The 71387-nt window shown below is 45.7% G+C and overlaps 4 protein-coding genes across 8 annotated transcripts in view; 3 read left to right on the top strand and 1 right to left on the bottom strand.

Annotated features, from left to right (window-relative positions):
- The first annotated feature begins 1981 nt into the window (after positions 1 to 1981).
- On the top strand, positions 1982 to 8427 carry RPLP2 (ribosomal protein lateral stalk subunit P2). The gene is made up of 5 exons (XM_061564494.1): positions 1982 to 2093; positions 5144 to 5267; positions 6222 to 6270; positions 7503 to 7601; positions 8292 to 8427. Exons 2-5 carry the CDS (start codon positions 5145 to 5147, stop codon positions 8369 to 8371), a joined length of 351 nt encoding a protein of 116 aa, XP_061420478.1. The 5' UTR covers positions 1982 to 2093; position 5144; the 3' UTR covers positions 8372 to 8427.
- Positions 8428 to 14249: 5822 nt separating this feature from the next.
- LOC133350283 (patatin-like phospholipase domain-containing protein 2) lies at positions 14250 to 40987 on the top strand. The gene is made up of 9 exons (XM_061564466.1): positions 14250 to 15097; positions 24030 to 24262; positions 25380 to 25445; positions 31784 to 31993; positions 32378 to 32438; positions 32791 to 33063; positions 33577 to 33709; positions 34328 to 34438; positions 37768 to 40987. Exons 1-9 carry the CDS (start codon positions 14911 to 14913, stop codon positions 38036 to 38038), a joined length of 1545 nt encoding a protein of 514 aa, XP_061420450.1. The 5' UTR covers positions 14250 to 14910; the 3' UTR covers positions 38039 to 40987.
- A 1575-nt stretch (positions 40988 to 42562) lies between these two features.
- Positions 42563 to 56225, bottom strand: LOC133350287 (protein mono-ADP-ribosyltransferase PARP12-like). Its single transcript, XM_061564471.1, has 11 exons — positions 56154 to 56225; positions 55169 to 55264; positions 54398 to 54461; positions 54127 to 54271; positions 53186 to 53336; positions 51830 to 51938; positions 50184 to 50277; positions 49493 to 49550; positions 49088 to 49218; positions 45217 to 45365; positions 42563 to 44027 (listed from the first exon to the last, which is right to left on the bottom strand). Exons 2-11 carry the CDS (start codon positions 55169 to 55171, stop codon positions 43747 to 43749), a joined length of 1185 nt encoding a protein of 394 aa, XP_061420455.1. The 5' UTR covers positions 55172 to 55264; positions 56154 to 56225; the 3' UTR covers positions 42563 to 43746.
- Positions 56226 to 62330: 6105 nt separating this feature from the next.
- The window catches only part of TTLL12 (tubulin tyrosine ligase like 12), a 13526-nt gene continuing 4469 nt past the window's right edge, over positions 62331 to 71387 (top strand). For all 5 annotated transcript variants that reach the window (XR_009756035.1, XR_009756036.1, XR_009756037.1 and 2 more), the window contains exons 1-8: positions 62331 to 62579; positions 64440 to 64603; positions 65542 to 65740; positions 66674 to 66833; positions 67565 to 67698; positions 69091 to 69167; positions 70140 to 70256; positions 71008 to 71238. Coding sequence is in view for 2 of the 5 variants with exons in the window: in XM_061564451.1 (XP_061420435.1) it covers positions 62412 to 62579; positions 64440 to 64603; positions 65542 to 65740; positions 66674 to 66833; positions 67565 to 67698; positions 69091 to 69167; positions 70140 to 70256; positions 71008 to 71238 (1250 nt within the window). In the remaining 3 variants the exon portion in view is untranslated. The remainder of the gene's footprint in view (positions 62580 to 64439; positions 64604 to 65541; positions 65741 to 66673; positions 66834 to 67564; positions 67699 to 69090; positions 69168 to 70139; positions 70257 to 71007; positions 71239 to 71387) is intronic.

Consider the following 71387-nt stretch of genomic DNA (forward strand, 5'->3'; position numbering starts at 1 on the left):
AGATGTATTGTTTATCTTAATTGTAAACTACTGAAGATAATTAAATAAAGGTTCCAGTTTGGGCACGGGGAAGGAGCTACGCCCACCACCCCCCAAACTCCGACAATGGATATAACCCAGATTTTGTTAAGACAAATATTACACCACGTTTTGTACAACACACTCGTCTAAGTTACCTTTTAAGGTTGAACAGTGTCATACAGCAGAAATAATTTGTATTTACGTTTTCTTTATTAATATGCTGCTTCCAATAGTCTCGTGGTGGGTGCACATCTCGTTCATAAATGGAAAATTAGAGACAAGCCTTCTTGGTTCTTTCGGTAAAGTCACGTAGAAGGGAAATAATAAAATAAAACAATAAAATACAATTCTCACGACGTTTCGGCCACAACGCAAGCAGCCGTCCTTAGGTGAAGAACATTCAGACGTTGTCTTTTCGACAGACCTGTTCTTCACCTGAGGACGGCTGCTTGCGTTGTGGGCGAAACGTCGTGAGAATTGTATTTGATTATGTTTTACTTTTATTATTTCCCTTCTACGTGACTTTACCGAAAGAACCAAGAAAATGAATCCCTGCAGTCACGAAAGCTTTAAATCGAAAATTAGAGACAAGCCATTGAGCGATTGGCCATGCAGCCCAAACGATGAATCATTGTAAACCAATGTAATCCGCGCTCCTTCAATGGAAGCAGGAATAGCAAGACTACACGAGCTTTCTCCTGAATCCGTCTTGGAGCTATCAGAACTCGATATAGGAATTTAGCTCTTAAACATTGCCGTACGCAATAGCACATAATATTGGGCACCTTTAATGTGAAGGAGGATAACGATATCCGCAAGCGTCATCACCATCATAATAATGTATTTAATTTATATTATGTGCCCAAAACGTAACGTGCCATCAATATTCTCCTGGAGATGTGTGAAAAATACTGGACATCTGTAAAAAGAAATGCTTCATAGCTAATTGGATTCCTCCCGTTTAAATGGATTTTCTGATTCTGATTGGAGTTTTCAGCTGAGGGAACCCCCAAAGTGGCCTCTTTCCACTTAGGGGGGGGTCCCACTCGAGTGCCACGGTGGTGAGATGTAACACCATCGTCCTGTGTGGAGGAGGAGCTCGTGGGTTCAATCCCGACCCTGACGCCTCCTGTATATTTGGAGTTTGCGTCTCTCTCTCCGCGTGGTCGCGTGGGGTTTTTCTCTGGGCCCTCTGGTTTTTCCCTCCAACATTTAGAAACATCCGTTTCGAGTATTTGGCTACTATACATTTCCACATGATGAGTCACTTCGTTGTGCTATCATGCGTGGCCAGGTTGCTTCCAATTAAGAACTGCATAGCTTGGTGGGCCTTAACTGGTCAATTTTAAAAAAGGTTCAAATAACTTTCCACGATGCCCCCCCCCCCGCCCCGAGTGGCAAGCTGCCACTAAGGGGACCCATACGCTTAGGTTTTTTCGGTAAAGTCACGTAGGTAAAAAATTTAATTAAAATTAATAAAAGTAATAATAGAAATAAAATAATAAATCACGACGTTTCGGAGGCAACACAAGTCTCCGTCATCAGGTGGGACCGTCACAGCTAGCTTTTCTGTATCAAGTGGAGGCAAAAATTCCAAGATACAAGTTCTTAAATACAAGTTTTGCCAATTGTATATTTGACCCCCTAGTGCAGGGGTCGGCAACCTATGGCTCCGGAGCCGCATGCGGCTCTTTACGGGCTGCTTCTTGACGATATGTACGTATGTACAGTATGTACTCAGATGCATTGCGGCTCTTGAAATACTGAATTTTGTACCGAATTGGAAAGAAATAGCTCTTCTTGTTATTTTGGTTGCCGACCCCTGCCCTAGTGGCAGCTTGCCAACTCGGGGGTCACCTCGTGGCAAGCTGCCCCTCCCCCTGTCGGCGCGTCTGATTGGCGCGTGGCACAGCCACGTGCTCGGCTTTCCCACCAATGGCGAGCGGCGCCGGGGGTGGGGGGGGGGTGAAGGGCCTGGGGGGGTCGCCGCGCCTCTTCCTGTGACCGGCAAAGCGAGCGGCATCAGCGACCCTCAAAGCGCGCACGACGTTTCGCGTCCTCTAGGACTTAAAGTGAGTCGTTGTGCACCCAGGGACAGCCACCCAGACGACGGCTGTCAACCTGTTTGTGGGGAGAGGGAATTAAGCCGGATGGTCGGAGTTGCTGGTGTGGAGAGAAGGGGGGATGTTGGTTGACGGGAGCGCGCCCGAGGCCTGCCCGCCTAGGCCGCACCGCGTGTCTTTGATCGGCTTCGCTCGTGGTCACCTCGCAGCAATTACGTTGCTGTAAATGGTAATTATAGCCCGCTAGTTTTACTTAAATAGCGTAAGTTACGGCGGAAGCCAGTGTAAAAATAAAAAAATACGTCAGTGTTTTTTTTTTTTAAGACGAGAGTTTTAAATAGTTTATTTAGCGGACTCTGGATTCCCTGAATGGGCCTTTCGGAAGGGAATTCCACACTCGTGTATTATATAAACCCTTCTTCGGAGTAGTGGTCGACACGGGTGTATTCGGAGACGTTTCTAGCAATGCCCACCCCCCCCCTCCACAGCACAACGCGTGTGCTGTGAATGATGGCCACAACCCGTGTGCTGTGGAAGGGTCGTTGCCCGATGCGTCGCCGGCTGTCTTGTGGGTTTCATTCAAGGCAGAGTTGACGATTGTCGTTGAGTTTTTGTTCACATTTAGGGTCATGCTCATTGTATTAACGAACACTTAACCGTTGTCTAAAATTGTAAAGAAATGTACAATTGGCTAAAATAATAAATGGACCTACTTTGTATGTGTTTGTGGTTGTCCTGTTTAAATCGGGTCGTAACCGCGTGCGACGCATGATGTCCGACGTTTCGGTCCCAAGTACTGAAAGCTTCCGTGCCGAAGTTACCAACTCGTACAACTCTTAAAACACATTGGAGAGCTGTTGTAAGAAAATCCCATTCAATCCCAGAAATGTTAATCGATCAATCTTATACTTAATAGCCATAACTTTAAAATACAATTAAAATATCCTAGATAATATTTGTTTTTATTCTTGATCGTAAACCTTTGTATATTTTCCCTTTAAAAGCTGCAAGTTGTGAAGAGTGTGATTGTCATTCATTCACTGGCTAAATGAAAGCAGATGGAGGGACTTGGGGTTTGACTTGGGGATATATTCGTGTAATCTTTTTAAAATGTTCTCCGTATTGCATTATAACAGTTTTTGTTACAAAAGAGGTTTATTTTTGTTAAAGAATGTGTATGTAACCGATAATTTAAAGCATGACCGTGTGTTTAAAAGTTGAACTCAAACGGATATCACACGCGAACACAAACTCTGTGAAGTAAAACAGATTCCAAACGCACTTTGTGTGACCTGCCCTCTAGGAATATTGGCCACACACAGTTGAAAGGGAGTTGGTGATACGCAATCGGAACGTTGAGGATTAAGCATTCCAAAGATGTTACTGTTCTATTTAAAATGGAAAAATCATTAGCAACTGAGTCAACAACAATTTCGTAGAAAAGCAGGCGTGGTGCTCGGAAAACTAAAATTAAATTGGGTACAAAATGTTCCCCGGATTTTTTTGAATGTGCAAATATGTAAAACGAATCCACTTGGTTGCCAATAAATTAGAAATGCACTGTTGTGGGGTGCTGTAAACATGCACGGGGTTCGAGAAAGCTGGACATGTGTGAAACAGTGTCACCCTTCACGGTGCTAATAATAGTGCCGCTTCTCCCGGTGGGGTGGTGACTTGGGAACTAACAGATATCAGAAAATGTTGACAATACGCGTTGTTGGCACGTGTCTCTTTAGTGACACTTAAAAAAATCAGTTGACAAAACATAACTGATGTGTACGATGGCAATGGTGAGGATGGTGGACCCAACGGTGTTGTATATTAAAGGGGGGCTGTACAGTAATTAGATGCGCCTCATTTTCCTTAGTTACCCCACCTTGTGTTTCATGTTGAGCATTGCACATTGTATCGATGCCTATGCATTATAATTGTCGGAAGGACATTGTTAGAATTCAAGGATAGATTGCTTTTTTTTGTACCGTCCAAAGCTGCGGTCTTTCTTGACTTGATATCATTTGTGCTCGCCACTGATGTTATCCATGGCCTACAGTCGAACTTGGGTGGCCAGATTCATGGCGCAAGTGCGCTTTCTTGAATCACATTCTGCTGCCTGTATGAAAGCTTTGCTAACAGAGTTTGCGTGGCGGTCTTGTATTGCAGTGATTACCGAACTCCAATCCTGATTACCTTACCACGGTCCACCTTTCCACATGTATCGATCTCTGTTTAAAAAAAAGGTCTTTCGTTTAACGCTACATACAACTTATTGGTTGGTAAACACATTCCATGATAAAGGTTTTTGGGTTAGATCGCGTTATTTATAAATGTGTCGCAACCCTCCACCACCCGACACGGCCAATCAGTAAAAAATGTGTCACGTTGACAAAAGACAAATCGTTCATGACTTACGCCCACCGGTGTGTTGAAGAGTGAACATCATTTACAATTTTGGAGTACGACGTTTCGCTGGCAATTACATCCAGCATCATCGGGCCATTTGCGAGAATAGTGAAGCCCTCCACCTGCTCCCGGTCTTAAATAGAGCAGCAGGGTGACGTCATTTAACCCAATCAGGTGTAATTATATAGATTAGTAATCAATCGGGTGGTGGAGGGTTGCGACACATTTATAAATAACGCGATCTACCCCAAAAACCATTATTATGAATAATATTGGTCGTGAAAGCCTACATGTAACACTGACAAACATCCCAGATGACGTGGCAGGTGCTAATATGAATCGACATCACGCGAGACACTCGTGCGAACACCAGGTCCTTCCGAATTGGAATCAGTCATCAGGTGCATGCAGCACAGAGTAACTTTATTGGCATTAGCACGGAGAAGATTGGTGAACATTGGAAAAACCGGACCGTGGTGGGGCATGAGGACTTGAGTCTGTAGTAATTTATTGATTTTGTCGATGCCGTACGCTCAACTAAAAGCGTATTTCGCTGCCATACAGCTGTGAATAGCGCACGGTGGTGTGATGTTGACAAACAGCCGCTGGTGTTGTTTCTCACAACCCCTCCCCCCCCCTTTGTTGCTGGTTTGACGCAGAATGCGTTACGTGGCCGCTTACCTGCTCGCCACACTGGGTGGCAATGAGCAACCCACTGCCAATGACATCAAAAAGATCCTCGGCAGTGTCGGCATCGAGGCCGACGACTCCAAGCTCAGCAAGGTGGGAGCCACTTGGGCTGATTTTGCCCTCTAACTAGCAGTAGCATTTCGATTTGAAGCTTTCGTGACTGCAGGGATTCATCTTCTTGGTTCTTTCGGTAAAGTCAACGTAGTTCATTCAGACGCTGTCTATCCGACAGACCCTGTTCTTCACCTGAGGGACGGCTGCTTGCGTTGTGGCCGAAACGTCGTGAGAATTGTATTATTTTATTATGTTTTGTTTTTATTATTTTATTATCTCCCTTCTGCGTGACTTTACCGAAAGAACCAAGAAGATAGCAGTAGCATTGTTTATAATTGACATCACTTTTATAGCCAAATATGTTCGTGAGAATTTTGTTGTTTTATATTTTTATTATTTTATTATTTCCCTTCTACGTGACTTTACCGAAAGAACCAAGAAGATTAATCCCTGCAGTCACGAAAGCTTTAAATCAAAATATGTTCTTGTTATCGTCGATTTGTAAAGCACTCCTGGTTATTTACGATTATTTTTTTACTGTGCGTATGGTTCAAACATCTGCCAACCCAGAAACGTTTGTTTAACAAGCGTGATTGCTGATGAGACTCAGAAGGTCAAAACCGGTGCAGAATTTGCTTGCTATGAGCAAATTTTGCTGGAAAATATTGGTCTGGACAACCGGTGCACTAAAAAATACATATTTTTTTTATATGCGAAGACCCAAAAGGGAGGTTTGGTAATATATGTTATTAACTAATTAAAGTTCAAACGTTAGTAATAGTTTTTGTTCGATAGGAAGAAAGTCTCTGAGTGGAATTGTGTGGTTGTGCCAGTGCCCACCACCTGTAAAGGTGCAGGCAATTTAAATGAAGCTCTACTGTCATTGCGGCTTTTCGAGGCCATGCGATATGACACTGCCAAGTTTATTTTGGTGATCCGAAGCACTTGCGTCATTGACTAATAAGGGGTTCTGTTTCACGTTTGGGATTGCAGGTCATCAACGAGCTGAAGGGAAAGAATGTAGAGGAAGTGATCTCTGCTGGTAAGTGCAGTCAATATGAGTCATTGGGATGTCGCAGAGGTGATCCGTATTGTATCTTGCAGACGCGGTTATGGCCTTGCATGTGTTGACATCATTTGAAGCTTCGTACAGAAACCTTATCTTGGATTTATTTTGCATATTTTATTTAGACTAACGTAGTCTACACGAACCCACGTCATTTGTATGATGCTGCATGGTCAATTAACCCCCACGACCTACATGACATGGTGAGGCCCTCATCCGGCAGTGCATTGACAAAAGTGCAATGTGCTCTATGTAAAGGTTAATTATTTTTTAAAAAAGTAAAGCATTTCATTGTTTCGATTTAAAGCTTTCGTGACTGCAGGGATTCATCTTCTTGGTACTTTCGGTAAAGTCACGTAGAATGGAAATAATAAAATAATAAAAATATAATAGAATGGAAATAATAAAAATAAAACATTATTTAATGTTTTATTTTTATTAATTTATTATTTCCATTCTACGTGACTTTACCGAAAGAACCTAGAAGACATTTCATTGTTATAACATGTATTTGAATGTGCTTTCAATGCGTGCCTACTACCAAAAATGCCCACTGAAGGGAGCAGGCACCCTAGCCTTACTCAGCAGTAGCTGGTGAAAAGGTGTAGATTTCACTGCACTTCATACACAGCCTCGTTGACATTGTCTGCTCTCAGACCTCATATCGTAAACTGTGGATAGTAAACATCCATATGACCATCATCAGCATTGTATGTGAAGTGCTTTCACGTTTTGTATCAAACCTCTGTACACAAAGGTTTTAAATTTAACATAAACCAATTTTCTATTATCACTACATACATATGCACATTATCAATTCACAATGAAATACTGCAGGTGTAGGCAGTGAGCCGTGGAGCATTGTTATTCGTGTAGGGCAGCTTTAAGTTTCTTTAAGAGGAGGCCAACATTTTTAAAGTACGCATTTTCCATGAATATGCTAAATCCCTCTTCACATGCACATTCTTTTTGTTAAGGCGCTCTTCAACCCCCAATGCAGCTTATATATAAGCTCCTAGTTTGGTAGTGTCTCATTCTTCACCTGAAGACGGCTGCTTGCGTTGTAGCCGAAACGTCGTGAGAATTGTTTTATTATGTTTTATTTTTATTATTTTATTACTTCCCTTCTACGTGACTTTACCGAAAGAAACAAGAAGAAGATTTTTAAAGTACTTTCTCAGTGCTGATGCATGGTTGTATCTGTGCAGGGTTCACCAAGATCTCGTCCGTGCCGGGCGGTGTGGCTGTGTCTGCCGGTGTGCCCGGTGGCTCAGCCGCTCCAGTCACCGCTGGGGCTCCAGCCGCTGGTCAGTCGCCACTTCCAACCTCCCTCCCGTCGGCAACACCACAAATACACAACTTTACACATTGGGGCTGCTATTGCTGTTTTTCCCTTCGACTCTCCCTAACCTGACGCGGCAGTCGCCAGAATGTTGTGGAACATCGATGTTACATGTTGGAATTGCTTTGTATGGTGAAGACGTGGTTTGTGGATGGTGGCAAGGTGCTGGAACAATTGCATTATGCATTCCAAAAAATGTGGGGTTCCTTGTGGAATCCTTCCTGGTCTTTGGTCTAGTTTTTTATTGATACATTTTCATCTCAGTACTTAGTTGTTCTCCATAGATGTCTATCACCACAGACTTGCATTGTTCACTCAAGTAAAATTCTTTAAATGTCTGACCTTCATACATGTAATTTTCAGGCTTTTGTGTTCGCGCAAGCCATAATTATGTCAGGGAGAACTATAATTAGGCTGGGCAACTGAAACTAGACATGGTTAGTATTCGCCAGTACAGATGCAGCATAAAGTAAAACAAAACTTCGGTTGAATGTTTATCCCATCCCTGAGTAATTGTAGTTTTGGTAATGCCCAGGTGGGGTTGCTAACTTACGATTTTGACCAAAGGGGATTGTGCTCAAAGCCTCTATTTTCCCGTTTATTTTTGCGTTCTAGTAAATGTGTCTAATGGATCTGTTTCCCATGTCTTGCGCAGCTGCTGAAGTGAAGAAGGAAGAAAAGAAAGAGGAGTCCGATGAATCTGAAGATGACATGGGTTTTGGGCTGTTTGACTAGATACCACGCGCATGTCTGCCACCCCGAATAACATCAAAATAAAAGTGTGAAATAAACCTTCATCGTGGTGTATAATTCTATTCAAACAATAATATGATGGAAGATTATTGTAAAACATCAACTTTCCCTGCATTATTCATGCAAGTCAAAATAACATGTGATTTTCAGTTACCGAGTCGGCAGAACAGTTTATCCACACATGAATGATCGGCATCTTCAGTTCATTTGAACACGTGTGTGATTGTCATACCAGCTTCTTAGCCATTCAGGGTTCACGTAAAGGGTTGTTGGCGTTCGCTCTCTGCGTTCGTGACATTGATAACCGTGGTGGCAACATCAACAATGTGAGTGGAGTGGCTTTTAGCCAGCCGCTTGGCACTTCGCTGCCTATTTCCTCGCCCGTGAGAGGGAGGCAACAGCTCCGTGATTACCCAAACGGTCATGGCAGCCTTGTGTAAAGCTGACCAAATGTAAACACACGGCTGATTTAAATTGTACAAAATCGGCCAAAGCCCATTTCGTATAAATGGCAGGAACAGGACCCTGCGGGGTGGGCTGGTAGGAACGAATAACCAAACAATATAAACAATGTATTATTACACTTGTTTAGTCAGGAAAGCCCCACTGTAGGTTATTGTAGGGTCCTGCCAAGTGTTTGCAGTAGGGGGCGATGTTGCTACACCTAATCGGATGATACGAAGGGAGACTTTGAGGCCTATTTCTAGGCTTTAGGCCTAGCTGTAGGCTTTAGGTCGTTGTGAGTTATTTAATTTAAATGTTTTAATTATTAATGTAAAAGCTTGAAATTTAAATGTTTCTATTTTAAAAAATCAGGGAATGTAAACATCAACTCCCTTTCACACACGCGGGGGTACGATACGAAGGGAGAGTTTCAGGCCTAGTTCTAGGCTTTAGGCCTAGCTGTAGGCTTTAGGGCGCTGTGAGTTTTTTATTTAATTTCAAAGTTTTAATTAAAAGCTATCTCAGGGAATTATAAGGGAATGTTACACGTGTTTAGCCAGGAAAGCCTCAGTTTAAATATTTTAATTAAAAGCTATCTGAGGGAATTATAAGGAAATGTTACACTTGTTTAGCCAGGATAGCGTCACTGAGTCTAAAGGTTTTTGTAGGGTCATGCCAAGTGTTTGCAGTAGGGGGCGATGTTGCTACACGGACGGACGGACAAACGGACGGACGATATAATCTATTGCTGTCTGGTCCACTTCGTTCCTACCAGTATAAACATCCATACAACCAGTGGTGTACCAATCGGCACTTTTTACTGTTTGGAAAAACATAGAGTTCCTGTACTTGGGTAAAGGACCAAAGATAGTATTTTTTCAACAAACTTGCGAGTGTGTTTTCCCTCTTATCTCTGTTCTACCTCTCATACTTCTGTTTGCCTTGGCGTCTCTTCCCTTCGGCTTAGTCTCGATCACCACACCACGTGCTCCGGTGAGTTTTGTTGTCACAGCTGCTGTGTCCTCTGCGCTCTCCCTGCCCCCGCACCACGAACTGGTGGTTACGCAACACCCCAGCTTACAGTGATACAAAATGTCCTTGTCATTCTTCCTACCACATTCTGTTGAATACAAATACTAAAAAAACAATCGGTATTCAGTTGGAGTACCCCCTCCAGTCCTGTGCTACCGGCAATCCCATTGCCACCGCCGTTCGCCTGAGAAAAACAACGCTTTGATATACGATTGGCTTGCTCCGCTGTTGCTATACACAGAAAAATGCTGTCTTGTAAAAGTGGGTGAGAGTTCATTGAGGTTTCTTTTCTCTTCGGTTCATCTTGTCGTTCATGAACAGGTATTGCTCAGGTCCTGTTTGGTAAAACTTGCTAAGATACAAAAAAAATTCGCGTTCATAATTGCGGGAAAGATGCTTACTCGTAGGCTACTTAATTCCAACAACTTGAAAAATTTCAAACATAAAATCGTTTTATCATTCGGCGTGCCTGGGCATGTTCTCCTTCACGTGAAGTCGAAACCCTGAAGCGTGAACTGTTAATCAACTTCTAGCGGACAGTAAACAAGTACTCAGGTTTTTTTCGGTAAAGTCACGTAGATAAAAAAAAATAATTAAAAATTACTAAAAGTAAAAGTTATTTCTTAATTTTGGAGCTTTCGTGACTGCAGGAATTATTCTTTGGTTTTTTCGGTAAAGTCACGTATATTATTTTATTTTTATACGTGACTTTACCGAAAAAACCAAAGAATAAAAGTTATTTTTTTTATAAAATTTCATTAAAAATTACTAAAGGTAATAGTAAATTTTTATTGCATTTTTTAGAAAATTTAATGTAAAATTACTAAAAGTAATAGTAATTTTTTATTTTATTTTTTTACCTACGTGACTTTACGGGAAAAAACCTAAGAGTATGAATTCTTGCAGTCACGAAAGCTTCAAATCTAGAAGTAAACAAGTAGTCATGGCGCCTCCTTCCCATCTGTGTCTCCATATCATAAATTGTACAAGTGTTTTTGACACATCCCTGGGCCACACTGCCTTTGGGGATGCACCTAAGCATGCAGCATTTTGACACTCAGCGTCTCGCCAACGGGTCAGACTTCAGGGGATGCCGGCTCCCTCCCCTTCGTCGATATGGGTCGTAGTTCAATGTAAAGCTATATGTTGTACTGCGTGCATTAGACATGACAAGAGGACGGCGTGTTATTTCTACACTTCTTATCAGGGTAGATTGTATATCCAGAAATGCTCCTGTAAAAGAAGAAAAAAACACTTTATCCAAAGGGTCCACAGGATAGAGCTTAATTCGAAAACTCTTTATGAAAGTCTCATGAGATGGCGTCACATTTCGTTATATAATCGTTAATTATTATTATTTTCAGCCCTTTGGCAATCGACTAAATGGATGACTCATGGACGAAGTGGCAGGACCGGTTCAATGCGTACGGGACCATCCATTGAGTACGTTCGCATGGAGGGGGGGTAACCCAAATGAGTTCGCTTGCCTTTTGGGGGTCTACTGACAATGTACGTACACATTGGAAACGGGGCGGGGGGGGGTGTAAAGCCTTGATAATAATTTGTCTACATTGGCCTTCAAATGAGTTAGATAGTCCGGCGGTGGACTATCTGTTTGCTTAAACACGTCAATATTATTAATCCTTGATCGTTTCTGCGTGGATTAAATATCGGCCGTTCTATAGGATTCGGGGGGGGGAGTTAAGTTGTGACATGTTTGCGACATACCCAATGGATGGCCCCTACCGCTGCATCACCCACGACGTTATCAAAATTTTCTTCAAACATAACGAACATTTTTACACTTAAGTAACACGGCATGCCATGTTGCCGAAGCATTTTACGTGATAAACACTTAACCACGCAGGCCTTGCGTTCTCTGATCTGCACGTGAAAATAATGTAGGCTTTAAGTCGATTTGGTCGATTTGCCTTCCTGAACATGCGTCAACTCTCACGCTCAACAAATTACAACAAATTACTCGGCGATGCTGCTGCATTGGCAGTGGCGCACAAGCAGCAGCAACAACGACAAATCAACACATGCGTGTCAATGGACGTTTCGGGCAATGGCCCTTCTTGATAGCACATAGATGATGTATGTGCTATGAATAAGGGCCGTCGTTCGAAGCGTCGCCAAGGACATATTTTATTTTGGTCGGAGACTGTGTGTCGTGTCGGTTCCATTTCAAAAGACACCTTGGGCAATTTCCCTGCGGTTTTCCCAAACCCCAAGCACGCTGCTCTCTCGCCTTATCTGAAGCCCCACAGATCACACACGCGGAGTTCCTTCCACCCACACATCGAATTTCGTTCACGATGATTCCTGCGTTTGTGTGTGGGGGGGAGGGGGGGCAGTCAAGGGATAACATCTCAATTCCTTAAAACTCGGGTTGTCGAACGACAGCTGGTAAAGCGGTAACTGCTTTTAAGAATCGATTACCGGCTCCGAAAGTCAGAAACCGGTAACCGTTTCCAGTGGAATATTTCTTTTAAAAAACGAATGCACCGTATGGAACCCATGAACCTACAAACCGCACGGTGGCCTACGGACATGTGTCCTCGTTTCTCAGTGGAAGGATAAAGGCGCGGCCCTCCAATGGCTTTCTCGCGGCACTGCTAGCGGAAGATGTCCCCCTCGAGAGTTCCAGGGGACATCTGGACTAGATTCGACCTTCCACGCTGACAAAAACGTATTGGAAGAGATGGCAGTGCCCACACTTTAACCCAGCCACGCGTGACCTCCCATCGACGACATATGCGGTGTGTTCCCAATCGCAGGACACTGCTGTTGTATGGACAGAGGCAGGGAAGGGTTTTAAAAAACTCCCCAGTGGTTCAACTCCCGTGTTGGGAGGTAGGGTAGAACTGGTGACTTCTCGATTGCAATTTCAGTGTGATGATCTTAATTTCGCAGTTAGAAAGGTACTGCCTTTATGTTTGTTGCTAGAATTTTTTTTAATGTGTGACAACCCGTTTCTTTTTTAACCGGCGTTTTATTCAGATAGGGCGAATTCAAAACACCCTGCTAATTAAAACATTCCTGCGGAGGGAGCTGGTAGGAACGTTGGGTTGCTCAGTCAATGGCCAGGGTCAACGGCGGCGTGGTGTATTCCGCAAATATGCCCGACTGTGAGCGCGGGCACAAGCCGGCGTGAGTAGGTTAAGCGTTGAGTTTTATAAGGGCACCACGGGGTGACCAGCCCCTCCCCACCCAGCCCCACCCCTCCCACCCCCCACTCAGCCCCACCCCCCACACGGTTTTTGACCCAGCCCCCCCCCACACTCCCCACCCAGCCCCTCCCCACCCTCCCCTCCCCACCCAGCCACACCCTCCCCACCCAGCCCCTCCCTGCACGATGGACGGACACAATAATCCCCTGTGGGCTGGTGTAACCAGGAGGTTTCTACCAGTACAAAGCAGTTGCTCACTACACAAGGTAATCCACCAACAACAACCCAAAAAACACTTAACACATTCGTCAATAGCAGCCTTAAAAAGAACACAGATATGTGATCGGCGACGTTTCTGGCAATGGCCCTTCCTCATGGCACATAATGATCACAGTAATGAATAAGTGGGCATCTGTGGAGAAGAGCTTCATAGCTCATCGCATTCCTCCGGTATAAATACATATTCTGATGCTGATCATTCATCATCAAGTCGCTGGGAGATTGGTGGTGTAGGGTTGCATTTCCATACCCCCCTCCCCCGTCCTCGCAGTGAATGGAACGCGTCCCAGACGAGATGGAGCGATGCCGATCAGCGCGTGTGCGGGCTATTAAGGTGGATTGTATGACAATTGCAGGATCGGATTAACCATGGCCGATGTAACATAACAAAATATATAACACACATGTCCAACAGCCTAGACCAGGGGTCGGCAACCAAAATAACAAGAAGAGCCATTTCTTTCCAATTCGGTACAAAATTCAGTATTTCAAGAGCCGCAATGCATCTGAGTACATACGTACTCATCGTAAAGAAGCAGCCCGTAAAGAGCCGCATGCGGCTCCGGAGCCGTAGGTTGCCGACCCCTGGCCTAGACTGTATGTAGGTGACTTGTGCGCGTGTTTTTTCCCCAGCAAGGATTTTAGATTTGAGTAGAATGTTTTTTTTTATTTCCCCAGTTGGCTTCGCCTCTTCTCTCAACCTCATCAGCAATGGAAGTGGCCCCTTTATGCAAATGTTGCTTCCTGCTGCTGCTGGCTGCTGTTGCTGGCATTCCCGGTGTGAGCGAAAAGAGCCTCCCTCCATTCCTTTGTGTCGGAAGAGATCCGCTTGTGTTGTGGGGGTGGGGCGATGTGGGGTGGGGGGCACAGAGGGCGTAGCGGTGGTGGTGGTGGTGTGGGGTGCCGGCAACACCCACACAGCTGAAGAGCTGGAGGCACGCGTGACGCCACTCTCGGGGTGGGAGTGTGTGGGGCAGCAGATTTCGGCTGTTCAGAGTTCACATTGCGGGTGTCTTAGAGACACTCAGCATTCCACCTCGGCTCTGCGCAGACAGACACAGACACACGCGCACACACAGACACATCAGCGTTTGGGGTGCTCCACCTACTCAATATAATTCATATTCGAGTGTAAGATACACGCTCTACATTAACACACCCACACACACCGGTGCATGTACATCACCGACTTACACAACAAGGCGGCGAGGAGGCGGAATCATATGCTGGGGGCTCCCTGCTGTTTCGCACGTGTTTGTGTGTGTGGCATTAGGGTGGCTTTTTTGTTTTAAACCGGCCAGGGCCGTGAAAGTCGAATTCATTACGTAATAGACAAGCAACGCTGCAAATCCCCTTGCCACAGCAGAAAAGATATACATTCGCACACGACAGTATATATACACACACACATCTTCTGTGCGTGTGCCGACAGCCTAAGTTATATGTTGTGCATCAAACATAACTGGGGTCACCGACAAGAGGCGTTTGGGCATTCACTCGAAATTCAGAAGTAGCACCACCATCAGCAACACCATCAGCACCACCATCAGCACCACCATCAGCAGCACTTCAAGGTCTCGAGCAAGCGTCGCGATGCTGACCCAGGACTCCGGCTGGAACTTCTCGTTCGCGGGATGCGGCTTCCTGGGGGTCTATCACATCGGGGTGGCGAGCTGTCTGCAGCAGAGAGCCCCACACGTCGTCAGCGGGGCCACTCGGGTCTACGGAGCTTCGGCCGGAGCTCTCACGGCGGCGTCTCTGCTTGGAGGCGCCTGCCTCGGTGAGTTTGGTGGGTTGTGGTGGTGGTGGCCGCTCGGTGTTGGGACACACGGAGTCACGAGGTGGGCCCTATCGGTCACGGTGCTGGGTGGTTGGTGGTGGTGGTTGAGGTTGGTGTGATGGTGGTTGTGCGCGTGTGATGATGATGGTGGTGGTGCTGAGTGTGGTGATGATAGTGGTGCTGGGTGTTATGGTGATGATGGTGCTGGGTGGGGAGATGGTTGAAGTGGTTGATGATGGTGCTGAGTGTGATGATGATGGTGGTGGTGCTGGTTGTGAAGGTGGTTGAGCTGGGTGTGATGGTGGTTGAGCTGGGTGTGATGGCGGTTGTGCAGGATATTATGGTTGTGCTTGGTGATCATGATGGTGGTGGGTGTGATAATTGTTGTGTTGGATGGTTGATATGATGATGGTGCAAGGTATGGTGACGATGTAGGGTGACGATGACAGTGCTGGAAATGATGAACGTGGGGGTCTCTCCTTTGTGTTAAAGGGTTGCACACGATGAGCAGATGTTGGCATTGTTCAACTTTTGTATAGCCTCATCATCGTCATCCACTGTTTATCCACTGCTGGATGAAGGTCTCTGCACGCAGTCGCCATTCCACATGGTCCTGCGATGCCAAAATCCGTCGCTCTCCTGCCCATGAGCTGATCTCACCACTCCAACTTCGTGGTGATGGTACGCTCAGGCACGTTTTAGTTTTGGTCACCCTTTCATCACCATTCCCATCCTAGTTCCTAAGCAATCTCAGGACTAATCCGCTGCATAGGATGTTCCGGGCATTTGTGTGCTCAACTGCTCTAACGCAAAGTTCGGTGTTATGAGGGTTTTGTTTTTATTTTTGAGGCATATACTGTAATGCAGTTTATTTTTCGGACAGCATTGTGTGATTATAGAATGTTAATTAGAAATTATCTCCAACAAATGACACCTCGCTGAGAATATTCTAAATTAACCAACCAAGAACACGCTGTTCCCCCAGATTCGAATGAAATTGGACCTCCATCGATCTGCTAAACGCTATCAGCCTGTATTGGTTAGTTGAGTGTCAAATTAAAAGTTCAACAATTGACCTCCATGCTCACCGGGTTCGACGGTGGTTTCTCCTTGCAGAGAGAGAGAGGGTACCTTTTCTCAGTTGCATGTCTCCTGGTTTCTAAGCCAAGGGACGTTGACCAGTTGACATTTTTACCCATTCGGTTAACTTTTTTGTTGTTGACAATCTATCACGAAGTCTGTCTGCTCGGCTGATGTTCTTTCTGAGTGTGGTCAAAACGAAGTTCGTGCTCGAAGTGCGATTCGAGAAATGTGAGGCATTTGACCTTTCTTATGGTGTCATTTCTCATGGCAACCGGTGTTTAAAACGAGACTACAGCGTCTAAAACGAGGCGCCCCTTGGAACAAAAAATCCACAATCTGCTGCCCGACAAAAAGAGTTCCCATGCAGCAGCGTGTGTTGTGTACATACACTGCACAGATATTAAACAAACAAAAATGTTCTGCACTGCAGCTATGCGCAGTTGTTTTACATAATAGAAAGGTTAGAATTGGGTAGTTTGACCAAATTTTATTTTGCTGCATGTTTCTACGTGGGTCTTGAGTTTAACCGGTCGCTGTGTATATGTGGCACCCAGTGATAGCGCATTGATTTGCCTTTACATTTTTTGACTTAATTTCATTTTTCTTTTTATACATTTGTATTTTACCAGGTAAGGCCCACCGAGTTATATAGCTCTTAATTAGAAGCGACCTGTCCATACATGATAGCTAAACATAGTGGCTTATCATGTGGAAATGTATCGCAACCAAATGCTCCATGGACATGCTTTGAAATGTGGAGGGGAAAACCAGAGGACCCGGAGAAAAATCCACGCGACCATGAGGAGACACGCAAACTCCAAATATACAGGCGTCAGGGTCGTACTCACGACCTCCTGTATACCGGACGACGGAGTTAACATCTCGCTACCGTGGCGCCCAGAAGTACATGCCCAAGGTGGCGTGGGGGAGCATTCATCCAGCAGTGGATGAACAAAGTGCTGTGAATAGCCCCCCATGACTCCACACAGCATGGTGATGGCCCGCATCCACATTGACGAAAGTGCCCTTAATGTACCCTTCGGGAACACGACGACTTTAGACCACAAGGACAATGCTATTTTTAAATCCTTTATATTAAGTTCGCTTGCGTGCTTGCTTGCGTGCTTGCGTGCTTGCTTACGACCGTAGCAAATCTTTCGGTCGTTTTTTAACCCACTTCCCGTGATCCAATCGAGCTGACATTTTCCACACAGACTCGTTGTGACAGACAATTAATGTTCGTGAAAAAAAAAATTCAAAAATTCTACACTTTTTAGGCAAAAAAAATTGATTTTACATTTATTAAAATAGAACTCATTCATGGCTTTGGCTGACCGTCACAGTATAGGAGCCCAGAGCGTAACCCCTCCACAGGCCGTGGCGGAGTAGCGCAGTTGGTAGCGCCCTCGCTTCCCATGCCAAAGGTCGCGGGATCGATCCCTGCGTCCTCCACAGGCGAATATATTTTAAATCCTTCATATTAAGTTCGCTTGCTTGCTTAGGACCGTGCAAATCTTTCGCTCGTTTTTTACCCCACTTCCCGTGATCCAATCGAGCTGACATTTTCCACACAGACTCGTTGTGTGTGACAATTAATTTTCGTGAAATTTTTTTTTCAAAATTTTACACTGTTTAGGGAAAACAAATTAAATATTTAATTACCAATTGCTTAATACTGGCAGACAATCATCTGACCCATAGATTGCAGCCATCTCAAGCCAGAGGACAAGAGGACTCTAGCCGCCACGCATATAAAGGATTTAGAGTGAAAAACTTAGTTTTTACGGGTTTACTTGTTTACATTGCAGTCATACATAATTTAACCACAGCACGTGCGTCTTTGTTGAAGGTGGACTTCTGCAGGCCCTCTCGCTGTTGAGCGGTAGGACAACGGCCGTGGCGTTGTTACACTTTAACAGGGGCGCATCTTGTGTCGCGATCACTATGGCCTGCCACTGTCGCGACGCCTTTGGAGATCGCCTTCCGACGAGAAGGCATTGACCCCCCCCCCCATTCCCGCGTGGCGAAGCGAGGAATGTCGATTGACGTCTGCGCACACAAAAGGTGAAAGGTCACCCGCGTGAGCTCCCGACTTGCGTAGCCCCGCCCCCCGGGGACACGCGATGGCTCGCTGCCAGGGTGCGCCGTGATTGGTGGAATGTGGTGAGTGGGGGCGGGGTTTAGTGCGGGGCGTGGGAGGGTTACTTTCGGCCATGTGGAAGGAGGTTAAAGGGCACCACAAACCCAACACAGCACACGACCCCATTGGTAAGGTGGGGGGGGGGGGGACTTTCTGCCACCGTGACGGTGGCTCAAGTGCCGGATTATCCTCGGAGCAAAAGTAGCTACGTATGAGGAATAGGGTTTTTCCCATTTTTCTGGCAACAAAACAGCTGTGTTAAGATGTTAAAACACCAAACTTAAACTTTTTACAAGGAATCATGTCTGCATTAACCACAATGCTTGTGGTCAGAATGCAAACATAAAAACCGCACTCTGATAATATATGCATTGTCTTTGAAACTGATTGGTCCACACCAGAAAGAGCTTTCTCTTGAGCCTCGTCTCAAAACGGTGTTAGACCAGAGGACTCCAAAAAGCATTCTGACCACAAGTATTGTGGTTAATGCAGACATGATTCCTTGTAAAAGGTTTTAGTTTGGTACAACACTACAATTTTAACACCTGTTGCCAGAAAGGGGAAACCCTATTCTCATTTTGGTACTGGCAAAAGAGGTCCCATGATGTAGTTACATATGTAGTTGCTACGGGCCCCGCACTTTCAAGCTATCGATTCCGGTTCAGTGAATCTGCACTTGCTCTATTACTATAGTACTATACCACCTTAAACTTTTATGAACGACTGGGTGTTTAAGTTTAGCGATTTGTCGTATTATCTGGCTGTATAGCAAATGAAAAAATACGATTACTTTACAAGTTACAAATTTTTATATTTATGTGTGGGTTTTTTTAATTTAGGTCCTCTTTACAACATGCTACCGGCCCCGCTCTCGCTTAATCCGGCACTGGGTGGCTCGATCAAAACACTGCTGCTCGCAAGTGGTACGATATAAACATTTCCCTTGGAGGAATCTGGCAGTTGTACTTGCCACGGTCGCTATTTTGGTCATCGCTGTCATAATTCTATGGAGGTCTATCATTAGACATCAACATTGTTTAAGCGAATTAACATTATTTCTCTGCCAGGACTTTAAAAAGGACACGGACAGAGACCCCCTTCGGACGGCCACATTCTATGTTTTCTTATTCGCCGCAAGCAAGATAAAAGGCTGGCGAATGTCTTCTTTCTCTATGTGGTGTTCGTAATGTTGGTGGTCTGCTATTATAGTGTAGTATAACACTGTGGCCTTGATAGAAAAAACATAGACAACATTTCAGGCAATGGCTCTTCTTCAAAGCCTGAATAAATAAAAAATTTCAATCAATGAAAAAAAATCTAAATCATGTAACAAAAGCAATGTTCTTGCGATGAAGTAGGACCCTTGCCCAAAACGTCGCCTTATATTTTTTGAAGGAAGCCTGATTGACAAATGTTAATTGGGCGTTTGCACCACTGTCAATACAGCATCACCCTCAGACTGATCCAAACCGTAGTAGATTACTGGTAGCTTGCCAAAGATTATAATAACCTTTATACTCGAGCTCTGAGTATATAATGCCTATTCTTAGGTTTTTTCCGGTAAAGTCACGTAGGTAAAACATCAAAATTAATGAAAATATAATGCCTCCCATTGTGTCCCATGTTCTGCTCCGTCTTTCAGCAGCAAGCGTCTGTTAGGCATCTTTGGATTCAGGGTGATTCTCCAAATATGATAATCGAGGTGCATCGATGAATATTGCTTCTTAAGCTAACGGTATGTTAACTGAATCGTCCATGTAATATATCGTCATTTATATCTCGTACACGTTCGATGCAACGGGCTAATTTAACTTCTGCAGCTGCTATAGGACGCTAGATTCACCACAATATAAAAATGAAAAATCTTGAGTTGGATTGTGGGATGGGGGTGAGGGTGAATTTTGAGCTTACACATCTCCTGAATATAAATAAGAGGAAAAATGCTGAAGCATTTGCCGACGAGTCCCGTGAGCATGAAGGTCAATTGTTGAACTTTTAATTTGACACTCAACTAACCAATACAGGCTGATAGCGTTTAGCAGATCAATGGAGGTCTAATTTCATTCGAATCTGGGAGAACAGCGTGTTCTTGGTTGGTTTATTGTGACGCGTCGTTGAGTCGCACCATGATCGCACTCGACCCGCAGGGGCGCCGGACTCCGTAGCCCTTCCAAACTACACGTGCTCGTGTGAGATGTAAATCAACAGTTTGAGCAGCCCCACAGCCACTGTCATTCGGCGTCTAGTTTACTCCAATTAATTTTGATGGTGACCTTAAGACACAATGCACTTCTTGAGGAACTGATGATAGTTGCTGCATTATGCTTTGTGGGTTTTTTTACACAATTTTGCGTGTTGAACTTGTAGTTTTGGGGCCTTGCATTATTATTCTGTCATGAGGGTTCATTTTTTTAAAATCAACATTTACATATTTTATTAGGAGTTCAAATAACTTTCATGCAACACTCTACATGTGTGTGGGCTGTGTGTCTGAGATACTCCCTTTATAGGTTACGGCCCAGCCTTCATGACCCCTCGATGTCCAACTTTTCATGTTTACCAAGCTATTTACCGTATTTAATGTTGAACTCTCTGCTATGAATAAAGGGCTATTGCCTGAAGCGTCAGCTGTTATCAACGTTTTCCTTTTTCGAGCAGTGCCATTGATGAACGTTTTGGGTTTTTGTTATTCGTGTTTGTGTACCATTGTCCGATTCAGCAGTTCGCTGGGTCATGTAGCCCACATGCCCAGGCACAGCATGCCTAAACAGATTTTGTTCGGCCGGATAGAGGGGGCTAAATGGACACGACACGGGCTAGAGAAGAGATGGAGTGATGTGGTACAAGAGGATGTGGAGCTGAGTGGACTTGCCGATGACTGGTACCAGCAGTGTCAAGATCGTCCTCTATGGAGGAGGCTCGTAAAGGACGCGACTGGGCAGTTGGAGGCTGTCGCCCTCCAGCAACAACGGAGGGCAGAAGAGCGACGCTCACAACAACGAACGAAGCGCCGGGCGGCTAAAACACAGAAAGTTGGCGCAGTAGGGGGCACAGGTGGTACATCGGCCAGTCGTCTCAGTCGACCCGTGGCATCTGGGTCTGCCCATGACCTCCTGCTAGCGGGCATTCGACAATTCATGTGGCCTTAACATGCACATAGCCTGGCACAGGCGCTGTGGTGACATCACCACCACTTAGTGGCGAATGGCGGTTGTTGTTGGTAAGCTCTTAGGTAGGGGGGCATGCTACTCTCTTGAGTTGGTCCACCTAGAAATCTGCACCGTACGCACATTAATCACCGGACTGGTTACAGCCTTTGGAGCAGTTTTGTCAGTTTCACTGGATCGGCCCAGGACTGCCAGATAATGTTGGAAACTGGAAAATCGCGTGCCGGATAATCGATGATCAAATGTATTACTTAACTTTTTTTGTCAATTTATGAACTTCCACCAAGTGTGTACCCTGACTTTTGGATTCATAAACGGGGAACGCCCGAGTTGCGTGCATGTGCTTCTCGTTTGTCGTAATTTCCTGGCATAAAACTATCTGTCACATTTGTGTAAAATATTAAACCACTGTGGTGACGAATGCCAACTCTAGGAATTATATTGCTTCCTGCCAACAAAGGCAAAGGATGAGGGATTCGGCTGGTGAGCCAAGCCGGCAGCGTCCTCCAAGTTACTGTTTTCATCACAATGCTGACACGACTGGGAACGAAATTAGACTTGGTGCCAACCCAGATTTCTGAGCTGCCCATCTATATATATAAAATCGCGAATCTGTCTGTCTGTCTGTGGGTCGCCGGACCATACGCAGTTTCATTGGACGGCGGTTGCCCCTGGCAACGGGTAGAGACGCCTTCGCCGCGGGGTGGACGCCATTTTTAATTCCCGTTAAAAATAGGCGCACGCATTAACACACGCCTCTGAGGTAAATTCATCAAAGTTTCACGTCCTCTTCACTCCCCCCCCACCACAATGTGTGCAATTACTATTATAGGGTCGGTAGATTATAAAATTATAGCGATTAGACAGTATTATTGTAGCGCGTGGGGGGGGGGGGAACGGCACCCGTACCCAGCCTCTGCCGGGTGGGCAATTTAGGCGAGGCCGGAGGCTCTGCACGCTGCTAGGCCTCGACACCCACCACGCGACTCTGAGGTAAATTCATCAAAGTTTCACGTCCTCTACAGAGTTGTGAGGGAGGGAGAGTGGTGAGGGAGGGAGAGTGGTGAGGGAGGGAGAGTGGTGAGGGAGGGAGAGTGGTGAGGGAGGGAGAGTGGTGAGGGAGGGAGAGTGGTGAGGGAGGGACTCAGCCTCAAAACGAGTAACTGGTGTGGCGTATTAACATCGCCACTGGGGAGACAAAGGCGGCCGGGCGTGGTGGATCCAAGTCCCAGGCGAAGCCGGGTACTTATGCTAGTGCATTCATAAAAAACGTCTTCTAAAGTGCAGCTGGTTAATTTATTCTTAGTACAGTTCTCATTGACCGCACAAAATAGCCAGCATAACAATTTTAGCTAATTCCACCACTGATAAATATATATTTGTTTTGATTTACAAGCAATCTTTTTTTTACGGAATATAAAACGTGTGTGCATTTCAAGAGGAGTTCTGTGATGTTAATATTTTGGCACGGTTCATTGACATAAGGTGGCATTACACCACAGTGGTGGAATCTCATCATGTGACATGGCACCGATAGCTCGCGCAGAATACAATTGAGGGGGAAAACATATGAGTTTGCATGATGAGACTTAAATTGGGTCTTACAATCACATTGATTCAATGTCTAGACTTGTCTGCCCCCAGCAAATCAATCGGCTTACCAGCCAGTGTGGTCAACTCACCAGTGTCTGTATTCTAGTCATTTCATGTTTAATGTCATGAGTGCATTGGTTATCTTCTGCAGTAACCACAGCTTCACGACCACAATGCCTAGAGGTCATGGCACTTTGTGCACAAGCAATACGTGGTGATATTCAAATAATTATGCAGGGACAGCTTCTAAATGATCGCGTTCATATTTAAATGGTTGTGTTTACGCATGTGCCTATCGGTTAGCACAACACTTACATCTCGGTGACCCGGGTTTGATCCCGAGCCCTGCACGACGTTGCTGGGATCGTTGATGCCTTGCTTGGGCCTCCTCGATGTTGCCGCAACTTAAAACGAGGGGCCTGCTTTAGCTCTGGTGAGACAATGATGGATGCGTGGTTGGATGTGTTTGGTAAAAACATGCCCCAGCATTCTGTAAGGCCAAACGTGTCTGGTTGACAGCACGCCTGTTCGTACGGTATGTACTTTGCCTTAAAATAGAATTTCCGTTCGTGTGATTTATTAAATTACCTTGTTTTTGCTTCCTATGTACTTTTGGGCACCCACCAATTACCAGTGGGGATTGAAGCTGTGGAGCACATTGGGATCATCTAAAATCGCACAACAATGGGGTTTACAGCATTGCCCTTTGCTGCCCTGCAATCCCTGGCACAACCTGGTTTACACGTAGCAGTCCCTCAAGCATCCTCCAGGCTTAGCTTGTGCGATCCGATCAAACTAAACTATACTAAACTGTTTTTTATTTCACTAGGTAAGGCCCACTGAGCTATATAGCTCTGATGAGATCGGGCGTAGTAGCAGACGAACAACAACGCTGGTCGGTTGTTTTATTTTCCTCTGTAACCCCCCCCCCCCCCGCCGTCTCGAGCAGGCGAATGCTGCGCGGACGTGATGGAGCTCGCTCGCTTGGCGCGGCGCTCGACCCTGGGTCCGCTGCACCCGGCCTTCCACATCGTGAAGATCATCCGCGCGGGACTGCGGCGCGTGCTCCCCGAGGACGCCCACCTGCGCGCCGCCGGCCGCCTCTGCATCTCGCTGACCCGCGTCTCCGACGGCCACAACGTTCTCGTTTCGGACTTCGCCTCCAAGGAGGAGCTCGTTCAGGTGGCTCGCCTCGCGCGCTCTCACATGCTCGCTCGCTCGGCCAGAGATCGCTCGCTCGCTCGTTCGCTCGGCCGGAGATCGCGCGCTCGGCCAGAGATCGCTCGGCCGGAGATCGTGCGCTCGTTCAGCCGGTGACGGGTCGGTCAGTGGGTCCGTTGTCGGTTTATTTTTCAGTCTTCACTCACTCGGCCGGTGGAGGTTTTTAGGGCAGTTGGTCGGCCGCTCGGGGACCAGTTGCTCGCTTGGCCACTAACGATTCAGTCAAAGGTTTGGTTGCTTGGTTGGTAATCGCTCACTCAGCCAGTCATTTTGGTCAGCTTATCAGTCATTAAATGCCTGCTTAGCCAGTGTTTATTGGTCGGTTATCACTGTAGCTCGACAGCCACTCGTTGGATTGCTCTTTTACGGAGCCTTGGCTTGGTACGGTGTTTGTCCTTGCATGAAAGTTGTCAACTAAGTGACGGTCATGGTTGCACGTTTGCCACATCTTAACCGTAACATTTTAAATTCTAAGTGTAACATCGTGTCATTTGTAATATATTGTGCTCCATGGACAGTACACATTGTGTACGCAACCCAGTTGTCAGAGTGGCATGACAGTGAAATGTGAGCACATGTCACTCTAATTTACTATTGTGTCATTATTTCTAATTATTTCCGCATGGCATCACGTTGCGAAATTGCTGTTCGCTGCATTTCATTGTGTAAAGTTTCAGCAAACATGTGGCTCTGTAACCAGCTGCGTAGAGCGGCTCAAAATGTTGTATTACAAAATCTACAATTACGGGAAGAACTACTCTCACGTGTTCTTCTTGCCGTCTTTTTCAAAGTGCCGCACCATAGCAGCTCAATGCGATAAGCTTTAACTTACGAATTACTCCGGCTCCTTGCGTACACAGTGTACGGAGGTGATACCCCACCATAGCATTCCATAGCGAACTACAGCCATTGTCGGGCATCCACAGCCCATTGCGACATGACGAGCAATAGCTCGATGGCTCCCTATGTTCCGCTGCATTGTGGGGAGTGCCCTCGTCTCTCGGCATTTGTCTCCTGGCAACGCTAAGCAACCCTGACTAAGGCGTTCTTATCTCCCTGCCCTGTGCTCTTCCCGTAGGCACTCATCTGCAGCTCGTTCGTGCCCATCTACTGTGGCATCATCCCGCCCACCTTCCGCGGAGTGGTAAGGCCGTGCTCTCACTCCCCCTCAACACTGGACTCTCTCTGGAAATGAATCGCCACAGCCTTGGGATGCGCCCCATGTCTTATTCGAAATTTTTCCTTTTTCGCTTCCTCTAGTGCATGCGCAAAAAGAGGGTGAGGATATATTCCAAGCGGTTTTGTCACGCATATTAGCATGGGGCGGGGCTCATGTCCTGTTCACAGCTCCGGGTCAACGGTGGAAATTTCGACATTCCTCTGGAGTGGGCGAGTTGATGCATAGGGCAGCCACTGTTGTCCCACAGTGTGGTGCGTATTCGTTTTATCAACCCCGAAGTGGTGAGAAGGGTTGAGTAAAAACAATCAGGGTCATAAAAATATTGTTAAATTCACATATTTGCATATTTTGCGTACCGCATGAAATATTCTGGTCGTTTTCAGCACTCATTGGTATTTATGGTGAGCATACGTCGAAGTGGAGTGGCGGTGGTACAGAGAATCTGGCATCGTGAGCTTGATTTCCGTTTGTGGCTAGCGCCAGCATGGAATTAAATCTGAACCGGTCCTGAATGCCCCCTTCACAGTCCAGGACTGGCCAGCATGGTGAAATATTGTCGGATAACCTCCTTTACCAAGACGGTGTCAGAAGGCCTTCAGCCAAAACTACATTGTCAAAGGTCTATACATACATTTAAATTATTAATGCGGCTATTAGGCTAATTCATTATGGGTTCAATAATTTGAGGCATTGAGGATATAGTATATTAACCCTGATGCATCTGTGTTCAAGCTAATCTGAGCATTCGTGCAACAGAAAATCTAAACAAGTCGGATTGAACAGGAAAAGGGCATAGCGTGGCGAGAGTCGGGTACAGGGAACATTTTGAGAAATCTTCCCGCCCTCTTTGGCGAACGTGCAGAGATGTTATCAGCATCTGTGGAGCAAAGTGCGGCTGATTTGGCGCTGTAATCAACACCACGTACAAATTGTGCCAGGGCCGAGTGGTCAGGGTTGCAAACTGGAACTTGGCATCGTTCCACGGGGGGGGGGGGGGGGGAGAGGCTTTCGCTCTCGCGCGCCGTGACGAGCGAGCTGCGATTGGCTCCCCCGTGATCGCCAGACGCTCATGTGACGCCTTAGAGTTGCGGTGGCAACGTGGGTCTGCGCTCTCGTGGAAATTACTGCGCTGAAACGCCGGTTTCTCTGCCACGCTCCTTGCCGCATTTCAGTTTTTGCCCTCGTCGGCACCGGCCCATTCTTGCACCTCGTTGGCGAGATCTTAACTACCTCACCTTGTACCATTGGAACCTCATTTGGCAGTAAAAAATATGATAATTGTTTTTTTACCCTTCTATCTGGCAACAAAACTGACATCTTTTGGCGTCTTCTGGTCCAACCCATGTGAGACTAGGCTCTAAGGAAAGCTGTCTCGGGTGTGGACCAATCAACTTCAAGGACAGTGCACATTATCAGAGTTATGTTTTTTGTTTGCAGGTATTGTGGTCTATGCAAACATGACTCCTTGTAAGAAAGGTGTCAGTTTTGTTGCCAGATAGAAGGGTGAAAAAACAATTATCATACCTCACCTTGTATACAGGAAGTCGTGGGTTTGATCCCGACCCTGTATTTTTGGAGTTTGCATGTTCTTCCCGTGGTCATGTAGGTTTTTCTCCGGCTCCTCCGGTTTTTCCCTCCACAGAGTATTTGGCTGCTATAAATTTCCACGTGATAACTCACTTCGCCGAGCTATCATTTTCGGCCAGGTCGCTTCTGAAAAAGCTATGTAGCTCAGTGGGCCTTAGCTGGTAAAATAAAAAATAATTTTTAGTTTTTTATAGTTTACAATCTCGCAGTGCCACTGCTGTTGTATTTTGTTGTGAGCGGTGCAGCTGCACTTGAGGTGCCAGGTGCCGGGCTACGAAGGGGTTGTGTGGAAATTGGACAGGGGGCCGCGTTTCATTCCATAGTCCATGGGCCCATGCAGACTGCGATAGGCCACTGCAACTTCGTTAAATGAATGCGTGTTTGGCACTCCTGTTCATGGCCGGGCAATACATCTCTAATAATAATTGCGAGGGTGGTCAGAGTGTGTGAAATATGAATATTCTGTCCACTGTCGGACGAAGGTCTCGCCACATTGTTGCCATCCTCCGTGGCCCCGCGATGCCACAAATCCACGCCTCTGCTGCACATGAGCTGATCTCATCGCTTCGTCTCCACGGTGGTGGACCTCTCAGGGGCGTTCCTTCCTTTGGCTTGATACTCTGTTGTTACCAATTCTCGTCAATCCCTCACGGCGACGTGACCTGCCCACGGATGTTCGCCTCTTCGAGGCGGTCGGCCGTGGCGAGCTGCAGAGTCTTTTGCCCTCTTTTGTGTTCTCAGGCCAACTTGGGCAAAAGCCGTACGTCTCCTCTGCTATTGACCTCTGTGGCATCAGTGTTTGGTGGCCAAACCGTTGTCCGACTGTGGGGGGGGAGTATTTTTCCCCTCGACCCTGTTGCATCACAGCACAAATTCGCGGGGGGGGGGGGGAAATCTTGCTGCCATTGCTTATTATCTAAGCACTGGGTGAAATATGTTGCAATTGCTATTTGTTAACAAATAATTCGAATCATAAATTACATTTCATGCGTATTGAGAAAACAACAACAATGGTCGTTTTGGCAGTCGTTAGGAATGCATGTTTGATGTTCATTTCGAAATATTATAAGATAGGGTTTTGTAAATGATGAAACTGTGAGATAATTCGATTATCAAGGTTTACGAACAGAGGTTGGATAACAGTGTTTGTTTTCTAGTAAATTAATATTTATCGGCTGAATACAATGCTGGACCTATGTTTTTCAAATAATATTGAATATGCAAACTAGGTGAGTGGCAGGGTGGCACGATGTTTGTGGCACACTGCACCACGAACTTTGCCATTGAGTTGGATTCCCTGCCGTGTAATGAGTGATATCGGAACTGGACCTGGACACTCTCCCCCCCCACCTCCCTGCCAAACGTCAACCAACCCACACTGACCATGATGGTGAAGCTAGGTCAACCAACCCACACTGACCGTGATGGTGAAGCATGGTCAGCCAACCCACACTGACCGTGATGGTGAAGCATGGTCAGCCAACCCACACTGACCATGATGGTTAAGCGTGGTCAGCCAACCCACACTGACCATGATGGTGAAGCGTGGCCAGCCAACCCACACTGACCGTGATGGTGAAGCGTGGTCAGCCAACCCACACTGTCCGTGATGGTGAAGCTAGGTCAACCAACCCACACTGACCGTGATGGTGAAGCATGGTCAAGCAACCCACACTGACCGTGATGGTGAAGCATGGTCAACCAACCCACACTGACCATGATGGTGAAGCACGGTCAGCCAACCCACACTGACCATGATGGTGAAGCATGGTCATAAGGTCACACTCATTACACACAAACGGCTCGCCGCAAATGAACCACGATACCTCGCTGATCTCGTCAAGGAGCATAAACCATCAAGCGAACTCCGGTCATCCTCGCAGCAGCAGCAGCATCAGCAGCAGCAGCGTTGTGGCTGGCCAGCGACCACAGAAGGTCACTGCATCGCGCGCTTTCAGATCCGCTTGTGTGGCCGTCTCTCCCTTCGGATATTAGGAAGCCACTGGAGCTATGCACTTTTAAATCATCTAGATTTAAAACTCAATTCTTTAGAGCAGTTTTGCGTGTGTTTAGTTTGGCGTCATTTTCCCACACCTCCAATGAGCACGGTTGGCTACATATGGTGCGAAAGAAGTTCAACATAGATACATACATGACTGACTTCATGAATGATAAATTGTATCGATGAGCCAGAGATGTGCATCGTGTCCTGAACTCCCTTACTCACCGAGTTCAGCTGAAACATCGGTGCTGTGTAAAGCGGAAATGGTGGCGAGGTCATCTGCAGTAACGCGCAAGGCATCGCAACTGAGCCAGAACCTCACACGGACGTACGCACACACACACACACGCACGCACACACACACACACGGACACACAAAGACCCCCGTATAGCCTAAACCGACTGTTGCAGAAAGTGCTGTTACCGAGCACCTTTTGAAGGCTCGCACGGCACACGAGGGGGTGGGTGGCCAACACCTCACCCGGCCGCCTTTGTCTCCCTAGTGGAGATGTTTACATATCGCAGCAGGTAGTCATTTGAGGCTGAGTTTACCTAGGGGAGGCCCGCGACCGGTTCAGATAATTGTCACTGGTGTTGGACGTGAGCAGGAATCGAACCCGTGTCTCCAGGGTCGTCGCGCTGTGCGCTAACCGCTACACTACCGCTCCCCACACATGCACACACATGTACACACACATGTACACACACACACACGCGTATGCGTTTCTCCAGCGCTCGTATTCTTCTTCAGACGACGACAGGAGAGTGCTGAAATATGCTCGTTTTTCTTTTTTACACGTTAGTGTTCGTAATTATTTTGATGTTTAGTTTGTTGTCCTTCCCCGCACTTCCGACTAGCACAGTTGGCTATGTACGCGCGAAAGAAGTTCAACATACATAATTGACTTTTTTGGCCAGACCGCGTGAGAGCAAAGCAAACAAACGCGTGTTGTAAACCCTACTCCACATTTCTGGCAACTGCCCGATGGTTGTTGTTGTGGTTTTCCTCGCGCATTGTGTCACCAATTTGGAAGGGTTTAGCCAGAGATCAATCGATTAAATTTGTGGTCCGCGTTTTGGGCATCTGAGAAAATGGGAGACGTCTTCTGGCGTTGCTTGGCACAAAGGGCAGCAGTTTGGGGCGTTTGGGTCGATTCGATTTTGGTAATCGGCTAGCATGGAGCAGTCACCTGGTGATGCTGGCTGTAGCTGCCAGCGAAACGTCATCCCCCAATTATTAAACGCGGTGTGTGGATCGCTCTCCAACAACAACAAGCGGCGGTTTGGGGGTGGGGGGTTTGCTGAAGCAGGAATGACTTGCCGCGTTTCTTCATCACGCGACAACTTTATTAATTGACCTGGACTAGGGTTTGCGACACATCATTTTACTTGCGTTATGAGACCAAAAACACAATTATTAACTGCTGTGAATGTGCTCTTTTATTTGAGGTGGAAATGCAAATCCAAGTGAGAATTGCACACCGTGTGGAATTTTTTTTGCAAGCGCCGAGTTGAAGTATCTGAGCACTGCCCATGCCTGGCTACGTACGGAGTGAATATCTACATACATTATTATGCCCCCGTGTGTGGGCAGGTAGACTGTGTAACCCACAGCCGCCATTTACTGTGGAAGAGGAATAATCAGTTGAGAGGGTCACGCACGCTCAGTTCTTTATCTCCGGCTCTGCACTGCAGTAACCTCCGCCATCCAGTGGCCCGGATCTGGGGTAAAGTTTGCTTGATGAACGCGCCACTGATTTAAATAGTGGGGTGATCGAGTTCAGAGTGCGTGCGTGCATGCGCAATGCGCCGCCCTGCAAGTTGTATACGCAATGCACGTGCGTGTGTCCGACAATACCCCCTTTGTGGAAGTTTGTGCCGCTGGTTCAGGTGACGCCTTTTGGTGCGTACTGATGTTACCGTTTTGTTTCCTTGCGTTCATGAAGTACTGCCATGCACTATCCACTGCTGGGTGAAGGCCTCCTTTCTTTTCTCCCCCAAGCGGTCACTGCGTGACTTGCGATGTCGCGCCGCGTCGATCAATCTGCCGCCTTAATTATACAAACCAGTTGTGGGCAAGGAAATAACTCCAATTCCGTTTGGGCACTTGAATTGATGCCTCCTTTGGCTGCCACTCCATTATTAGTCTCGTAAACGTAAAGAAAGGCCGTTTCAGAACCCGCACAACCCCAGCAGATATTTCGGTTGTCCCTGGATGATAATACTATATTTTGCGGATTTTAAGGCACACTCTTTTTCCGTGTATTTTCAAGAAAACGTTGGGGGGGGGGGGGTGTTTCTTATATTTTGGTAGATGTGGGAGTGTGTGAACTCGGTGTGTGACCAGATTTGTCGAACTTAATTGACATCGGGCACAGTTTTGGGCTTTGTATTTATTATTATGGAGCATCTTATGATCTGGAAAATATGGTCCCACCACTCTGGAGTCGGATCATTGCATAATAAAGGTTTTTTGGGTTAGATCTAACCTAAAAAAACCTCTTATGGATGATTTTGGTCGCGAAAGCCTACGTGTTAAACTGACACTGCGCTTGGTTCGCGAGGCTCAATAGTAGAACGTTCGCCGCACGTGCCAATCATCCGATCCGGTTTTTACAACAACCGAGTCGTCGTAATCCAAGCTACGCCGCGCTCACTTATCCGCTCAATCTCACCGCTTGACCCGGTTGTGTCCGCTGGGCCGTCTTTGCAGCGCTACGTGGACGGAGGCATCAGCGACAACGTGCCGTCCTACGAGCTCAAGACGACCGTCACGGTGTCGCCGTTCTGCGGCGAGAGCGACATTTGCCCTCGCGACAGCAGCCCCAGCTTGCTGGAGCTGCGGCTCAAGAACACGAGCATCCAGTGCAACCTGGACAACATCTACCGCCTGTCACGCGCCCTCTTCCCTCCCGAGCCGCAGGTGCGCGCGTCGCCACCGCCGTGGCGGGCAGTGGTCATGAGGGGTTGCTTTGACCTTACTTCACCACGGGTTTGGGGGTGAGGACCCCGCCGCAGATATCATTCCCCGCTGATGATTACTCATTTCCAGGAATCGAACTCTGGTCTCTGGGTTCGTAACGAAGTGCCAAAGTGCACTCCCTTGACTAGTATACAGCGCTTTGGAAAAAAAGAGGGTTAAAAAAAAAAAATCGGCTGTCGACAGCGATTGCAGTGCTGTCAAATTCATCGGCATCACTGGAACAGCTGCGAGAGACATAGGTCTGGGGAGCCATTGGCTTGTTGTTGCAGTCGTTGCTATTGTCGTCTGATAGAGCCCCCGCTACCCCATGCTCCTCCACTGCAGGTGCTGAGTAAAATGTGTCAGCAGGGCTACAACGACGCCCTCCGCTTCCTCCGTGAGAACAGTGAGTGCAACTACAGCCACCCCTTCCTCATTTTTTCTGCACCTACCATGGATACATTCCAGTTAGAAGGAGGAGACGCGTCGGTCTGACCGTCGTGCAACGAAAAGTGCTCTCTGCGGCCGAGCGGGTGAGAAAGTGCTGCCCCCTGCCGCTAGGGTCGGAGGTCACCTGAAGGGACCTCGGAGGTAGGTCTGTAATATCCGCATCTGTGGGGGCCTTCTCTGTCGCTTTTGAGAGATTCTAAATGGATAGGACGATTGGGATAAAATTGGGGCGATGGGTCGGGGGTTGGGGGGGGGGGAAATAATGAAATGCAAATATTTCAATTACATCCGTTCTCTCGTCCGTGTAGACCTGCTGATCCCGAACTCGCCCAGTGCGGGGCTCCGCATGCCCACGGCCGAGCCGCCCACTACAATCGTGAGCCCCTGCGAGTCGTCGACCTCCAAGCCGTCCGCCCGTGAGCTGTCCGGTCCCAAGCCGTCGGGCCCCGCGGAGAAGAGCATCCCTCCTCCGCTTGCACAGAGCGGCCAGGAGCAGCAGTCGCCCGTCCCAAATGAGGTCTCGCCCCTTTGGGCCCTGGAGGAGAAGCTGTGGGAGAGCCTGCCGCTGCCGATCCGAGTGGGTACGTGTGGCGACGCACGCACGCCCTCGGTTGCCGCTCTGCTGTACCGCCCCGTTACCCAGTCGCCCAGAAGCTGGGTAGTGCTACTCGCCAGGTCTCAGAAGGTCAGCAGGGTTGAGCCTTGATAGTATTTTGGGACTGTGACCGCCATGCACAACCGGTTGTCATGGCCACGTAGTGGGGACCAGAGGGTTGTGCGCTAAATTCGACTGTCCTCCACGCCTGTGCTTCCACATCTGCGTAGCCCGCCGACGGCGTCCCTCGCCGACGAGCGTGATGACGCACCGTTGAATTACCCCCGCGCGACCCAGCACACGACGTGGGGAGTGCCCTCACCCAGCGGTCGATTGACAAAAACGGCGCTGTGCACCGCCGTGGAGGAGAATAACAAGCCGAGCGAATCCCTGACCGGAATTCGAACTTGCGACCTGTTCTGATTTGTGAGCCTCACGTGAATGGCTCGCCGGGCTGGACGGGTTTAACGAAAGGCCGTCTGTGTCGCGCTGCTTGCAGCCCTGAAGAACGCGTGCATGGAGAAGGCGGGGGTGGTGGCCTACCTGCGCAGGCTCTACCCCGTGCGGCTCGCGTCCTACCTCATGCTGCCATGCACGCTGCCCGTGGAGTCGGCCGTCTCGCTCACTGTGCGGTGAGGAAGGGGCCCTGCGATCGTGCACGCTGAGCTCGTATTACTCTCACACACACACCACTCACCCACACACCACTCACACACAAGCTGCTCACACACACACCGCTCACACACACCACTCGCACAACGCTCCACTCATCACACAGGCTCACACACATGGATCACACTCGCACTGCTCACACACACGACTCGCACAACGCTCTATTCACACTCCACTCACACAACGCTCCACTCACACACAGGCTCACACACACGCTGCTCACACACACACCGCTCACACAGAGTGGACTCGTGTGAGACTGTCGTTTGTGTGTGTGTAGCAGATCGCGTGCTGCTCTACGAACCCGGCGACCCGAGTTAAATTCCCGCTCACGGCCAACACCAGTGACGATTACCTGAGCTGGTCCTGGGCCTCGCCCAGGTCGACTCGGCTTCAAATGAGTACCTGGTGCGGTGTGTAAGCATCGCCACTGGGGAGACAAAGGCGGTCGGGCGTGGTGCTGGCCACCCACCCCCTCGTGTGCCGTGCCGGCCTTCATAGGTGCTCGCTAACAGCACTTGCCCCAACAGTGTGTTACAGGCTACACGGGATCTTTGTTTTTGTTTTGGTGTGACCAGGCTGCTGGAGTGGCTGCCGGACGTGCCGGATGACGTGCGCTGGATGTCGCAGCAGGCCCTGTCGGTGGTGCGGTACCTGTGCCGGCAAGCGTCACGCAGCCTCGCTCGCAGGTAGCACCGACGCTCCCGGCAACGCGGCGTCGAGGGCATCGCCACCCAGAGCACTGCTCCGGATTTTGTCGGCACACCAGTCGGTCAGAATCCGAATCTTTATTGAGACTGGAAGAATCCGATGAGCTGTGACGCTCTTGTTCACAGATGTCCAGGAGGGGGCGGGGGTAGGCTGGGTATGATAATTATTATTATTGCTGCGCTTGTTTACCCAGGAAAGCCTCACTGACTCTCATGATTCCTTTACAGGAGGGTCCTGCCAAGTTGTTTTTTTGCAATTGCAGGGACGATGGCTGCAATGTGTTTTTCGATTCGAATAATTTGCTGGTAATTTTTATTATTTGGAGCATGGCGTCGGTACACAGAGCCCTGCTCTTTAGAATTATTTCACGGGATCTTTAACCTCTACTGTGAAGCAGACTGCACATAATTTTACGGTTAATGCACACAACACAGTATTAATCAGGACTGCCGCTGGATTCGAACCATGAACGTCTGCAGCAAGCGGCGAATGTGCACCCCGCTAGGTATCTCAGTGTGTGCCGGTGGGTAGGTATGTGGGTGCGCAGGTAGGTGGGTAGGTATGTGGGTGCGCAGATTGGTGGCTAGGTATGTGGGTGCGCAGGTAGGTGGGTAGGTATGTGGGTGCGCAGGGAGTGGGTCGGTATGTGGGTGCGCAGGTAGGTGGGTAGGTGTCTGGGTGCGCAGGTAGGTGGGTAGGTGTCTGGGTGCGCAGGTAGGTGGGTAGGTATGTGGGTGCGCAGGTAGGTGGGTAGGTATGTGGGTGCGCAGGTAGGTGGGTAGGTATGTGGGTGCGCAGGTAGGTGGGTAGGTGTCTGGTTGCGCAGGTAGGTGGGTAGGTGTCTGGGTGCGCAGGTAGGTGGGTAGGTATGTGGGTGCGCAGGTAGGTGGGTAGGTATGTGGGTGCGCAGGTAGGTGGGTAGGTGTCTGGGTGCGCAGGTAGGTGGGTAGGTATGTGGGTGTGCAGGTAGGTGGGTAGGTATGTGGGTGCGCAGGTAGGTGGGTAGGTATGTGGGTGCGCAGGTAGGTGGGTAGGACTGTGGGTGCGCAGGTATGTGGGTGCGCAGGTAGGTGGGTAGGTATGTGGGTGCGCAGGTAGGTGGGTAGGTATGTGGGTGCGCAGGTAGGTGGGTAGGTATGTGGGTGCGCAGGTAGGTGGGTAGGTATGTGGGTGCGCAGATTGGTGGGTAGGTATGTGGGTGCGCAGGTAGGTGGGTAGGTATGTGGGTGCGCAGGGAGTGGGTCGGTATGTGGGTGCGCAGGTAGGTGGGTAGGTGTCTGGGTGCGCAGGTAGGTGGGTAGGTGTCTGGGTGCGCAGGTAGGTGGGTAGGTATGTGGGTGCGCAGGTAGGTGGGTAGGTATGTGGGTGCGCAGGTAGGTGGGTAGGTGTCTGGTTGCGCAGGTAGGTGGGTAGGTGTCTGGGTGCGCAGGTAGGTGGGTAGGTATGTGGGTGCGCAGGTAGGTGGGTAGGTATGTGGGTGCGCAGGTAGGTGGGTAGGTGTCTGGGTGCGCAGGTAGGTGGGTAGGTATGTGGGTGTGCAGGTAGGTGGGTAGGTATGTGGGTGCGCAGGTAGGTGGGTAGGTGTCTGGGTGCGCAGGTAGGTGGGTAGGTATGTGGGTGTGCAGGTAGGTGGGTAGGTATGTGGGTGCGCAGGTAGGTGGGTAGGTATGTGGGTGCGCAGGTAGGTGGGTAGGACTGTGGGTGCGCAGGTATGTGGGTGCGCAGGTAGGTGGGTAGGTATGTGGGTGCGCAGGTAGGTGGGTAGGTATGTGGGTGCGCAGGTAGGTGGGTAGGTATGTGGGTGCGCAGGTAGGTGGGTAGGTATGTGGGTGCGCAGGTAGGTGGGTAGGTATGTGGGTGCGCAGGTAGGTGGGTAGGTATGTGGGTGCGCAGGTAGGTGGGTCGGTATGTGGGAGCACTCATTGTTCTTAATAGTCAATGTGATGTCTCTAATCTTGCATCTTCTCTGGTACTTGCATTGTGCACAAGAATATTTGGGTTTCCATTTCTGTACCCATGCATCCTTATGCCATTAAGATACTCTTGTAATCGACATGTATGTATTGAATCATTAAAATGACTTGCTTGTCTCATGATACGCGAATTGAAATGACTGTAGGATTCATCTATTATCTTCTGTTCGTGCATATTGTTGCAAATCTATAATTCCGGCCAATTGTTGGAAGGAACGAGGCCGAACAAATGCGACCTTGCAACAAGAGGGAAACAGCACGCGGGATGAGCGGCACACTCGGCACAAACGAGACACATTGAACACGACAGCGGCAGGAGTGACGGAAAAAATGGCAAAGACAGCGCAGACCAGACAGGCAGTACTAGTGAGACGGACAGCACAGATGTTAAAAAAAAAATGTAAATCAATTTGAACCGTGACGGTGAGTTGTGGCAATTGTATGTGCGTACAGTATGTTGAACTTCTTTCGTACCGTACGTAGCCAACGGTGCTAATCGGAGTTGCGGGAAATTGATAAAAATCGTGGACGGGCGGCGAAAATCCCAAATGCCTGGGCGATGAGCGTCGTCTCCCGCGCAATGCCTCGAACACGTGAGCATCATAGCCTCTACTTTGTGCGTGGAGATGTGGCCTTCTGTTGCAGTCTTGCCATAATTGAACTGATAAATAAGTATAACCAGTAAAAAAAAGTTTTAAACTATAAATTCTTTATATGCGTGGCATCGGTTTTCGGGCGGCTAGAGTCCTCTCGTTCTCTGGCTTGAGATGGCTGCCACCTATGGGTCAGATGATTGCCTGCCACCATTAAGCAATTGGTAATTAAATATAAATTTTTTTCCCTAAAAAGTGTACAAATTTGGAAAAAAATTTTCACGAAAATAAATTGTCACGCACAACGAGTGTGTGCAAAATGTGAGCTCGATTGGATCACGGGAAGTGGGTTAAAAAACGACCGAAAGATTTGCACGGTCCTAAGCAAGCAAGCAAGCGAACTTAATATAAAGGATTTAAAAATATATTCGCCTGTGGAGGACGCGGGGATCGATCCCGCGACCTTTGGCATGGGAAGCGAGGGCGCTACCAACTGCGCTACTCCGCCAGGGCCTGTGGAAGTGTCACGCTCTGGGCTCCTACACTGTGACGTTCAGGCAAAGCCATGAATGAGTTCTATTTGAATAAATGTAAAATAAAAATTTTTTGCCTAAAAAGTGTAAAATTTTTGAAAAAAAACGACCGCAAGATTTACACGGTCGTAAGCAAGCAAGCGAACTTAATATAAAGAATTTAAAAATACATATATACGGACCATGTGCTTCTTCTCATTGTCTGCAGCTGCAGGTTCGTGCACCGGCGCAACCCTCGCAAGTCAGCGAGCGCACCCGCGCTGGGCCGGCGCCCGAGCCTGGCCCTGACCTCCTCCATGGCCGACCTCTTCTGCTGGTTCCGTGCTCTGGGCTCCTCGCAGAGCGCGATCACGCTGTGCGGTCACGAGTTCCTCTGCACTCACGAGTGCTGCGAGGAGGAGGAGGAGGAAGAGCGCGGCGGTCGAACCGTGAGCTTCATGACCGCCGAGGAGGAGGAATCGAGCGACGAGCAAGACTGAGCGTTTTGTGGCCTTACGGCAAGTCCGAGACTTTAGCCGTTCGCCTCGACGGCGTTAGGAGACGCGCTGGTGAGCTCTTATCATGAGTCCGAAACTTTAGTTAGTGGCCTCGGAATATTAGAGGGGGACACTCTGGCGGCATTTGCGTTCGTTGCAGGCTCGATGCCACCATGTTAGGCTTCGAACGTCTATGCTGGCTATTGATTTGTTCGGTTTTTTGTGGGGGCATTTTCTTCAATTTTATTTTAACTGTGATGTCTGTGTCATGTGATGAGATGAAGACGTTCATTTTAGAAACTGAGTCGTGCAGCATCACCCTGTGTTATAGAACATCACACACAAGCACTGGCGGAGCCAGTGGGGGCGGGGGGGAGGGTGGCACGTACCCCCCCAATGATCCGATCGAAATCCCTAATTTCAATTGGATCATTTGGGTTTATTAGTAATAAATCGGCATTTTGCGACCCCCACTGCCACTGTGTAGCACATTATTAAGTGCCAAGGACTCTGAGATGATAGGACAATAGTCTGAGTGCATAATTGTCAATAAGTAACAGCAAAGCAGTTATAAGTGACTCACAGAATTGTACGCAGTTGCGTCTACAGAACACGACTTCCCTGAAGGCATCAACACCTTCAGCGAGCGCGATGCCGATCACACAACGCGGTTCGAACTCGACCCTCGATCGATGGCTGTGCCATCGCCGCACACGCGTCGAATAAAAAGCAAGGGACAAGTCCTCACTAACAACTATCATGTTTCATTGCTGGAGGGGAGTGCACAGAGCTCGCCTTTGTCAAGGCACTATACCAATGCATAAGATAAGTGAACTTAAGTAAACACTAGGGGCATGATATGAGGAAATGCTCATCGCTTAGCAATCAAAAGAATTATTTTTTCAGTCTAAGAGCTGGAATTTTTCCAAATTATGTGACAACTAACATCGAAGAGGCTTTTCTATGCAGTTATTGGTGCTCGGGTTGAGAACATCACACTTCTACACTTGAGACCACAGTTTAATCACAGGTGGCTACACACGGGTTCAAACCTCGGGTCTCAGCATTGTTGGCACAGTGCCCTGACCCCTTAGCTACTGCTGACCCATTAATACAAAACTTTAACCGATTGAAACCTAGGCTTCATATTTAGCAAGCTAATAATAGTCATCCTGTTGGATGTTTGTGGCCTTGTGAAGTTGTAATTCCTCACAACGTCCCACTCGCTGAGCCGACCCTTCAAGTGTTTTATTCTCAGCCCAATGTTGCATATTGATGCTTATGCATTTGTCTGTGCTGTTAGAATTTGGGACACAAACTTCCGGCAATGAATCGTTGCCCGCGTGCATCCGATTGTTCTGTGGCATTGAGTGTGGCGTAGCGACTGGACCAATGAAACACGCGTGCCTCAAGTGTTGGGCAGCTTCTAGCTTTTAGGTTCATGGCCTCGGTTGTGTGGCGACTTGATGACACAGTATATGTGATGTGCAATACACTTCTAAACTGTAGATTTCCTGGGAAACGTTTTGTTTGTTTCAAAGTCTCGTTTTCATAATCTTTCATGTCCGGTTATTTGAGGCAATGTTTACTCTGTTACCTTCTGTTTCCGTTTTAGGTATAGAACTACTTTTTAGATAATAGGTTGTACATTTCACAAGTGATGCTATTCCGCCATGCCACGGCGTGGTATGCATGTGTGGTTTTGAGGTTTCAATGGTGAACTTGTGGTGGTAGCTTGGCCCCTGACTGCGAACGGAATGTTTTATTTTACACGCTTTTAGGGCCGACGGTGTTTTTAGTCGATGTGTACGGCCATGTGCATTGGATCGCACCTCCAAGTAGCACCGTTGGCTACGTTACGGTTCAAAATACATGCACAAACGTTTACACAAATGGGCCTGACCAATTTTACACTTTTAAAACAGGCAACTTTTTGTAAGCCTCTTGCACAACTCTGACGTTAACAGTAGAATAAATAAGAGTAAACCATCAACGTACAACATAGTCTCTTAAAAAATAAAAACAGATACTTTGTTAATTATATTTTAGAGAGCTAAGTTTGACTGGTAAAGCCGAACGATAATTAAGGTGCTCTTTTATTTAACAGTATTTAAAATTGAGGTGTGATTCTCGCAATACGTGGTCGGCACCAGGCCTTATGAAACGATACTCTCTGGGAACAAACGTAACTGTGATTCAGGTTCCAAAAGTTGAGGCACAATTTAGTCGTATTTGCCAGTCTGTTGTCTTTTTCTGCAAACCAAAGTGCAAAGTAGAAGTGCCTGCTAACGCTTGCGATCGAATCGGTGCTTGCGATTGTGAGAGCGTCAATATATGGAGTCCGAACAAAGACCTCGTCAAACGTGTTGCCTACGGCATGGCGATGACGTGGAAGAGGGCCGTCATCCAGTAGTGGATAGAACTTGGCTGACAATGAAAGTGCCTATAATACGAGAGCATATCTGAACAAAGTTGTCATCAAAAGCATTATCTACATAATTTAACTTAACGCCAAACAAATATGCACTTTGTAATTTAGTGCACGGATAAGTGGGATTGTGTGTGCCAAAGTTGTCCTATAACTTGCATGCGCTTCATGGGTGATGAGCGAGTCGGTCTGTCCATGGGCTGTTCAGTAAGCCCAGTGCCTAATGCTAAGTGGCAGAACTTCCTGTACCATCGATAAAACAGCCTCAAGAGTCCGTTTAAAAACTGAGTCGGTTTTGATATTCTTGGCAATGACATGGGTGCTGCTGCGATGGTGTTATTACTGTAAGTACTGTGATTTGTTATAACCCAATCTGTTGATGTTGGACCGATAATGGTCAACGAATTAATGTTTCATGATTACCAGCTGTACAATCTTTAGCAGATTTGTTTCCAAAGCATTGTGTGACCTGTTCATGTGAAAACTCAATATGTGAATAAACAGCGAGCTTCTTCCCATGCTCACACCTGTCGGCTGTGTCCATAGCTCTGCAGGCGCACATTTACAGCAAATCAACACGTAAACGAGGTCTGCACAATACTGTGTGCAAATCTTCAACAACAGAAAAATCTCGATGTAAAGCTTTCGTGACTGCAGGGATTCATCTTCTTGGTTCTTTCAGTAAAGTCACGTAGAATGGAAATAATAAAATAAAAATAAAACAATAAAATAATTCTCACGACGTTTCGGCCACACCGCAAGCAGCCGTCCTCATGTGGAGAACAGGTCTGTCGAGAAGACAGAGTCTGAATGACACACCCCAGGCTTGGAGCGACTATTTTAGCTGGGATGGAGGGGGGAAGAGCGCCTTGACAAAATAATTTGCATATCAAGAGGATATGCAAATAGTCGCTCCAAGCCTGGAGTGTGTCATTCAGACTCTCTTCTCGACAGACCTGCTCTCCACCTGAGGATGGCTGCTTGCGTTGTGGCCGAAACGTCGTGAGAATTATTTTATGTTTTATTTTTATTATTTTATTATTTCCATTCTACGCGACTTTACCAAAAGAACCAAGAAGAACAGAAAAATCATTTTCTATTTATCGGAACTGTGCTATTGATGTCACGTCAGAGGATGAATGATCAATTCGGAACTCTCAATAGAGCCGCGCAACTCCCCTCCCTCCACGTCTACAAAAGCTGATATCACAGAACTAATTCTGAGATGCCTTCCAGTGACCTCTGATCCACACAGGAGGAGGCAGCACTGCTCCTGGGACATGTCCGTCGCAAACTCATTGCTATAGATAAGAGAATTGTTTTTTTAGCCTTTTATCTGGCAACAAAACTGACACCTTATTTACAAGGAGTCATGTTTGCATTGACCACAATACCTGCAGTCGGAATTTCAAGGACAGTACATACATTATCAGAGTTGTGTTTTTTGTTTGCATTCCGACCGCAGGTATTGTGGTCAATGCAAACATGACTCCTTGTAAAAGGTGTCAGTTTTGTTGCCAGATAAAAGGCTAAAAAAACAATTATCATATTTTGCTACTGGCAAAGGAGGTTCCAATGGTGTCATTGCTATAGAATAGCTTTTTTGTGTTTAGTTTGTTGCTCTTGACCGCACCTCCGATGAGCGCGTTTGGCGAGGTACGGTGCGGAAGAAGTTCAACAACATCCAATCCAATATTTGTAATTGTCGCAGCTAGAAATTATCAGAATTTAACGCAGAACCAAATTTAACATGAATTGCTTGTACAATCATTCGTGAACATGTAAAGACCATGAACTCCCTTTGCTTGAAGCCCTGGTTTAACAACAGGTAGCTGGAACCTGGATTTAAAATTGGGATCTCAGCGGGTCTAGCTCCACGCTCACCTCTACAATCTGACCTCCACGCTCTGACCTCCATGCTGACCCCTAAAATCTGATCTCCACACTGACATCCACGCTCTGACCTCTACAATCTGACCTCCACGCTCTGACCTTACACACTCTGACCTCCATACTCTGACCTCTGAGCTGCTTGTCCACCTCCACCAGTCTTCCATTTAGTGTTTAATTAAATGAGACTATTGCAGATTAAACCACGATGGGACAAGATTCATACTTTATATATGTAATATGAATGGCACATTTATAAAAGAAAGGTAATTTTTTTTCTTCCAGAAATACATGTATGAAGTTTTCTATTATGGTACATTTAAAATAATTTGCAGTCAACATTTTGATTAACGTTTGAAAGTACACATTGATCAAATGTATACCGTTTAATAATACAATTGTTAACGACTAAATACATCTCATTATTTACAAAAATTTTAAATCTCAGAAAAAACAATTACCATGTTCTCTAATCATCTCTCTCACTCATAGAAAATGTAAACATCATCGTCTGCATTTCTAAGTTTTGGGGTTGAGCCATAGCACAGTTTTTGACGCACTGCTCTATTAACCGGGCGACCTGAGTTTGATTCCCAGCAACGATTAACATTTTAATTTCTTCAGAACTGCTTTTTGTGTTTAGTTTGTTGTCCTTCCCCTGCAACTCCAATTGCCACGGTTGGAAATGTATGACACAAAAGGCGTATTATCAAAACATGACTGACGTGGCACGGGGAGGCCATCTAGCAAGTAACTTAACAAAGGGTTCGTTCCTCGTTGTCCATGTGTTCTCATTTTGAGTGGTGGCATTTTGGAAGGCAGCACTTGACTCCTTTGCGATGCAACTCTGCCGCGGTGTGCTGCAGTGACCCATGGGGATGTGAACCTTGACCTGAACGTGTCGGAGGGAGTCGTGCGCTCGTGCTGGCCTGAAGAAGGGGTTAGTTGAGCGTGTTGGTGGGGGGGGGGGTCTAAATCGTACAGTACAACATTTAAAAGAATATATATTGATATTCCCCCCATCCTCCCGCATCTTTGTCCACCAAGTAAGATGCATGAGTAGGCCTTCTTTGACAGGCAGGTTAGTGTGTAGTTGGGTAAAGTGTGGGTACTTATACCTCTAAATGTTACATTGGGCCAGTATGAAAGCGTTGTGTTTATTCAGGGTGGTCCAGATGTCTTGTGAACCCAGTTAAATTAACCCCTACAATGTTGTTCCCATCGCATATTCATTTCTGTTTTGAATAGATTTTACTTTTAGAATGTATTAAGTTTTAGATAATTAAATGGGCGGGGGGGCGGGGCGTCACAAGACATCCGTACCACCCTGTAGAGGCGGGGGGAGGGGGGTCTCTGAAGCCAGCAGTGTCGTGAGCAAGCAGCCCTGCATCGATCACGATGTGTACTTGATGATGTATTCTGGGTAGATCTGACTGGGGTAAAAGATGCTGAAGCTAAAGGGCTCTTCCAGGCTGTTTACCACGCTGTCGTACAGGTGCTCCAGAGAGCCGCCCTTGGCTGGGGGAAGGAGAGAAGTCGCGGTCACCGTCTCCTTTGGGCAGCTTACCCCCACGAGAATGCGCGCCAGGAACGCGCAGGGCTCGTCCCCCACATCGTTGCGGTGCTCTTGAAAGTGAACGTGTGCGTATTTAGCGTTCGAACAGAAATACGAGCCTGTAGACGCGGAGAGAAAGGACATCGATCGTAGTTGCACAAATCACAACAAAATGATATTTAAAAAAACCCACAAACAATACGTCTCCTTCACGTGATATTATCCGTCTCTACACTTGAAATATAAAAGTATTTTCCTACGCAACACGTCAGCTGCAAGGCCCTTGTATGTTTTAGTTGTGTATCGTCATCGCAGTGGGAGCCCCGCATGGTGATGAGAGAGAGGGCTCGTCACCCGTAAGATCGGCAGTTTGCCAACATTGATTCGATCGAGCCCTGACCCTGCTGATGACACATTGCACGTCAAAACCGGTCCACAGTTTGCTTTGTCTCGAATCAATGCTGCTGATAGGTTGTGCAAGAAATGCTATGTTTTTAATGTGGAGAGATGGATTTGTAAAGGAGACACAGTGTCTGCTTATTTATTGTGATTTATATTCTCCACAATGACACTAATTCGTATTTAGAAGTATATAAAAATTGTTTTAGCTTTGCCATTGTACAGGATAATCAACCGGCCTACAGGCTCAGCTGTTGAGCAAGCGGCTCACAATCAGAAGGTTGTGAGTTCAAATCTTGGTTGACGGTTGATTCAGCCTATTATCACTCTGGGGTCAATAAAATGGGGGGAAACATTTGTGGGGAAGTCAACACTGGTTGTACTCAGGTTGGACTCGCCCCTGCTAAAGGAACGTTCAACTTGCACCGCTGGCTCAGAGCTGTCAGCAGGAGATGAGGATCACCTCAATGCTTATTTGAGCAGAAATCAACTTTACGGGTTTTTTCCTTTAAGCAGATGCCCTGACAAAGGAAAAAAACAACACCATACATAATAATAGGGGTTTACTCCTTTTTTCTGACAACAAAACTGAAACCTTTTTACGAAAATTCATGTCAAATGCAAACAAAAAACACACGATGATTGGTGTGAACCAATCAGTTTCAAGGACAATGCATATATTATCATCGTGTGTTTTTTGTTTGCATTTGACTGCAGGTATTGTGGTTAATACAGACATGCATCCTCGTAAAAAGGTTTCAGTTTTGTTGTCAGAAAAAAGGGGAAAAACCCTACTATTCTATTTTGGTCCTGCAAAGGATGTCCAATGATGCAAGCACCATACATGTCTGCATTTTCTTTGACTCAAAACGTGGCAGACATTAAGAGTAGAAAACATCAAAAACTTACCTCTTCCGTTTCTGAGTTTGGGACCTGCGTATCGGAAGTCAAAGTTCTTGCGGCAGATGGAATTTTGTACGTGTGTCCTCGTGACGTGAAACAGCCGCTGTTCATTCACGTTCTCTTTGCCGTTGTCTCTGAACATTTGCTGTTTTTTCCTGTAAAAAAAAAAATACTTAAAACCCTGAGCTTCGTTTATTGCAGAGTGAGCTGCGTGATATTTCTTAACCTAATTTGCTAACATAAAGAAACTAAACTCCGTTCTTTGGAACATAAGAGGGCAAGTTTGTTGAATAAGCTGCATGCATACAGCCTTGTTAATTTACCTAATGTTTCAAATTAATGTATCACATTTATTTGAAGGTGAACTCAGACATGGGGACCACGATGCCCTTCTGCAGGACATGCTGATGGGTTTTTCCCACAATGCACAGAGGCTGTGTGCACATTTGTGTGTGTTGTTTGAAACTTACTTGACATTCTCAAATGTGGCGACTTCACGCAAAAACAAAACAAACAAAATTTATCTGAAATAAGAATGATTTTGAAAATCTTTTAACAGAGATATTCAAATTCATAATCTAAAGATTAAATTTAAAGTGCATACGGGGACTCCTCTCCTTACAAACATTAGACTCATATACTTTCAGAGATACGAACAAACCTGTCCGTATGTTCAGTTGCCTGTTCTGACCTAGAGTCATAATTTCAACCATCGCGTAATAGATGGCAGTGGTTGTTCAGTGTCATTACCCAGGATTCCCAGCATTTCTGCCTGGGCCACCGCCATTGTCTGCTGTTGTGTTATCACTGTGCGGTTCACTACGACGCTCTCTGCGCTTTCCATGAACACGATGCTATTGCCTGTTACAAGTTGATTTATGAAGAGAAGAAGAGAGCAACTGTGCAGATATCTCTTGGTAAGATTTTCAAGAGAGTAGAGAGGAAACACGAGCACCGAAGAAAATTAGCATCTACATCTGCAGAAGATAAAGAATCAATGATATCTACATCTGCATAACATAAAGAATCAATGACATCTACATCTGCAGAACATAAAGAATCAATGACATCTACATCTGCAGAACATGAAGAATCAATGGCATCTACATCTGCAGAAGATAAAGAATCAATGACATCTACATCTGCAGAACATAAAGAATCAATGACATCTACATCTGCAGAACATAAAGAATCAATGACATCTACATCTGCAGAAGATAAAGAATCAATGGCATCTACATCTACAGAAGATAAAGAATCAATGACATCTACATCTGCAGAACATAAAGAATCAATGGCATCTACATCTGCAGAAGATAAAGAATCAATGACATCTACATCTGCAGAACGTAAAGAATCAATGACATCTACATCTGCAGAACATAAAGAATCAATGACATCTACATCTGCAGAACATAAAGAATCAATGGCATCTACATCTGCAGAACATAAAGAATCAATGACATCTACATCTGCAGAAGATAAAGAATCAATGACATCTACATCTGCAGAACATGAAGAATCAATGACATCTACATCTGCATAACATAAAGAATCAATGACATCTACATCTGCAGAACATAAAGAATCAATGACATCTACATCTGTCTGCAGAATATGACGAACCAGTGGCATCTACTTCTGCAGTAAATAACCAGTGGCATCTACAGCTGCAGATAATGAAGAGCTAATGGCATCTACATCTGCATAACATAAAGAATCAATGACATCTACATCTGTCTGCAGAATATGACGAACCAGTGGCATCTACTTCTGCAGTAAATAACCAGTGGCATCTACAGCTGCAGATAATGAAGAGCTAGTGGCATCTACATCTGCAGAACATAAAGAATCAATGACATCTACATCTGTCTGCATAATATGACGAACCAGTGGCATCTACTTCTGCAGTAAATAACCAGTGGCATCTACAGCTGCAGATAACGAAGAGCTAGTGGCATCTAAATCTGCATAACATAAAGAATCAATGACATCTACATCTGTCTGCAGAATATGACGAACCAGTGGCATCTACTTCTGCAGTAAATAACCAGTGGCATCTACAGCTGCAGATAATGAAGAGCTAGTGGCATCATGAAGAATCAATGACATCTACATCTGCATAACATAAAGAATCAATAACATCTACATCTGCAGAACATAAATAATCAATGACATCTACATCTGTCTGCAGAATATGACGAACCAGTGGCATCTACTTCTGCAGTAAATAACCAGTGGCATCTACAGCTGCAGATAATGAAGAGCTAGTGGCATCTACATCTGCATAACATAAAGAATCAATGACATCTACATCTGTCTGCAGAATATGACGAACCAGTGGCATCTACTTCTGCAGTAAATAACCAGTGGCATCTACAGCTGCAGATAATGAAGAGCTAGTGGCATCTACATCTGCAGAACATGAAGAATCAATGACATCTACATCTGCATAACATAAAGAATCAATGACATCTACATCTGCAGAACATAAAGAATCAATGACATCTACATCTGTCTGCAGAATATGACGAAATCCAGTGGCATCTACTTCTGCAGTAAATAACCAGTGGCATCTACAGCTGCAGATAATGAAGAGCTAGTGGCATCTACATCTGCATAACATAAAGAATCAATGACATCTACATCTGTCTGCAGAATATGACGAACCAGTGGCATCTACTTCTGCAGTAAATAACCAGTGGCATCTACAGCTGCAGATAATGAAGAGCTAGTGGCATCTACATCTGCAGAACATGAAGAATCAATGACATCTACATCTGCATAACATAAAGAATCAATGACATCTACATCTGTCTGCAGAATATGACGAACCAGTGGCATCTACTTCTGCAGTAAATAACCAGTGGCATCTACAGCTGCAGATAATGAAGAGCTAGTGGCATCTACATCTGCAGAACATGAAGAATCAATGACATCTACATCTGCATAACATAAAGAATCAATGACATCTACATCTGTCTGCAGAATATGACGAACCAGTGGCATCTACTTCTGCAGTAAATAACCAGTGGCATCTACAGCTGCAGATAATGAAGAGCTAGTGGCATCTACATCTGCAGAACATGAAGAATCAATGACATCTACATCTGCATAACATAAAGAATCAATGACATCTACATCTGTCTGCAGAATATGACGAACCAGTGGCATCTACTTCTGCAGTAAATAACCAGTGGCATCTACAGCTGCAGATAATTAAGAGCTAGTGGCATCTACATCTGCAGAAGATAAAGAATCAATGACATCTACTTCTGCAGAACATAAAGAATAAATGACATCTACATCTGTCTGCAGAATATGACGAACCAGTGGCATCTACTTCTGCAGTAAATAACCAGTGGCATCTACAGCTGCAGATAATGAAGAGCTAGTGGCATCTACATCTGCAGAACATGAAGAAGCAGTGGCTTCTACTTCTGCAGAACATGAAGAACCAGTGGCATCAACTTCTGCAGGACATGAAGAAGCAGTGGCTTCTACTTCTGCAGAACATGACGAACCAGTGGCATCTACTTTCGCAGAACATGATGAACCAGTGGCATCAACTTCTGCAGAACATGAAGAACCAGTGGCATCTACTTCTACAGAACATGACGAACCAGTGGCATCAACTTCTGCAGAACATGAAGAACCAGTGGCATCTACTTCTGCAGAACAAGAAGAATCAGTGGCATCTACATCTGCAGACCATGAAGAACCAGTGGCATCTACTTCTGCAGAACATGAAGAATCAGTGGCATCTACTTCTGCAGAACATGACGAACCAGTGGCATCTACAGCTGTAATTAAGCCCTGGAGGTAACGTATTAAATTGGAAATTATATGAATCCCAATAATCACGTGCATTTCTCACCTGTGATACATGTCCCAGAGAAGAGGATTGTTGACTCTCACGATGCTCGTGATCTGGAAGCTGGCCATCGTTTCATTGAACTTTTTAGCAACATTTTGGTATTCAAATTGGCCCGCTGGCAAAACGGAAGTCTGTTAAAATCAAAATAAAAGTTATTTCCAGCTCCAATGAGCACCGAGGCAGTGCTAATCTCCCGTTTACAGCTCCGAGACAGTGATTGAAATTCCACATTCCTATGTCGGGGACGAGTCAGCCCAGGCAGGATTTTAACTCACAACCTTCTGATTGTAAGCCAGCTCACTGCTGCAATTTCAAGCCAGAGCAAGTGCATTGAGATCAGTGAGATTATTTAAGAAGGTTCAGAGATAACTTTTAAGATATATATTTATGAAAGCAACAACTCACAGTGTAGTCATTCTCGTAGTTGATTTTGAACAGTTCACTGCTGTACTCCGCCAATGTCCTGTGCAGTGACAGAAAGATTTTAGAAATACGATGAAATGTCGGTGTAACATTTCCACTCTGCGAGCTTTTCCGTGTATAACATCCCATGTTCAAAGTCCCATATAAAAAAACCCATTGACACAACATTCCCAGATTGAAGCATTTTTACACGTTCATGGTCCCATTTGACCGATTTCCTAACCTTTTTGTGTATCACTATTTATATGTGGAGACACAGTAACAATGCTTGACAATTCAAAGTGCTTTCCTGCTCAAATGAGCATTGGGGCAGTGCTGGTCTCCTGTTTCCAGCCCAGAGCCAGTGGTGGAAATTCCACATTTCTATAGTGGGGGACAGGGGGAGAGGGGTGGGGGACACGTCGCTCCATAGGACACCGGCTGATGACTTCTTGACCAAGTGTTACCTATTTTATCAACCCCAGAGGGATTGATAGGCTAAGAAAACCCCCAACCAGGATTTGAACTTGCAACCATCCGATTGTGAGCCACTCACTCTACCACTGAACCAAGTTCTTGTGCATATATGCTTACGCCCATATGATGCTTGATGGCATCAGGAGCTTAATCCACGTTCTACCTTCTGCCTTGGTGATCCCTGTTGAACAAGATGATTCTGTTTGTGTGGAGGTACCTGTGCACTCTGACCCGTGGAACGTCTGTCCTTGTCTGAAATTGGGGTCGGCGCCGGATCGGTCGAGTGTTCTTTCCTTCCGACTGACACATTTCTGCGGATAGAAGACAACAAACCAGTTTTTGTTCACATATCCAGTACACGCTCATACTTGCATTTGTCATAAGCGAGCGCATCTCCTGCATAATTGAGGGGTTACACTTTATATACTGTCAGACATGCCTTATCAGTAGTGGGGTTATATCTGGGGGAAAGGTTAATGGGCGGAGCTAGCATGGAAGCCTCTGGAACGTTCTAGAATGCTCCTAGAGGGGCGTGGCCAGAGGCGGGGCTTAGCCTCGGAAAAGGGAATATAAGCGGGGAGTGCGGTGGAGATAAGGGTGAGCGCAGTCACGCCAAGAAAGAACGACGAGAGGAGTCGTGGCTGTGAAGAACCTTTAATGAATAAATAAAGTTCTGCCGTGTCGGAGCCACTTATTACACATTGAAAAGTCACCTCGCCACGATCTAAGGGGACTAATCGCCGTCTGTGTGGGAAAGAGCGTTGCCCCTTAAAAGCTTATTTGCATAATTAATAATGATGACTTTAACTTGTAACGCCGCCGCACGGTGTACGCTCGCCCTCGAAGATAGAGCGCACGAATCAGAGGCTTCTGCTTGCATGTGTGTCAAGGTGGTGAAGGCAGTAAAGGTGCAGCCCTGCAATTGCCTGCTCACGCCACTGCTGGAGGAAGGGCCTCGACTACAGGCATTTCAAGGGAGCCCCTCGGCTGAGTGCTTTGGCCTACTCTTCCACACTGGCCAGGCATCTTAGTGGGAGCTACCCACACTTTACCCCGCCACAAGCATCCTGCCAATCGACTCAACTGCTGGGTGGACAGAGGCGGTATTTAGTGAGTGCACGTACTCACTAAATATTGAAACGGTCATTGTAAAGTTGAGGAAACAGAACGCACTTTTATATGCAATGGTTCCGATGGCCAAATTATCCAGCATGTGCCCAATCTCATCAGATCCCAGAAGCTAAGCAGAGTATAGCTCGATTAGTGCTTTGATGCGCACCCACCATATTCATAAAGCAAGCTGTTCTAGGCTGCTGCCAGGCTACGTTGTGGGCAGCGGAGTTCGCTAGAGAAACACACTTTGTTGTGCTGTACTTAAATGCTCCCCACCTTTATCAATCCGCACTGACCAGCATGGTGAACTATGGCCGGATTACCCACGCGACATGCATGGCACGGGGAAACCCAACAGTGGATTGGCAAAGGGCTGTACATGGATATTTAATGATACTAAGTTAAGATATGTCAAGTTTACTTGTTTAAACAAGTCTTCATCGAACGTGTCTCCTCTCCGCCCTGTATGGTATTTTCACATTGGTCCGTTGTGCAGAAGCCCCCCCACGATTTCATGAGAGAGTTGCACACGCAGAAACCCTCTCTCAGTCTGTTTAGGCTCCACCATGTGAGCCATTGGGAATTGGAGCCAGCTGTGAGCTCCTCACTTGGGGCGATTCCTCGCCAGTGAGAATTCAAGAGACTGTGATAATCTCCTTTGCAAGAGTGACCTGGATATTGAGTAATACTATTTATACACCCACCCCCTCATTCAGAAATGTGAATAGGGAATGGAAAGTTGCAACTGACCTTTGAAGTCGATCTGACACTTCTTATATAAGATCCGACATGTAGGATCCGACTTGTAAGATTCCTCAATTGTAGCGCTGTTGAGGTTGCTGCTTTTGCCCCATGAATTCTAAAATACAACACCATGGGGCATGTAAACATCATGAGTGATTTTCAATGGTTTAGTCTCACATTGCATCATTATATTTTGTTATAATTATCTCCCAAAGTCGATGATCACAATTTTAATGTTGTATGATTTTTTTTAGAATGACCAATTTATCTGGAGAAGATACCTCACAGGATTGTGAGAGATAGCAGTGACTTACATTGCCTTCATCCAGAGGTGGATTAACCATGGTTGATGATAATGATAATACATGATCAATTTGGCCACCATTATATGGAACTTTGTCCCATTAAGAAATAACACGTTGCTTCTCACTGCCCTTTAAAAGAAAATAAATACAGCTCTTGGCTTCATTTTTTGTTTGGAAATATCCACATTATATTCAAACCCACAGAAACACTAATTAAACCATTGGCTGTCATTATGCAATGTTTGGAAATTTTATCACAATGCATCTTGGTAGGAATTCTCTTGCAGTCAACCAACATGAATATTTTCGTCATGATCTAAGTGTGGGTTTCTGGGTTAGGCCCTGCATTGAGCATTCCTTCTCTTGAGCTTTGGCCATGCACTATACGTGGTAACCATGTCCGGTGACCTTCAGAGTTTTTTTCATCGAGAAAAGGAGTAACCATAAGGCCTGATATTGGGACCAGGAAAGGTCAAAGGTTAATAGTTCTGGGAGGGGGAGGCCAAAATTCCTATTTAAGCTGCACCTCTAGGCGCACACGTCAGCTTGGCAGAAAGGCAAGCTCCGAGTATGCTGCTTGCAAAATAAGACCCTGTATCTTGCCTGTATCGCGTGTATGCTGCGCGTGATACGTTGTTTGGGCTGGTTTTGTTTCATCCTGTTGAATTGCTGTAACAAGCGTGGTGCTGAGTGTTATTTGTACATACTGGTTGGTACTCTGAGGTTAATAGAATACGAAGATGAGAAGTGTCTTGGTGCTGGAGTTGTTCTTGCTATGAGTCGAGGTATTATGTGACTATATTCTGAGTCCTGTATCCTGCTGGTGAGATCTATGAACCTGAGATGTGAGGAGGTTTTATAATTGACAAAAAAAACATACCCCCAAGACTAAGACTACCCACACAACATGACCTAACCCACTAGACCACGCTTAGATTACAAGTGGTTGCGAAAACCCACGTTGAGATACGCTCATAGTAGTTCATAGATACATTTGTGAACTGAGAAGGAGAAATATGGATTATTGAATAAAAACAAAGTAAGGTCTACACTGTACCTCTTCTCCAAATTCGATCCATTCGTCATATCTATCCCTGTAATACCACACCCAGCGGTCCACTGACGGCACAGATAGGCGGCGGACGGGCCTGGTCTGTGGACCGTAGCACGTCATGGTGTTGAAGTCCAGATACCCGATGAGCGAATCACTGAACAGAAGCAGGCATAACAGTTATTACAGGCCAGGCAATGTGTGTGATTTCATCATAATCGTCATTGTCACACCCAGCACCATCATCACATCCAGCAAAATCATCATCATCACCAATTTGTATAGCTATCAGAAATTGTATTCAGTACATATCATAAATTAATACATATGATACAATAACTATCGGAAAATTATAATGATAACTAGTGATAACTATCATAAAGAGCTCTCTGACTTGCTTGAAAATATAGCAATGAGTGATCATCCACTTCACGAGTGTCACACAAAGAGCGAATACTTAGGCTGTGATTGGTGCAAAATATGAGCCAAGTAAATGCAAAAGTAAGTAATTAATGTATACACAGTGAACGTCACGGGTAAACATCGTTCATCAATATAGTAAAGTGGAATCTCCACCACTGGTTTTAAGAAATGGATTACAGGTGTCCACAGCCACAACACCAAGCCGATAGACCGCCTATCACTGACTCGTGGACATTTTTTGTATTGCGGTCCGAGCTTAATGAATGCCTCTTTAAATTATTCGGCACTAACATTCGACCACTATAGGATTGGTGCCTACAATTTTTGAAGGACACCAATTTAACTATGATATGAACTATAGCCCTCATTCAAGCCAGATCTCAACCCCAACTATAATTGTGAACAAACATTGCCTATCGCCATAGGAACACATTTACCAAACATATAACTTTAATCTGAAACCTTAACCCTTAATCCTAAGTTTCATCTTTAATAATGGCAAACCCACATTTCTCCTCGATTACCATTTGGGCTTAGCGAGCCGGTAGCTGTGAATTTGTGGCTTGCTGAAGGCTCGTTCTATTTCCTGGTTGGGCTCAAGATTTGCCCACTGTCCATCCATCTGAATTTGCCAACGAAAAGGGACATCTTCGTGGAGATGAGGGCAACCTGTGGGGGTGTATGAAAGAGAGGACGCGCAGTACTGTGATTAAACTTGCTTGTACAATTTGACCATTTACACATTAGAAATTACGTTGAAATTGTAAACACTCTTTTAACTCTATGGGTTCTTACCAGGGGTATTGCACAAGAATTTAATGCACAAGTCCATCCTGGTTGGATGTGAGGTCCTGTTCGCCTACACAAAATACAAGCACCATTTCAAGTCGGTAAAATGTATCAATGTGGCCTCATTGTTCGTTATTTGACCAGTGCAGTGACATGTGGAATCACAGTGGCAGTAGTTTAGTCAGACACTGCCAGAGAGGCCTCACTACAGATTAAAGCCCCTGGCACCTGTTGCCACTTGATGTCGAAGTCCGCGGTTCGAATTAGATAGGCCACTCTGGTTAATACTGCGGGTGTATTCACCTCACAATATGCGTCGTCTGCTTAGGAACGGACGTAAACGATCCTGCAAAACCATTCCAAATAGAGTGGGCCATTGTCTACTGGCGTAATTGCCTAAATTTAAAAAAATGTCCCCACAAATTGCTCTATTGGAGTTACACATAGTAATTATCACCCCCAAATCAGCAGATGAATGCCCACTTGCAAACCAGTGCTGAGTCACCTTGTGCTGCACAGAGACAGTTGCCACTGGAGGTCCCCTTTGAATGTTTGAGATGAAATGTGAAGTAATGTGCTTTGAGTTGTTGAGGCATTTTAGGCAAGTGCCATATACATGCAGAGATTTATATTTTAGACTAATTCCAACAATGAGGAACGGTGCATGTATACATTATATTAGAAAGCTACGTGTTTCGGAGTTAATCCATGTGTAACATTTTCACGAGTAGCCGTAAATATAGTTTGTAGGTTATGTTTAGTGCTGGAAAATATTACCATGTTTGATAATATTTGTCTTCTGCTTCCTGGGAAGTTGGGTTTCAAACGTTTCTCTGAGCACTCACACGAGTGTGAACAATGCTCTAATTGTGGCTGTGAATAAACAAGAATTGTGAGTGCGTGACATCGCCTTAGGTAACATTATCAGCAATGTCAGTTAGCCATTATCATAGTCTCGTACAGTACTCAGTACTCTCTCAAATAAAGAGCAACGATATTATTTCGTCTTGAAAATATCAAGACATTCAGTTTGAACAGATATTAGACGACGTTTTGGGAAATGGCCTTTCTTTATGGCACTACTGTCAACACAGAATCATTGTTAGATTTAAGATTCTTAAGAGCAGTGCATTTTTCAACGCATTTAGGAATTAAGATTACGACTTACTGCAAGTCAAATACTCAACATGAATTCCACTTTTGGTAACGAAAAATGTTCACATACTTCTTATCAGTAATTAGAAACTGCTTTCTAATGGTCGTGAAAACGCAGCAACGATGTCCAGTACTTTGAATAAAATGGACGCCATTTCAATATTAAACACGTGTTTCATTCCTCATATGGAATGTTAATCTTCAACATGTTAAAGTTACACGGCTCCACGAGATTTCTACAAAACCTCTCTGCATGATGGATAGTGAATTATATTCTTCGATAACTGCAGAAAGCATGATTGTATTTTTTTTAATATATCAAAATATACATTTAAGATCGGTCTTTGAAACACATTTAGTTGAAAGGATACAGTAGTTTGAAATATAAAACGTATAAATTTAAGATCGGTCTTTGAAACACATTGAGTTGAAAGGATTGTTGCTATTATACATAGGACTTAAATCCTCACGATTTTGCATAAAAAAGATAAACATCGGCACATGCAAACATTAAACAATAGGTATAAGAAATGTTAGAACACTCCTTAATCAAAACGTGAGAGGCGTGAGCATTAGAACAAACTCATGTTGCGTCCTGAATTCTCACCCAAGTATCTCTTCGTCACCGAACTCAGGCGCTCCGAAATGTGAAATGCCCCAACAGTGGCGAGGCGGAGAGTTTACCGTCTTGAACATGTGACACCTGCCCCTATATATTGTAGAGGCGTCACAAGTATGACGCGAAATGATACGCACGGGCAGTGTGTAGGCTGTACATCATTTCCTGAAAGCGCTATAGGAGGTGGTGATGCAAGTCTTCCAGCATGTAACCATGAACGTCACGAGTAGGAATGTGTCTATCGATTGCTTTGTGCATACAACCAGGTGGCTCAGCAGTAGAGGGAGTGGCCCACAATCTTAAGGTTGTGCGTTCAAATTCTGGTTGGGGGTTGACTCGGCTTATCATCAAAATGAATACCACTTTTTGGAGGGAAGTAAACAGTGGATGTCATGTAGACTGGCTCAACCATACCAAAGTAATGTGGAGTTTCAGGGCTTTAAACATGAGATGATCAGCGCCTTAACACATTGAAGCAGGAAATCAAATCGATTTTTAATTGTAGCACTGCTATGAATTCACAATGTCAGAAAACATTGAATGCTGCAGAATATTTTATATGCGAATGAACCAATGAATCACATGACCCACTGCTTAGCCACGTGATTGATGTCTTTCAGAAAAAATCCATCCCATTGCAAACAATGTAACTAGCGTCACGTTGCTAAGGTGTGGTTCAAAAGGCCAATCGTGTCAATTATTCACTAACCTTTTCGTTAACTTTATGTACTCTATTTAGATCTACGTGTTTGAAAAACTCGCTATACTGCAATGCGCTGTTGACTTACAAATTCAGAAGAATAAAATACTATGGGCTGAGAAGAAAATACCACAGACCATTAAGGTTGGAGCTATTCATAGTCCACGCTGAGTATGGGTTTTCCTCGCTCATACGGGCTCCGTTTGTGCGATTTTGCGTACATGCGGGTAACCTATTTCTACTCCAAATTCGCCGTCATGTGGTCATCACAATTTTTGATGTCAGAGAACTCTGAGCCGAGATAAATGCATCAACGCGTGTTGAAGGTGTGTTGGGACATTGCACCATCGCATGCAACATTTAAAAGGTGGCCTACGGAATGCCAACGTGGTAGAATGACGATATTCTGTAGCCCTAGGTCAGGCTGGCTTGCACCTGCATAGAGAATGAGAAAACAATTGTGGGCTGTGAAAAAAGTGGGTTTGGAAGACAGCCATGTTAGTACCGATGATTGGACAGGTAGCAGACATCTAGTTCGCCAAAATCCACGCATTTCATCAACACCAATACAACACTATTTCACACGCATCCTTCCCATAGCCAATATCTCACTGAAAGGTGGCGAGTCGCGTGGGCTAACAGGGCTTAGTTAATTTACCAGCTGGCATTCAAACACATCCTAGTATCATCAAAGTTGGCCCAACATTGGTCCAACGAGTCCAACCACATACCAAATTTGGTTCAATCTACCACGTCAATCTACCACGTCAATCTACCACGATGTCTGCTGTTTCTAAACCTCCGTAAAATTTCAATTCGGAACCACAAACAACTCACCTGCCACTTATGACATCACCCTGCCAAAGTCATATCCTGAACCCTTCCCCCATCCCCAGAAGAAACCTGATGATTTGAAGCTGCCACCAAAGGCTTATTATGCAGACACAAGATATTTATAATGTGATTGCCATACACAGGAATGTGTGCCCTCCTGCTCAATTCAAGTGGTTGCAGAGCTTTAACTATGCGTCAGAGGGCTCACCCTCATTATCCAATACTAATGGCATACACATGTTTGGGTTATTGCCGAATGCAATTACACATGATATCATGTATTGGTACGGTTGCCACCTATTTAACAGACAAAATCCCACACGTATTTTTCAGTCAACCCAGGTCTATCAAACATATGCAGTATACGGTAATAACGTCCAATACAATGCCACCAGATTGTGAATAAATTCTTATCGCTCGAACACAAATGCCAGTTCCCGGACTGTCTCGGTCAAACCCGGACAGATGGAAAATCTACGTTATGCAGGTGTGTGTGTGTGTGTGCATGAGTAACCTATCTTTCGTCACAGGTATGTTGAAAACATGTTCACAAAATAAGTTCTTCAAGACCATCAGCAAATTTCTCCACCCTCCTCCACCCCTCTGTCCATCATTGGTGATGGGAAGCAACTCAGTTTAAACTGTACAGTGGCATGGTAAATCTCTTCAGCGCTAATTACATATAAGTGTACATTTTCAATTCTACTTTGGTCATGGCACTAAACACAGTCGATAGGTCTCGTAGGGGGGTACTGAAGTAAAAAGGTCTGGAACCACTGCCCCAATGTATCTCCTTCTGTCCCTCTTCTGTACTCTGATGCCCACAGTGTATCGCCCACAGCCGATATCACTTGGTATGTATGGTGGCTGCCCATTCAACCGTCCTACCCAGGCTCCAGCCTGTTTAGCTTCCCAAATTTGACGTGAACTGGGCGCATTCTGGGAGATTTTGGTCATACGCCTGTCTAATGCATAATGAGGTTTTTTTTAATTAGTGTACGATATTGCTTTCATTAACTCACTCTTGTTCGGTATTTGGTGAAGGTTAATAATGCTCGTGTGACTTGTTGGTATAAATTCATAATTTATTTTTGTTTTTACAAAATGATTCATGCTGGAATGATAATTGCGGTATTTATAAATAAAAAGCTTTATCTGCTTTTGTTGTCAATATATTTTTGTCCCGCAAAATGATTCAGCTTTTATTGTTGTTCGTATGATAATTTATTATGTAATCAACGCACGTCTCATCACCACACCCAGCTATGTGTGCGTCAGTCGTCATACACCAGTCATCGCAGTCATCTCTGCCAGTCATCACAGTTCATCCATGGCACTTGGGTCTGTCCCGTGACGTTTTGCCAGCGAGCCTTCGACACTTCACGTGGCCTGGCACAAGCGCCGTGGTGATGTCACCCCCCCCCCCCCCCACTTAGTGGCCAATAGCGTGTGTTCTTGTTATACGCACACCAGGACACACTGCAGAACACCACAGAGGGTACTGAGATGCGCTCAATGCTGGGTATCTTATTTCTGCATTTTGGGTCACAATTAAAACATATCTGGTACAACATCGCATATCCGACCGTGACCAATTAGCCGCCGACATTCAGATACGTACTCCTTGGTTCTTTCGGTAAAGTCACGTAAGTATCAAATGAAATAAATTAAATCACGACGTTTCGATCGCTACCACAAGCGACCGGTCGCTTGTGTTGCGATCGACGAAACGTCGTGATTTAATTTATTTTATTTATACCTCCGTACTTTACCGAAAGAACCAAAGAGTTTGGATCCCTGCAGTCACGAAAATTTCAGATCTAGATTCAGTATCGTGTTTGTGTTTGGTATCACTGCCATTTTCAGCGCCCAGCGAGTCGGATATGCGACCTGCTGCATTGTTGGGGTTTAGACCACAATCCGACATGCACATTTTTGTAAAGTTATTATCTCAGAGAGGTAAAAACTGAAGCTATGTCCACTGTATTTTATTGCTCCTAAAGTTTAACAATTATCTCGCAAAAACGACACAAATGAACACGACGAGTAAAAAAATTACACACCATGGTTATACATTACATCAAAGGTCAAATAAATCATATATCATATGAATCTTATTTTTAAAGAGCAGGAATGCTTTTAAAGTGTTATCTACAATATTCTTTGGGTCTTCCGGTAAAGTCACGTAGATAGGTTCAAAGAAAATAACAAAAAACTACGACGTTTAGATCGCAACGCAAGAGATCGTCATCAGGAGGCAAAAAAGAGTGGGGAAGCTGCTGATGCAGACTGTTTTAAAGGTTTAAAATGTGTGTAGCCCAAGGGTCATAAACGAAGTTGGCGGGGCTAGTGATGTTAATGTGATAAATTGGCATATTCTTTGGATCTTTCGGTAAAGTCACTGTGACTTTACCAAAGAATATGAACTCCTGCAGTCACCAAAGGGTTAAGTCAATAAATTAGCATGTTAATGGAAGATCGCAGAGCAGCAACGAGGTGGCTGTGTTAGTGTGGGAAATTTCACCTGTTCATGTAAAATCAGAGAGCTGAAAATAACAACTAACATCGGAAGGTGGAAGGATGGGAACATGACCTCTCTTTGCTTTGGAATGATGTGACAAAGCCCCATTATGATTGTGATGCAGATTATGCCAAGTGCCATGCTTACTGGTGACCTATGCAAATGCATATGCAGCTATAACGCTTTCTGACGTACAACTTTGCATCAATTGTGATCATCACAACGAATTCCATACCTGTCAACCCCTTATCAGTGCTAACCTTATTACAGACCAATTCAGACCTTATTGGTCACCCCGTGCCCCTTATACATCTCAACGTTCATCCTACAAAGTCCCATTATATTACTCTTTGGTTCTTTCGGTAAAGTCACGTAGGTATAAAATAAAATATTTTTTTTTAAATTTCTACCTACGTGACTTTACTGAAAGAACCAAAGAGTATGGATCCCTGCAGTCACGAAAACTTCAAATCCCATTATATTATTATGTTATTTTCTATTTCCGTACACACACTTTCCCTTTAGAGCAGTGTTATTGACGAATAGATTTGTATATTTGTATTTATTAAAAAATAGTAGGGAAGCACACCCATTGGCTAAGCACCACATAATGTTAACTACCTCGCGCTGTATACAGAAGGTCGTGGGTCCGATCACGACCCTGACGCCTGCTGTGTATTTTGAGTTTCTGTCTCATCATCACGGTGGCTAGGAGATGTTAACTACCTCGCCTGGTCTACAGCAGGTCGTGGGTCCGATCCCGACCCTGACGCCTGCTGTGCATTTGGAGTTTCTGTCTCACCATCACTGTGGCTAGGAGATGTTAACTACCTCGCCTGGTCTACAGAAGGTCGTGGGTTTCGATCACGACCCTGACGCCTGCTGTGTATTTGGAGTTTGCGGTGTCTCTTTCTCTCTCCGTGGTCGAGTGGATTCTTCTCCGGGGTTTTCCCTCCACTGTGTAGAATCTCCATGCGCTTGGAGTATTTTGGCTGCTATCACACATGTCAACCAATACGGTTTACCCCGTATTCTTCTCCAGCGAAATTGAGTTTTCAGGTCCAATACGATAAAAAAAACACATTATTTTTACCTATTTGTTTGTGTTTCTCCCTTGTGATGGGACTTTGCAGGATGAACGTTGAGATTTATAAGGGGCAGAGGGTGACCAATAAGGTCTGAATTGGTCTCTAATAAGGGAGGCACTGATAAGGGGTTGACAGGTTTGTGCCATACATTTCCACGTGCTGATAAGCCACTTCGTAGAGCGATCATTTGCGGCCTGTGCGCTTCAGAAATATATATAGCTCAGTGAGCCTTACCTGGTAAAATAAAAGTGTCTCGTTTAGTTTAATAGTTTTATTATTTGAAAATAGTAGTGCACCCATCTTGCGTAGGGAAACACACCCAATTGATAAGCCGCTTCGTTGAGCTATCATTGTGCCCAGGTCGCTTCTGAAAAAGATATTAATGGCTCTCAGTAGGCCTTACCTGGTCAAATAAAACAACAGTTTACAGCTCAATTTAATAGTTAACATTTTCATTAAAATAACTATAGTAGAGCAGCCATCTTACGTAGGGGAGCGCACCCATTGGCTAAACATCGCATAGGGAACTTATCGATTCTAGATTTGAAGCTTTCGTGACTGCAAGGATTCATACTCTTAGGTTTTTTCGGTAAAGTCACGTAGGTAAAAATAAATAATAAACATAATAGAAAAAAATAATAAAAATAAAATTGTATTTATATTATTTTTTTTATAATTTATAATAATAGAAATAAAAGAATATTTTTTATTTTTATTTTTATTATTTATTTTTACCTACGTGACTTTACCGAAAAATCCTAAGAGTAACTTATCGATTACGTCACTGCTATAGCCTTCTCACCCCTCCCCCACCCTTCCCCCCACCCCCCTCCTCCCACCGTCACCACTCCCACTCCCCTCCTCCCACCGCCCCACCCCCCTCCTCCTACCGTCATCGCCCCTCCCCCCTCCTCCCCCCGTCACCGCCCCACCCCCCTCCTCCCCCCGTCACCGCCCCCCTCCTACCCCCACAGACACCGCCCCACCCCCCTCCTCCCCCCGTCACCGCCCCCCCTCCCACCCCCACAGACACCGGCGCTGGGGCGGCTTCTTCTCTGCCTGACAGAGCGGACGGCGGCGGGAGCTGTGGCCCTAAGCCGCTAATGGCCGCGCCCGTGGCGCACGTGGCAGCAGGCGGCGGCGTGGAGGAGGAGGAGCACATGGAGGAGGCGCAGTACGAGCGCTTCGTGGCGCTGCACGGCCAGGCGCTCGTCTCGTCCGGCGTTCCGCGGCTGCTGTGGCCGCGCCTGCACCACAAGCTGAGCCATGAGGTGGCCCTGCCTGACTGTGTCTGTCTGCCTGTGTCTACCTGCCTGTGTCTGCCTGCCTGACTGTGTCTACCTACCTGACTGTGTCTGACTGTGTCTGCCTGTGCCTGTCTGTACCTGCCTGCCTGTGTCTGTCTGCCTGTGTCTGCCTGCCTGTGTCTGTCTGTCTGTGCCTGCCTGCCTGCCTGACTGCCTGCCTGACTTGGCGGCGTCTCGCCGTCGTTGAGCGACCGAGGGCCGCCGACGTTGTGGACGTGGGGATCGTGGGACCTTCAGCAACGTCGCTTCAGCCGATTCCAAACCGCACGCAAAACGTTGGGCCAATGTTGGGTCAACGTTGGGCCAATGTTGGGTCAACGTTGGGCCAAATTTGGGCCAACGTTGGGCCAATGTTGGGTCAATGTTGGGTCAACGTTGGGCCAATGTTGGATCAATGTTGGGCCAATGTTGGGCCAGTTCTCAACTGGGAACTTTTTTTGGTGGGATGCGTAGAGGCCGCTGGTATCCACCGGCTCTGTATAATTAATGGTTTTAACAAATTAATCGGCTCGTTTGTTAAGCCACTTCTGGATGAAGGCCTCCCCACGCCTTAAGATATCCCTCGCCACTGGATTGAACTTGTCAGATTCATAGCCACGTCAACATCACTATTTTAATAATTATTCATTCTGCTGTAGTGATGATCATTATAGTCGTAACTGACATCACCACCAGCAGGGTCATTGCCATCATGCAAAAACAAACGTGATCGATTTACGCCCAACATCCCAATACTAAATCATACTTTGTCCTGTGGACTACTGCACCCAATTTGGTTTAGAAACATCGCCCCCTAACTGAGTACACTTGACGAGACCCTCCTTATTCTTGGTTCTTTCGGTAAAGTCACGTCGAAGGGAAATAATAAAATAATATAAATATAAAACAATAAAAATCATCACGACGTTTCGACTGCAACACAAGCAATCATCATCAGGTGTGAAATCCACAGCAAGAACATGTTCTTATTTTCCTTCTACGTGACATTACCGAAAGAACCAAGGATATGAATCCCTGCAGTTACGAAAGCTTTAAATCAAAAAGAGACCCTCTTTGAATGAGGTGGGAGATTTGGTGAGGCTTTCCCGGGTGAGCACGCGTAATTATAAATAACTTACTCGCATTTTTGCCCGTCCAAGGACGGGTGTATTGCAGTAAATCTGAAACTTGCAAGCGAAAAGCAGACCGCGACATGATATTCATTGAATCAATGCGTGTGCAATTTGTAAGGGCGCGGTGACACAGACCTATTTCATTTAAAGGTTATAATCCCTTGTTCACCATGACGTCCTTTTTACTTTGATGTCTCAACAGCGTTACGGAGATCGCGTGACGTGAGGGTTCTGCCTTTGTCGTGAGGGGTGTGAGTTGACGCCGAGGAGGGGGGAGGAGGCGCTTCGTCCCCCCATGTGGAGTGACGTCACCCGCTAATTAATATTAATGGGGGGGTGTCCATTTGTAGGATGTCACCTGCTCATGAATATTAATGAGGGGGGCTGGGTGATTATAGTAGGTATGGTCATAGTTAATAGCACCATTATGTTCACTATCACGTTAAGAATATCAAAAGCATCATGGTGCACATGAAAATGAATCGTTGCCATGATAATTAGTGTAAATAATATGTTCATTAGCACCATACACAATCACCATAATGACATCCCCGTCAGATTTGTTATTGACAATGAAAGCCATTCTCATTGTAAACACCATCAGGTGATTAATTATTGACACCACCAAAACCAATTGCCATTTTTAATGAAATCCTTAATAATTGTGGACTATTGATGCTTATGGGTCAGCTGTTCAACCCGTGTGTGATAGGTGTTCGATGCGGGCGAGGTGTTTGGAGTCATGCTGGTGGTGGAGGAAGGCGATGGAGATGACAGGGACTCGGAGGAGATTAAACGTACAAATCCCGGGGAGCCTCCAAGCTACAAAGTGATTGTAACACGGGAAGACGGCCTCTCTGCTTCTGACTCCAATAGGTGGGATACAACCCGAGCCATTGAGCGTTTCAAATACAATTTAGAGCACGTGTTGTGAGAATGACTGCCCGTTTGTTAAATGTCGTTGCTACAGTACCGTCGATATTTCGGTGGTTTTTACGCTTAAGATTGATTTTTTTTTTTACATCTTGGCCAAGACGATAGGAATGTATTTTTAATTCCTCCAGAGATCCTGTCAATTGACAAAATTGAGGGTTACGGTTTGAATTAACCGTAGTCTAATTTCTTGTTGGTACTTCTTGATTCAATTAGCCTAAAGCAGGGGTCGGCAACCTACGGCTCCGGAGCCGCATGCGGCTCTTTACGGGCTGCTTCTTGACGATATGTACGTATGTACAGTATGTACTCAGATGCATTGCGGCTCTTGAAATACTGAATTTTGTACCGAATTGGAAAGAAATAGCTCTTCTTGTTATTTTGGTTGCCGACCCCTGGCCTAAAGGTAAGAATTGCATCAAACTTGTGTAAATTGATTATTTACATATAAATAAAAATAGTGTTTGGTCCATTGGTCTCTTTGACTTTCCAGACCAATTTTCAGCAACATTTGTTTTGGCAATAAAATTAGATCGGTTCCCACCTCATGGGTTTCATTAACAGGTTTGTTAAATGTTACTGGGTTGCCAGATCCGATTGGCCAAAGCACTCAATCTTAACGATGGGCACCTGTGCAACACAAAAAGAAACATTGCAGAGAAACCTCTGCATTATTGTGGAGAATTATGGTTAAACTCATATATAATCGGTACTCCGTTCTGTCTCCACATCTAAATAAAAAATACTTTTAACCCATCAGCCTAATGGCCTTCCAGACCAATTTTGTCCAGCTTGCACAATTTTGACGCACGCATTGGGAGCGAAATGACAAATTTTAATGGACCAATGATAAACACACGTGTCCCCTGTTTTGTGTGCAGCATCTTCCTGATCGACCACGCGTGGACGTTCCGTGCCGACGTGGCGCGGACTCAGCTGCTGGAGGTTCCGGGGCTCGTGCACCGCATGGCGCAGCTCATGGGGCTCGACTTCCACGGCGAGGTCCCGGACGACGACACTGTGGACGACGTGCTGGCACAACTCTGGCAGTACAGCCAGACCTACAGTCTGGCCCACGGGGTGAGGCTCGTGCACACACCGCTCACACGGCACAATGGGGGGGGGGGGGAGGCGCAGGCCACAGTAGCACGGACAATGACGTGCACAGCCAGATCACTTGTAGCTGGCGCATAACTTTCTTTACGTTGTTTATTGAACGGTAGCTTTGGAAGTAGTTTGAACCAGCTTGTGTTTGGGCACACAAAAGAGAAAGTCGCTTTGAAAAGGGTCACCGAGATGCCTAGTGGGCATTTAGAATACAGCAAATGATTTTGTAATGTCAATTTCCTGCTGAATAATGCAGCTAAATTTAGTTATGTCATGTTTGGGAAAATGTTGAACGCATTATCAACCCGTCAAGGGTTCAAGAAACGATATGCATACATCTTCATATAATAGAAGGACATTGACTGCATTAGGAAAATCTAAATCCTCTCTTCTGCTTTTCAAGTATGGCCTTGGAACTTCTATTTATTTATCTTGCAATGTTTCAGCTATGGGCTATGTGGCAGGTTGTAATTATCTTTAAATGTTACTTTAGTTCACAATATAAATAACATATATAATCAGCCCTTTAGTAACCAAGTGTTGGATGAAAGCCCTCCTAAGCTTTATTGGTCATAGGTTATGGTTTTTTTTATACTATACTTAACAATGCTGACCAATGTGGGTTGGTGAAACAGGGCAGGGGTGGTTGGGGTCCCAGAACGGCCTCAGGTATCACTTGCCACCGGTGTTAGCCTTAGCCAGGAATCAAACTCGCCTCGCCTCGCCTGGTCCGTAGTGAAGTGCGACAACCACTGCATCACCGCTGCACCCAACCTTAGTTAATTGCAATGATATTGCCAAATGCATTGACAGGTCACGTTGAAGTAGATGTTAGTGATTTAATGCATTTGTGAATGCTCAAAGGCCTCAGACTGGCTTGTATTTGACTTCCTTTGGAGGAGGCAGTCGGCAGAGGAGAAGGTGCCCGTGTGGTACATCATGGATGAGTTCGGCTCACGAATCCAGCACTCGGACCAGCCCACGTTCCGCACCGCGCCTCTCTTCTACCTGCCGGAGCAGCTGGCTTACACACTCCTCTGGCCTGTCGTAGATCTGGAAAAAGGAGGTGATGCTACTGACTGAGAGGATTTAACCACGCTACTTTTACAGCCATTGTCGCTCGTCCATTTCCAACACCGTTGTACAATTCATTGCTCATTCACCTTTAAAAGCTACTTTGTAGCACGTCACCGTTGTCAGACAGTGCATTATGAAAGTGGAAATATCTTAGTTTTTTAGAGACGTATGCTAAACTTCAGTGCACGTTTGCATTTCAATAAAATATTGGTATCAAGTTGTATGTATATATATACAGTCCTTTGCCATTCTAAGACTGTATGATGGCCTCCTCATGCCGCTGCAGTTTGTAAGGGTTATTTTATTAGACCATACATCACGTTGGTCAGTGCAAGTCGGCAAAGGGGGGCATAGATGTGGGAGCATAGAAGTACATCACAACAATGTAATTAGCTGCACTGCCATCTGCTGCTCACCACGTACCTCTGCAGAAGCCTATAAGAACCGTTGTCCATAGTAGTCGCCCATCCAAGCACTATCCAGGCTCAATTCTGCTCAGCTTGAAAGATCTGACAAGATCTGGTGCAATCACGGGTGATCTGGGCATAGACCAGGCTATACATATTTCACAGTTATTCTTTTGACAAGATCAATGAAGCTGTATTTGACGATTGCAGTGTACAACTTAAAACAGAACAGGTCAGTTCTCGATGCAGCCTACAGCAGAACGAAAGCGTTCACGCCGCCGTTAACCCTCGCATATCCGTGGCTCGTGTGCAGACGAGGTGACGCGGGACTTTGCCTACGGCGAGCGTGATCCGCTCGTGCGCACCTGCCGCCTGTTGCCGTGGAGACAGGCTGACCTGACGCACGTTCCCACGCACGTGCTCGTCCCTCCGCCGCAGTCCTTCGAGGTGACGGTAGCCCTCCTCGCTCCGATGTGGCGCGTTGCTCGTCAACAATAGTTCCGGCTGTGTGCCGTCTAACTTTTATTTTGCCTCGCTCCATAGAATCGCTGCCCCCATCTCCAGCAGCGCAAGCACCACCTTCTTAATAAGTCAATTGAATTAATACATTTAGAATATGCATGCACCTATATGGATTATTTTGCTTTTCAACATGCGTTTGTTGTCAGCAATATTTAATTGGCAGTACGAAAGCTGACATGTAGCTGTAAAGGTAAAACACATTTGCAAATTGTCTGTTGGCAAGATTTGCCCAACCGTTTTATGGATTGATCTGGTTTTCAGTACGGCAAGTCCCTGAATGCCAGGCAATTATATTGCACAACCTTGGTTCATATTGGATCATCTTTGGGATGGACAGAACCTATACATAAACTTTTCAACCTATTTTTGAAATGTAGAACGTACTTGAATCATGAGCATAATAATTGATTATGTGATTGGTGCCAAAATTACTAATTTATAATTAAAGTAGCAATATGAAATGCATGTCAATTATATGTGATCAAATATTAAAGGCAGCAAAAAATACAATAACTATTATAATAAGCCAAGAATGTGTGTGTCCCGCGCGTGACATCACTCCACATGAGGCACCCCTCCAGAATAACCATGAGGGGGTGATGTCACTCCACATGCTGCACCCCTCCCCTCATTAATAATCATGAGTGGGTGACGTCACTCCACATGAGGCACCCCTCCAGAATAACCATTAGTGGGTGACGTCACTCCACATGGGGCAACCCCCCACATAATCATGAGCTGAACAATTTTTCTATTGAATATTTCAGATTTACTGCGATAAACACCCGTCCTTGGATGGGCAAAAAAACTAGTATATAATAATTAGAATTACATACCTGTCAACCCATATGGTTTACACGCATTCATGTACAGGGAAATTTCAGGTCCATACGGTGGACAGCCGTTTCAATACGGGCAAATTGTTTTTGTCTTTGTGTTTCTCCCTTGTGATGGGACATTGTAAGATGAACGTTGAGATGTTTAAGGGCACGTGGTGACCAATAAGGTCTGAATTGGTATGTAATAAGGTCGGCACTGATAAGGGGTTGACAGGTATGTAATTAGTTGTGATGTTCACATTTGCTGCAAAGTTGTATAATGTCAGAAAGCGTTATAGCTGCCTATGCATTTGCATAGGTCACCAGTAAGCATGGCACTTGGCTCAATCTGCATCACAATCATAATGGGGCTTTGTCACATCCTTCAAAAGCATAAAGAGGAGCATGAAGTGTAATATTCGTGATTATACTACTATTCCACCATTATGCATGTGTGCAATTATGAAATGAAAAATGTGATTTTCCCTTTTAATCTTAGGCAATTTTCAAGGAAACAAAGGAACGCCTTCCACTGCCTATTGAGCCAGCCGTGTACCCCAAGGACAAAGTTTTTAAGTGAGTTGAGTTCGTGAAAATGAGTTTTTTTTGTAGCACAACAAATAGATGTTACGATATAAAATTAAGAAACGTACCTTCCCTCTTCACAAGCCTCACTATTATGCCAGCATCGTAATTCAGTATTCTGTCTGTAGACAAGTCCGAGGTACAAACATGCAGCCACATAACCATTTCAACTCGGTAGACTTGTCACAAGAATATGAAAATTCGGACATTTTTTAGTAAATCGTTACATTTGTAGTGTTAAATTTCGATTTAAAGCGTTCGTGACTGCAGGGATTCATCTTCTCGGTTCTTTCAGTAAAGTCACGTAGAAGGGAAATAATAAAATAATAATATATCCCTTCTACGTGACTTTACCGAAAGAACCAAGAAGATTTGTGTTCTTTATGTGCTGTGAGATGGCGTGATAGCGCAGTGGTTTGCATTCTGCACTACGTGCCCGGCAACCAGAGGTCCTGAGGTTTACTCTTGGTCACGGCTAACATCAGGGTTGAGTGATCTCTAAACTTGTTCTTGGCTCCTCCCCTCTACCAACCCAAACTGACCAACATGGCAGTGTATGACCAACAACCCCCACCTCTGATACCGCATGGTAGGCCTTGACAAAGGGTTGTATGTGTTTTTTTTATACATGTATTGATCATGATATTTCAGGTTTGGCTATCACAAAATTGATCTTTCAGCTTTGGTGGCCAATTTTTAAATGATTGCCAAATTATTTGGCTGCCATAAAATAAATATCTGTATATAATAGCGCTATATATGATATTGTATACTTTAACTATGCAATTGGTCCAATATATTTATAGTATCTATTTCTTTCATACACATTGCATAACAGGGAAAATAACTGAGTTGTGTGACGCATGGGTGTTTGTGTAAGTGCGCGTGTGGACATATGGCCACGTACACCTGTGTGTGTGTGCATGATGTGTTTGCATGTGCACTCTGCGTGTGCGAGCGCAGGGTGTTTGCAGAGCACGCCCAGGTGCGGGACAATCTGCATCATCCTCGGTTCACGCTGGAAGAGGGCCCTGAAGCAGCTGACATCCTATACCTGTTTACGCACTACAAGGATTTCCGGTCAGAATGTTCAGCAAAACAAGTACTACACGAACCCATTGGTCATTATACGATTCGGAGTTATAAGGAAACAAATAACATCTTCAATTACCATTCACTTTCATACTTCCATTTATATGCAGAACTGTTTATAATAAAATAAAAGTAAATTTGCAAAGCCAATTTTCCCAGTTTGCCCTTGCAACAGAGGCATTGTGTCTCATTGGGTCTATTTCATATCATGGTTAAATAAAGGATACAACTACATGTATAGAAGCTAAATACTCAAAATGCACGTTGATTCTTAATGTAGAGGGAAAAACCGGAGGACCCAGAGAAAAATCCACACAACCACGGGGAAAACAGGCAAACTCCAAATATACAGGCGGGATCGAACTCACGACCCCCTGTATACCAGGCGAGGTAGTTAACATCGCACTACCGCATCGCCCTCATATATATGAGCGGTGACATGTACACAATCGTATGTTTGGGTTTCATGAGATTTACGGCGACGTTTTTGGTTAATGCATCTCATTATAATTACAAGTGTTGCATCAGCTGGAATAATATCAATAAGCTTTTGTAGATGAACCATTTCAGCGTATGTTCCAAATGGGAAGACTACACATGTACACAAACCGATTTGAGCTGCCCTTTGACCCTTACGGTAACCACCAAGCCTGTCCAATGCTGAAAACGACAATCATCTATTGTTGCTTAGACAGTCACGCGTGTCGTGTTTCCGCCCCTTCCCTGGTGCAATCGGCAGCACGCTCAGCGAGGAGCAGCCCTGCGTGATGCTGAGCCAGTTCCCCGCTGAAAGTCTGCTCACGGTCAAGGACTGCATGGCAGCGATGGCACGGATCGCAGCCAGCGCCGCTGGGACGGCCACGGCAGTCGAGAGTGACTGCTCGGGCCACCCGGCCTGGCTGCCGGCCACGTACAACCTGCAGACGGAACTGCCGCAGTTCGTCAGCTGCTTCCAGCAGCGTCAGGGCAGGTCAGTGGCTGCCTGGGGGCAGAGACCCCCTTCCCTCCCCTCCCTCGAAGCAATGCTGAGGGCAAAGGCTCTGGTGGCCTAATTTGAAGAAGAATGATTTCTGCGTTGAGGCGACGCTATGATATATCGAATATGTGTAGTTCCTCTGA

The sequence above is a fragment of the Lethenteron reissneri genome, chromosome 33 (genome assembly GCF_015708825.2).
Source record: "Lethenteron reissneri isolate LAM-NWPU_2019-01 chromosome 33, ASM1570882v1, whole genome shotgun sequence".
NCBI lineage: Eukaryota > Metazoa > Chordata > Hyperoartia > Petromyzontiformes > Petromyzontidae > Lethenteron > Lethenteron reissneri.

Coding starts and splice junctions, on each gene's coding strand:
- LOC133350283 (XM_061564466.1), top strand. CDS start 14,911: ATGCTGACCCAGGACTCCGGCTGGAACTTCTCGTTCGCGGGATGCGGC. Junction 33,710..34,327: donor GCCGTCTCGCTCACTGTGCG/GTGAGGAAGGGG, acceptor TGGTGTGACCAG/GCTGCTGGAGTGGCTGCCGG. Junction 34,439..37,767: donor TCACGCAGCCTCGCTCGCAG/GTAGCACCGACG, acceptor CATTGTCTGCAG/CTGCAGGTTCGTGCACCGGC.
- RPLP2 (XM_061564494.1), top strand. CDS start 5,145: ATGCGTTACGTGGCCGCTTACCTGCTCGCCACACTGGGTGGCAATGAG. Junction 6,271..7,502: donor AGAGGAAGTGATCTCTGCTG/GTAAGTGCAGTC, acceptor GTATCTGTGCAG/GGTTCACCAAGATCTCGTCC. Junction 7,602..8,291: donor CGCTGGGGCTCCAGCCGCTG/GTCAGTCGCCAC, acceptor TGTCTTGCGCAG/CTGCTGAAGTGAAGAAGGAA.
- LOC133350287 (XM_061564471.1), bottom strand. Junction 49,219..49,492: donor ACTACGAGAATGACTACACT/GTGAGTTGTTGC, acceptor TGATTTTAACAG/ACTTCCGTTTTGCCAGCGGG. Junction 44,028..45,216: donor CAAACTCAGAAACGGAAGAG/GTAAGTTTTTGA, acceptor CCGCGTCTACAG/GCTCGTATTTCTGTTCGAAC.